Source organism: Oenanthe melanoleuca, chromosome 11 (genome assembly GCF_029582105.1).
Source record: "Oenanthe melanoleuca isolate GR-GAL-2019-014 chromosome 11, OMel1.0, whole genome shotgun sequence".
Classification (NCBI taxonomy): Eukaryota; Metazoa; Chordata; class Aves; order Passeriformes; family Muscicapidae; genus Oenanthe; species Oenanthe melanoleuca.
The window spans coordinates 4,156,466-4,227,419 of NC_079345.1; the positions used below are offsets into that span (position 1 = coordinate 4,156,466).

Sequence of the window (70,954 nt, forward strand, 5' to 3'; positions counted from 1 at the left end):
ACATTAACCTGAGATTACTTTTATTCTGAGCCATGTTATTGTTGCTTTCTGAATTTAGGGTTATATATAAATCAGCCAATTTCAGCTGCATTTAAGAGCCAGTGTTATTTCACTTTTCCTGTGTCTTGATACCCTCCATAAAGCACATAAATTATTCTTAGATAACAACAATAATAAAACAAATAGCCTACATATTTTCTCAAACTATTTTATAATTTCAGAATGTCTTGTTTAATTATCCATTAATTAAATGGATATCACATTATCCAGCCATTAAAAATCAAGTCTTTCAGGAAAGATGTGTTCATCCTAAAGAATATTTTAAATTGATTTTTGTATTTTTCATTAAGATTCACCTCAAAAAAAGCAAAGACTGCTTTTCAGTATAGACAACATGTGCTGTCAAAATCTGTGCTTGTCACTTTTTTGGTGGAAATAGCTATTTTAGAACTGTTTATATATTATCAAAATTAGGTTCCAAAGTGAGCTGCAGTAACTATTAAAAAAGGAGAAAATATTATTTTAGAGAAGCTAATTGGAAACTTGTTTTTAGCTAAAGTAGTTATTATTTCCATTATGACAAGCTGGAAGCAGATGAAATTCACCTTTATCTTCTGCAGCCTGGTGTCTCACACTGTTTATTGAAACTGAAATTAAAACCTGAGAAAATCCCAGCAAGACATTTTGCACCAGTTAAAGATTATTCTTCAGAAAAAGAACTTTTGCTCATCAATTTCATTATGCTGTTACAAACATATTTATTATAAAAGAGGATACATCAATTAAAGTATAACTTGCCTTGCATATCTCCCCCTACCCTTAATAAAAACACAGCTTACAGTTTTTCTAAGGCAACTAAATTTAAGGAAATGAGCACTTGAAGGAGGGGTGGTGGAGCACATGGAAAACCCCTGGGAAAACAGATGCTCTGGACAAAGAGAGAAATGGGAAAACAGCTTTGGGACCCAACTGGGCTCTCCCAGAGCTGTGAAAGGGCAGAGTCCAGGCAGTCTATGCAAAAGAAGGGCAGAAAACGAGGCAGAAATCTCTGTCTGCATCAGGCTGCCTTTACCCTGCCCTGCCAACATGCAGCTCTGTGCCCAGGGACAAAAAAAATAACATCCTGCTTGGACTGACGGAGAAAAGGGACAATGTTGATCCTGCATGTTGCATAATTAAAAATAACAGCCAAAAAGCAGCTGGATGTAAACTTTGCCAAGGGCTGCACACACAGGTGTTGCTTTGGGTGAGTTTAAAGCTCTGAGTCCTGTCCCCCTGTGAGGAGTGAGTGTCCCACACAAAGCCCCTGGATCCACAGCCTGGCAGTGGCACTGGGAAAGCATCACCTGCACATGGAAGCAGTGGGCTGAAAAATTGTTTTCTACTCTACTGACTAAAGTATATTAAAAGGGATAAGGTCACAGGGGTGCAGGCTACTTTTCATATTTGGAAGAAATTTCTTCCAGAAGTGTAAAATGATAATTGCATGAGGAAAGGGTGGTTAATAATTTTCTGTATTAATTCAAAGGCACAAAAGTTAATTGCGGCTTGGCAGTGTGAGATATACAAATTAGGAGAGTTTAATTCTGCTAATCCTCAGTTTAAGTTGCAGGGTATTGAATATAAATATGATTGCCTCACAAAGGGATGAATCCTGCCTCCACCAAAGCCAGTAGGAGCTTTCCCTTGGCTTCAGAAGGAGCTGGGTTCAGTCTCACATGTCTGGGTGGGCTGTGTATGGATGAGAGAACTGGCTCAAGGGAAGGGAGACTAACATGATTTTTCTCTCAGAGTATGGGCCAAAAATTCCGTGGAGGTCCTGAAAAACTGGAAAACTTCCCCAGCCCTACTACTCAATTCAATCAGCTATTTTTGGCTATTCCCATGCACTGTGGATGAAGTTGAGTTCTCTGTGGTTTTCCATTTCCCACTTCATTGTCTGACTGGTCAAAGAGCCAATGCCAATAATCCCTGAAATTCAAGAGCTGTAACACAACCTGTGCCATTTCACATTCAACAGCCTGCAACAGTCCATCAGCTTGACCAAACTCTCCTCCTTCCCTGAATGCTGTTGCCACCACTTGTTTTATACATCTCCTTTGAGAACATGTCAGACTTCAGCCCCTTCCTCCTGGGACATCAGAAGAAAGCCAAGCAAACTCACTGCCAGAGGCTGGATATTCTAGGTGAAAATGTTGCTGTAGGCTTCAGTGGATGTAGGATGAGGGATGATACAGTTCAGACCTCTGCCCCTGAGCTAGTGTTTTAGGGACAATTCTTGTCTTTGAACACCTCTAAAATGGCAATAAAGATATTTATCCATCTTTGCAAAGCATTTGCATACCTGTATGGCTGAGAAGTGTAATTTAAGGTTGATCAAGTGAGAAGGGTTTAATCTCTTATGGTGTGATATACCTGGGCCAAGCATCCTGCCATCAAATGATGTGATATAAATAATATAACGATCAGTCCAATCAGAAAGGTATATTGGTAAAAAATACCCATTTTGCTTGAGATATTGCAAGAAAATCAATCCAGGATCTCTACAAACTTTAACAACAACACAAGTTACTACATACACCTGATGTGAGCAAACCCCCTCATTCTGAGTTCAGTTATCACTGACCTTTCAGCCATTATTCATCAATTTAAGGGGAAAAGCTGAACCCAGTGTTTTCCAAACACTTCTCCTGCCTTCCTGTTGATGATTATTCTATGTTCTAATTAAACAACTTAATTTACATCTCCTATCATGAGAGGATATGAGCACCAGAGCAGATTTATCTCTCTGGATTGCTTCCCTGAGTCACTATGAGGCTGCAGCAGTATTTTCCCCCTGGACCTTCAAAAATGCAGAAACAGAGATGCTGTGTGATTCTGAGTGAAATAATTTTGGTGTCACAAGAAATGCCATTAAAACCACTGCAGTCTTTTAATAAGCTCCTTCTTGGGAGGATGAATTTTCAGCCTTTTCTCATCAGCACTCAGCAGAGTAACTACAGGGAAGCTTTGTGCCCATGTCCCTGTTACAAAATCAGTTTCTCAAGGGTTTATAATTACGACTTGCCTATAAAAATTTACTTTAGTCTGAAGCTCAGGATATAGTTTCTCAGATGGGGAGGAAATATTGCTGGCTGAACTTGGTTTAAATCAATTTTGAGTTTCAAGAATACAAAAATAATAAGGTTTGTGGGTTTTATATGCTTTTTCCATGGTTCTATAATTCAGAAAGAAATCACTTTGTAGAATAAAGTGTCATGTTTGTTTATACAGCAGAGTGGGGAAAAAAATAACACAGATAAAACTTTTTATAGTGGCTAGTGAAAATTCTCAGAAATTCATTTTCTCCAAGAATTTCTCTATAGTGTCCTCAGACCAAAGCCTTGCCATGCATAGATATGATAACACATTTTTCAGGAACTCAGTGGGTTGTGGAGAGCTCTTTAAAGCAGCTGGAAAAATAAGGGATGGTGGTTCCTGCATCAGATGAAGATTAGTCTGCTCTGTTCCCATTTCCTGGACAGCAGAGGAGTCATGGATGGACAGAGGGACAAAAGGCATTGCTGAGACCCCCTGGTCCTGTGGCTGGGCACGGGACAGAGATGTGTTCAAACAAAACTGGCTCGTGCTTAGCTAATTCCAACAGGCATTTTCCTCATTTCCACATTGCAGCGCTGAGGAGGAAAGCAGAACATGCCCTCATAAAGATTGTTAATAAAAACATCAATAACTGGGCTGTACACAACTGAGAATTCCCATTTATACTGGCATTGCCAAATGTCTTGCAATACTTAGCCTTTGGCTTTTATCAATAAAGAATGGAGTGGTGCTGCTAAACTGAAATATTGGCGACACAAGCAAAGCCCAGCAAACACAGATGGGAAAAAAAAAAGGCAGAAAACAAACCCTATATATCTTAGTGTAATATTTTTAATTTCATTTGGAATTCAAAATCAAGTCAGTTTTATCCAATTAAGTATTATTCAGTCTGTCTTTGTCAGCTCTTCCCCATTAGACAAAATGTTCCACTTCTCAATATTCTAATTTTCTGTCAAATTGACAGGGTCATTTTTCACATGGCAGGCTGAGATTAAGGTGATATTAAACCACTTTGCATACAACAACCAAAAGCATGCTGCAACAAAAAAAAAAAAAAAAAAAGAAAAAAACAACAACTTACTATTTTCTTCTGCTGGTGTCATTAAGGATGCCCTTCCTAATCTGGTGGGTTCCTGAATATCTACAGCTTTCCTTGCCCCAGGGAATACTGATATGATATTGCAGGTTTGGAAATTCCGTTTGGGCCTCTAATCATAACACTCTGTTTTTCCCATTAGCAGCTTTCAGCATAAAGCAGCAAGATACAGCAAATCCTAGGTAACCTCAGGGGCACCCCCAAAATATTGCAGAAAATATACATTTGCCAGAAGTGAGCTTTTTCCTTACTTTTCATGGGAAGGAAGTTTTTACCCTGTTCAGTTAAATTATAAACTTTAAGCCTAGCACTAGGAGTTCTTTAAAGTCAATCTACATAAGGAGAATTACCTTGGTGTGTGTTATTTCCACCTTGCAATGGATCAAGTATGATATCCCATGATATACAACAAAATTCACCAAATGATTGAATAAATGATTTTTGAAAAAATGAAATCCTTATCAAGAAACATGGCTATAAATGCATTTGTCCTTCCTTCAACTTCAGGCTTTTAGTATTACTGATTCAGATTCCATATGTAAAGGAATATATTGAGTATGTGCGTGGGTATAAGAGGAGGTATGTATATCTTCCATGCCTGGCTGAAATCCAAATGTGCTCCTAAATCTCAAAGAAATTCTGCCCATCTGACATCCTGGCAGTGTAGGAGTGTCTAACTGTGGGGGAAAGGTGAGCTCTAAGGAGCAGACAGTGATGCAGGGATAACTTGATGAGGATGTTTACTCCAACAGATAGGCTGTCCAGGAGTTTAAAATCTCTGTAGCAGCTCTGGAAATCCTAGAGCAGATGTTGGACATAAGACAGATCTTGGGAAATCGAGCTCAGCTCTTTGCTGCTGCACCATGTTTGGTTTCCTATCAGTTCATGGCTCCAGGAAGAGATGCTCTCTGGTGCTAAAAGGCATTGGAAATAAGATTTTTCTAAAAATTTGGGCTGAAATCAACAGGAGTAAACTATGCAACCAGAGTTCCTCCAATAACACAGGGGGGAAAGAAATACACAGGAGCATCATCACAAAACTAATCACTTGGTATAGTCCCATGGCATAAAACAATCAATACACCACAAGACTTCAATGTTTGTCTACCATCTCTTTTCAATATTTTCCTTTTAAATGTCATGGAAAGTTAAGCAGCCTGATTTTTCTGAGTGAGCCTTCAAAAATGCATTTTTCTTCCTTAATAGGAAATTTCTCATAATCACTCCTGTGCTTCCTTTGGCAAAACAAAAGCAATATTCACTGATATTAAAGCACTGGTCCATTGCAAGAGAATTCAGGAAGAAAAATAGAAAAACAAACTGTAAGAAGGGTAGCCAGACAACAGATACACTTCCCAAATGAGGAAAAATGGGATTCTCATTGGGCTTTTTCCCAGGGCAGGCCTAAGTCAGTAGCTTTTCCCATTCTTTTACAATATCACTCCACTGCTTTTATTCACTTTTTAGACCCTGCAGTTTCTTAGCCAGTACTGCATAAGGTCAGGGGAAGTCGACCAGTTCAGCTCTTCTCTGCTGTACAAAACTTTCAGACAGTGATTTTTTTTTTCCTCTCTCATACTCAGGTAACTTCATAATGAAACGTTAACTTGGAACCCATAAATCCAGTTACTTTCAAATAAGTTTCAGATGGGCATCAGGACTTTAAAGGACATATTAAAAAGAAATGGATTTTTTTCTGGGTTTGTCCAGTGGCATCCAGGACTCATAAAACTACATTAAATATCAGCTTCACTTTTCACAATATTGCAGTGATGAAGAACTAGCTCAAAATTGATTTATTGATCTCTAAAAAGACAGATATATAAGGTTATTAAGTTAATACGTCAATATGTGAAAAATCTATTACTTGGGCTTGCTAACATTCCTGATTTGGTTAACAGTGGCTATAAGAAGGACAAGGCAGATGCCTCCCCTCTGAAAAAACTGCAAACAGACAAGGATTCAGCACAATGCCTTTTCTGGAAGGTATCTATTTCTGGGGTGGAGTCAGTGAGAAGCATCAGTCAATGTTTATTTGCTTCCATATTTAAGTTTTGCATTTAGTCCACCCATTTTCCCAACCTCAGTGTCTACAGTTGTACCAGGACCTGACATAGACTTACACTTACATGTGTCTGAATTATTTGGCTAATTCTTTTTCCTATGAAGTCACATGCAAAGAGAAGAAGTGAATGTTCAGTGTTTGAAAATCAGCCATGAGCCAAAGTATGGATTTAAACATATCTATATATCCAGAGAAAAGTGTTTCACTTCACAGATGTAAATAAAATCCTTTTTCATTTAGAGGAAGTAAGGTTCTTGTGGTCCTTCATTTTGAACCCATTAGAGTTTTCAATGATTTATGCGTATGCAGAGTTTCTGTCGTAGTGGGTTTGCTTTTGTCACATCACCTCAATTTTTCTAATGAGTGGCTAATGAGAGGTCAATTACTTATGGAAATTAGAAAAACATTCATTGAGGAACTGGTCCGAGGCAAAGTGTGCTACCCCATAATGTTTTGATATAAATCATTACGGCATTAATGAATATTTTACTCTTTTTCATGTTACAGTCTATTTCCCCAACCTATAAAATGGCCTTAATGTGATTTTGAAACAAACATGATAACTGTCCTAAAAACATAATCATATTGTATTTATAATAACTGCAGAATATCTTTTTTTTGCTTTTGCTATAAATGGTTTGCTCAGGCACCAACATCTTGCTGTGAAACCTTCAGCTGATCAGGAACACCAGGTTTGCTGTGCTGAATCACAGCCTTGATCTGACACCTGCCCCAGCTTCATTTGCAGGCACTACATGGTGGGAAAAGGACATCCTGTACAGCACCTGGCTGGCTGGATCGAATCCAAACTGGTGCTTGTAAATTGTCCTCCTGACCCCAGGTGCCCAGCACTGCAGGAAAATATCCAGAGCCTGCAGGACCTCATCCTGACCCCACTGCTGCTGAACCCTGCCTCCCTTTTTAGTTAAAGATTGTCAAGAATTGGTGGCAGGTAAGAAGTTAAAACATCCCCTTCACAATTCACCTTCTTTCTGGGCACCTATTTTGTGTTTTCTAAAGGTCTCGAATGAATGGTATAGAAGCAGAAGAAAAGAGGCAGAAAGAATTCCAGGGACCAAGATGGATAGTGGGTTAGTTGCAGTACCATGCAATTAAATTTAGAGGCCAGGGATATAATTCACTGCTGAAATTCAGCTTTGCACTGCTGTAAGTTATTATTTCAGAGCAGAAGCTGAAATGGCCAGAAAGGGGAAAGTGTACAAGCAGAAGTATAATTGGACTTCAGTATTTCATATTGATACCCTGAGATTTCCACTGCTGAGCTCTGTTTCAGAGTCTGACCAGGGTAACACTGCAGTGTAAGATCTCCCATATTCAGGCCATTAGATTATCCTGTTTCCCCTGCAGGCACTGTAAATCAAAAGCAAAAAATATTCTGTTATGTTCTAGAGAACAGTTTTGTTGGCCTTTCTTTTCAAACACAATCTGAACACACGTGTTTTTTATGTGAGTCTCATTTACTTCAGCTTTACTGTCATGAATACAGATTTAAATTGGGGGGAGTGAAGGAAAGTAAAAAAAGCAGACCTTGAAACCCAGCAGTTATCCACATAGGAGGAAGGTGACAGCTGGTTAAATTAAAAAAAAGAATGCATCATGATTTTTTTTTTTTCAGTTTCTAAAGAATTACAAGGTCTTTGTCCCTTTGAACCAGGCTCAGTCTGGATTTAGGTGAAACCCCTGCAGGTTTTTTGACTCAGAACCCATCATTTTGGTGCAAAGAAATCCATCATGTGTATTAAGGGGCTGGTCCAAAGTATAGTGCTGTCACTTACTCTTAATATCACATTGGGTGGCACTCATTTTATGTTTCTAATTCCCTCTCCCTCCCCTCCTTCCTCCTGGGAAAGATAAACGTGTGAACAACAATGAGGTATCCAACTACTAATCGAAAGCAATATAGTTCTGCACAGATCAGCTCTGTGATGGAATAAAGAAGTGAGCACGGATCTAAGCACCTTCTCTTCATATCATAGCCTTCATGTTGTCTTCAGGAACATTTTTGTCAGGCAGTGATGAAAGGCTGAGAACAAAGTGAACAAAATTTCCTTTTACTGCTTAAAAATTCTCAGCTGCTTTGCTGTATCAAAACGCTGTCTCTTTAAACAAATCGCATGGTTAAAAATGCCAAGTTATAATTCAGCAACTAACTCTGAAAATGACAATTTAATCAATCAGAACCAACCCTTCTGAAAAAGAGGGGTGAAAAAAAAGAAAGAAAATCTTAAAGCTTTCATGCAATGCGAGTGGTTGAAACTATAAAAATGTTCAATCACTGTAGAACAAGCCTGCAGCATCAATGTTTATTAAAGTCAGGGGAGCCATTTATTGACCTGGGAAACAGCAAAGCACCAGAAGCACTGCTGGATTGCATTTTTATAGTTAACAAACAGAGGGTGATATTTTCCTTTTCTCTTTTAATTGTGGTTCCACCAAATCCAAAAAGTTAAAAGCTTCGTGATTTTTAAAGGAAAGCAAAGAGGAGGATGTTCACACCGTTCTGCAGTCATTCTCTTTGCTCTGACTCCTAACATGGGGATATATCCAATAATTTCAAATATTCAGGCTTCTCCACATGCCAGCAGAATGACAGACCAGCATGTGTTCTCTCCACCACTTCAGCTGATGGCAGAATATAGGGAGCTACCATTATGAGGCTGGTTCTTTCTGTAATCAAAGAGGAATTACTCTATTTATTCATACAAAGGTCACCCTGCCACTGGACCAGCCAAAATGAATGAATGTCATTCAGTCCAGCCAACTCAGAATGAATTGTTCTCTGCCAGACTGACACCAGGCGTTTTCTCCAAAGGCACATCTTAGTCATTCTGGAGATTTTGTAACTCTGTTTTGCCACAAGCACATTTTTCAAACGCACCTTTCCATGCTGCATGAATTGTGAACTACCAAAGGCTATTAAAAGCAAAGAGTCAGCAACGTGAACTGTGCTCACAGATCCGTGTTACCCAAATTACAGGAGTCTGGCTCCTGTATTCTTTCCATATCACCCCCATTCACAGGAAAATCCACGGCCAGGGATTTAAAACACGCTCTGTGTGTCAGCTGCCACCTGAACAGGTGTCAATGGCAGGAAAGCAGACCCCAAAAGCGAAGTGGGTGAGTGGGTGCTGTGTGAAGGAGAGCTGGAGCTAGCCCGTATCCTCTCTGGATGAAGAACAAAGCGGGATGAGCTGGTTGTAAATGAGCGCATCAAAGGTGATGAGTGCTGTAACAAATCCCCCGGCACCTCCGCAGCTGCCAATGCACCGCCTGCATCAGCGCTCGGAGCGGGATGAAAAGCGAGTCCTGCGCTTGAGAACGGCACCTCTGCCACGCCGGGGATTCCTCTGCGGGGAGCTCGGGGCACAAAGCCGCTCTGCTCATCACACGCAGCACCTCACACCTTCCTTTCAGGTGTGCAAACAGACCTCCGGCAGCTCCGCTTCTCATTTGCTTGTCCTCATTCATAGAGAAAAACACATAATGTCCTGACTGAAAACACAGTGGAGGAGTTTGACACAAATTAATGACTCGCCTGTCATGCTGTAAGAATTTTGATATTTGCAAGGGGCGGGGAAAGGCTTCAGGTGTTCTGAGAGCTGTAAAAAGCTGCTTCAAAATTCAAAGATAGCTCATAAGAAATAAATCAGCTGATAGGTTGCTGCATGGTTTGAGATACCAGTTTGGCACTAAAATCACACTACTACGAGAATATGAATAAATAAAAGGTTATGGGAAAAGTAAGCCACGAGTCCCACAAATTAAATCTCATTGGCATGAAATTACTTCACAGCTTCCACATGTGTTGCTCCAAGAGAGATTATTCCTTAAATAATGTTAATGACAACTTTGATTTGACTTCTGTAATTACTAGAGGGAGAAGGGACCACATTTCCTAGGAAGAAAAATCTTTTATCTGCTTGTTTAATGTACGATCTTTGATGAGATGGAGCTCCTTTCCCCCAAGTTATTTCCCTGAGTGTTTTTGTTTTGAAAAAGAATTGGTTTTCCAGGTTGAAAATGGAGCTGCTGTGCAGCACTCAGAGCTGTGGGAGAGGCGTCTAATTGTCATTTACAATGATCCTCGATTCTTCTCTAAATGTAGAGAGATTCTTTTTCTCTCCTAACTCTCCTCACCCTCACTCTACAAGCAGGCTACAGTATTTACAGGGCTGGATTTTTCTCTGAGTTGCCTCTTCTACCACCAGTAAATCATAAAAATTTCTCCTGCAATCAATGGAGTGTCTTCACATTTACCAGACAGTATAATCTGGTCCACAAGGCAGCTGATTGTTATCTATAACCTCCCCATCCAATTCAAGTGATGGGAGATGCAACCCAAAAATTTCCCTTGGACTTTTTTACTGCCAAAATAGATCACATTCTTTGGCAGCCTCCTTACAATCCCCACTTTTCTAAATAAACATCACAGAACCTATACTGCTTTTACTGCAAAATGCTTCTCCCTGCCTGTATTGAGGTGTTTTTTTAGCTGATGTGCCAACAGACAGTGCCCAAATCCCTGCACATAACAAATTCTGCAGGATGGAGGGACAGAAACAGCTTCTGCAAAGGCCACCAAGCAAAGCCAGGCACTACCACAGCTCAGTGCCTGCAGAAGTGCTGAGGAGAGCACAGTTTTAGAAGAAATCATTCAAAGTACATTCTTGGACTGTAAATGAACTGAAACTGCTCAGAAAAGCCCTGACATTGAAGATCATGCAATTAAACACAGGGCTCTGATTTGCAACAATCAACAAAAGTAAATGCATTATTAAAATGCACAGCAAATAGAACACAACACCAAAAATGGAGAGATTCTGGCTGTACTGTGCCATTACATTAATTAACAGCTTTCCCCCATTGGTTTGCTCAATAAGATTTAAACATATTAATTCTTTGATGAACATTTGTATTCAGCAAATGGCAAATTTCTTCCCAGCCTTCTTCTGTTGGGAAGGAATGAGAAAGGGAACAGAGAAGCTGGAAACAGCATAGCTCCCACATTCACAATGTGACTTTCTCACTGGGGCCTTGAAGTTCAGAGCAGCTTCAACTCATTTACAGAGCCTGAGAATGAAGGTGCCTTCCCTGTATGAAAATTAAATATTTTCATGCAGTGCACTTTGCCTTGAAGCATTTGTGGCTCCATGTTTCATTGGCATTTGTGGTAATTTTCGTCCACCGACCTTAAATGTGTAATAAGGATGCCTGGATGTGGATAATTCTCCCTCCTTTCCCACTACAATCATGTTTTGTCCTTCATTATACCTTTCCATGGAGTCTATTAGAGCATAAATCTTTACAGAGTTCTTCAAGCTTTGACCTACATCTTGCATATACGGGAACTTTTCTCCCTAAATTGTCTTCTGGAGCACACCAGTTCATTAAAGTTTTGAACACTGAACCTTCACTCTTATTGCTTTATCACCCAGTTTATGTGCCAAACGTCAAAACAGGCATCAGAAATCTGATTTATGAGGATATATAGAAAAATTGTGGTACATGGTTGAGACTGGGAGTCAGCTGGCAATTCCCCATCAGGATTTCCTCCTCAGCTCCCAGTGCACAGCCCGGCAGCCCAACAACAGCACTGCCAACATTGAATTCACAAATCACCATTCTGGACTAACAAAGCTTCGAGGCTTTTTGTAATATCTCTGAATTTGTGTGCTTTCCAGTTTGACCATTTTGTGATTGTCACTTCTTTTTTTGTTTGTTTTTTTTTTTAATAAAAGTCAGTGCTGATTGTAAAAAAAAATAAAAGCTTATAAAATCAAGCAGTCTCCAAACGCCAGTGTGAGATTTATTTTATACTCTTTTTGAAATATCACGATTTATTTTATACTCTTTCTGAAATATCAGGAAAGCATGGATGAAGCTGTAAGCCGGCAGTACTACACAAGCATGTGTAAGGCATGTCAGGCTCCCCTACTGCTCTACCATTTCATACCGAAGCGGATTTATGTCCTGCTCACCTCCCCGATCTCCCTCACCCCGCACAGCCGTAAAGCTGCTATTTCCATCGCTGGTTTTGCACCCCGGCCCGCGGCTCCGGGGGCGGGCAGGGTACGGGGCCGGGCCGGAGGGTGGAGCCGGAGCCAGAGCCCCGCCGCCTCGCCCCGCTCCTCCCGCGGCCTCGGCGCTACGCCAGCGCGGGGATCCGCCGCGGCCTGCGGGCCGCCATGGCCGGCGAGGTGAAAACCAAGCTGTCCAAGAACCTGCTGCGCATGAAGGTGAGGGGGAAGGAGGGGAGGGCGCGCCTGAGGCCTGCGGGGGGGCTGGAAGCGGCGGCCCGGGAGCGCGTGGCGTGAGGGGCCTGGGGGCGCTGTGAGCCGCGGCCCGGGCGGGTGTCCCGGCCACACGCGGCGTTCCCGGAGCCCCGGCGTGGGGCATTCCCGGAGCCCCGGCGTGGGGCATTCCGGCATTCCCGCAGCCCCGGCGTGGGGCATTCCGGCATTCCCGCAGCCCCGGCGTGGGGCATTCCCAGAGCCCCGGCGTGGGGCACTCCGGCATTCCCGGAGCCCCGGCGTGGGGCACTCCGGCGTTCACGGAGCCCCGGCGTGGGGCATTCCCGGAGCCCCGGCATGGGGCACTCCGGCACTCCCGGAGCCCTGGCGTGGGGCATTCCGACATTCCCGGAGCCCTGGCGTGGGGCATTCCGACATTCCCGGAGCCCTGGCGTGGGGCATTCCCGCAGCCCCGGCTTGGGGCACTCCGGCATTCCCGCAGCCCCAGCATGGGGCATTCCGACATTCCCGGAGCCCCGGCGTGGGGCATTCCGGCATTCCCGGAGCCCTGGCATGGGGCATTCCCGTGCCCATCGCCGGCCACGCGGCTCTCGCACATCTCTGCATACAGATGTGTTCATCCATGGTTCCCTCCCGGCCTTGCTGGCTGCTCCCCGCAGGACATCGCTGCTGCCGGGCCCGAGCTGCTGCAGCGCGGCCGGCGGGCTCGGGGGTGACGAACTGCAGGACTCCGTGCGGGAGAGCGTGATTCCAGCTAAAGTGTGGCCGCAGGAGCCCAGCTCCAGAGCGCCTTTTGGGAGCGACACCTCGCTCCTCTGCAGCTGGGTTGTGTTATAAATGAGAAACAAATCTCGATATTAAGCAAAATATAGATTGCTTTATTTTATATAGACATAGCAAGCAGCGCTGGGAAAAACGTGAGGGGTCACCGCCCACTCCATGCTTCCACCGAACCTGGTTTGCAGCTCCCTTTTTATAGTATGGTTTTCCTTGTAGTAATCAATAATTATTAGTGTTTTGTTGTAGTAATTCTGCAAGGTAAGCAGTGGTGGTCAAAGAAACTTCCAAACTTCCGTGGGACAGCTCTTTGGATAATTGGTCATGTAACCATCTGGTCTTGGAGGATAAAAAACAGAAGAAGTAGGAAGCCTGATCTTTAGCAAATAGTGTGCAATTGATCACACAAAGGCAGGAAATCTGATTCTGCAAAAAAACCTTTCAGACTATGGAAAACCCCTTCTTTTTTTTCACTTTTACAAACTGGTATACACAATATTCATAAAAGGGGGATTTAAACAGAGTTTAATCATATATTTCCCTTTATCTAGGTCCATGTTCTTTTCTTATTTTAAGTATTCTGGTTTATACAAACTCCAAAACTTCTGTGATTACCACGAATCATTTATCAGTTATCACAGTTGCATATTGTGAATTCAAATAAAAATATTTCAACAGCACATTGGAATGAATATGTCAATGCTGCTTGCTTTTCTTGGGGGTGGGGCTTTTAGTATTGAAGAAAAAAGGTTGAGGTTTTGGTGTGTCCATTTTTATCCCTGTTTAAATGCTGGCTAAGGAGATCCCAGCCTGAATGGAGATTAATATCCAGTATTAACCAACTTTCCCAACTCATAAATGCCAGGGATCTTAGTAGCATCCCCATGTGCTTGTTACCCTTGGAACTGTGAGTCTCATGTTGCCAGTGTGAAATCAGTCTCTGCTCACTGGATAATGGATTCTGCTTCACAGCATGTACTACAACTCCTAATTCAGTAGAATACCTTCTCCTTTGATTGATATTCCTTTATTGCTGGAAAACAACCTGGAAAAGTTGAGTTCCTTTTTTTCTCTTTTTTTTTTAACGTTAATATTCAATTTTTTTAACTGAAAATGATGGAGCCTTTGTGGCTTCTTGCTTGTGGTGTTTTATTTAGCCATTTATTTCCCCACATATTTATATGGGCCCATATTTCACATTCTGGCTGGAAAGAGTTAGCTGACTTCAGTGCAATTTTTCACGTAAAGTGCACTCTGCTACAGTTGGATGATGGAATATTTACCCTAATTAAGAGAGGCTGCTAAATCTAAAACTTGTACACAGTAGGAACAAAATACATCTTGCCTCACTCTCAAAAGGGAGTAGGTGTTGAACTGAGTCAGCCAGCAATGTGTTGACACAGCCAGACTCCCATAACCTGGATGGCAGCATCATTTTTTTTCCTTATTTTTATACAATACACTTTTTAAATGGAATTTTTCTTTCTGTTGTTTGCTAGTGCACCAGCCCCATGGAGATTTCAAAAGCAGGTTTTTAGATTGTTTTTCTGTGGAAGGCCGTGGAGAACCAGCCATGTGAATTTGCTGCCATGATATTTGCAGGTTCACAATACAGGCAGTAATAACCAGCTTTGAAGAGATCAGGTTTTGAAAAGGTCATACACAGATCTTGCATTTAGCACTTTGTTTCTGCAGATCTTCCTGTTTACAAATGTTTTAATTAAGCTTTTAGCAGCTGCCTCTGCAGGTAGTGATCCAATGTATTACCAGAATTCAGCAGGTGGGTAAAGTGTGGTTGGTGATAATGGAGACAAACTTTTAGATCTTGCACCATTTGATCCAGGTCTCTGCTTGGGGAAACTCCCCCAAACAACTCCTCAGTTACTGACTTACATATCCTATGCCTACCACAGCTGGTATATTTTTAATTCATCAGTGTGTTTTTACATTCGAGAGAAACCTGATTACTTAATTTTTACCTAGGTTTTTCCTGTAGTAATCTTTAGGAACATAATCTTTAAAATGGAGTGTGAAATTATTATTTAATTGGGTTCTTGTAGCAGAATTTCTTGTGTTGAGATTTCTGACTGGCTAACCAATTTCCTTGAGCAATATGTTTTTCCACATGATAGATTCAGTTATTTTCCTCAAGAAGATACTGTAATTTTAATTGGAAAGCTTTGACATGTTCCGAATCGACTCAGAAAACAGAAGTCAATTTTTCTTTCAATAAAGATCTTGTACAGTGGATGCAAATAAAAATAAAAATGTAAAATGAGACACTAGCTTGTACTTCTGAGTTTGGTTGGGTATTTTGTAAAGACTGAAAAGATGTGTGGCTTATTTATGATATATACATTGCACACCTATATCACCTATATATTTTTACAGGACTGTGTGTGAACTGTACTGTTAGACTTACCTCTGTCTGGGAGTTAGGTTGGTATAAAAGTAGACCTCTGACAAGGTACAGTTACTCAAACACTTTCTGCAGATCCTCAGGGAGGTCCCAACTTTTAGGGGGGGTGAGACTATGTGGATTATCACCATAAAATTTTGAGAGTTCTGGTTTTTCCCAGCATGTTTCATTGACATTGTTTGGACTTAATTGTCACTCAGTTCAGGCACCTGACTTGAGACAAATGGAAATTAAAATGCTCTTTCACAGGCCTCAGGTCTGTAGAGTTCTGTGCTCTCAGCAGTTTTTTACAGGCTGTGACAGATGTCGTCTTCTACTCCCAGCTGTTGAGAGGTTACTGTTCTTACCTACCTGTTCCCATCCTCTGACAGAGGTTATCACCGAGGAACCAAGTGACAGGAGTGTCCTTGCATTAGGAAAAAATAGCAGTCTTGCCCTAAACTTCATTATTGGTCTCAGCTATTTTGGCAGACTGTTGCTGCAGTGAGTTAACTGGTGCTTAAATACAGTGCTGGGCCAGTACTTTGGTGGGTCAGAGAGAATTGAAGAGCTGGGAATAACTTCCTTTAGAACAGCTGGATAAAGAGGACTTTTTTTCAGAGTCTGGTTTCAAAGTCTTACTTTTTTCCACTTCCAAAGGCAAGTTTGTGCCTTCAGAGCTACAAACGCAATCCAGTTCATTAAATCTGAGAAAAGAGGAGGATGGTTGAAAGTACAGATGTTTCAAAAAACAGCCAGCCCTGTATGACCCACCTCTAGCTCTGAGCTGTGGTACTGTTTGTGTGGGTGTAGTTGGTTCCTGATGTGCAACAATCACTTCAACACCATTACCTTCTCTCTGGCCTTTGCTGAAACATTAGAAAAACCTTAATAAAATTAGGGAATTGTGATAACTCCAATCCATCAAAACTAGCCAGGACAGGTCTGTGTCTTTATATGTAAGATGTGACTAACTTGACTTTCAGTAGATAGCTGTGATAGCTGTTTTAATTTTCCATTGTCTGTTTGCCCAAACTGACCAAACTCTGAGAAAAAAAAATTACAAAAAACATTTACTTTGTATCAACTGCTAAACATTATGTAATGGATAATTGCCACCATGTAATTACTGCATGTTCAGAAGATACTCGTGATACAGAAAACTGAAGCTATGTGTTTGTGTCTTTCTTTTGTAGTTCATGCAAAGGGGTTTGGATTCACAAACTAAAAAACAACTAGAAGAAGAAGAAAAGAAGATAATTAGTGAAGAACACTGGTATCTTGATGTACCAGATCTAAAGGAAAAAGAGTAAGCTTGTAATCTTTTGTACTTCTTACCATCATTGGATTGTTTTGAAATGGAAATAGCATATTCTTTTTTTTTTCCTGTAGGATAAGTATTATAAATTACCAGTTAGCAGAAGTAAAAACAGTGACAGACTGGCATTACAACTTTTTTTATTACTTATTTTGAGGACTGTTCTTGAGGTTGTCTAGTGTAGTTTGACCTACTTTCAATTCTTGTGTGTCTTGTTTTCTTTCACTCACACATTCTTCTAGATGCATGTAATTCGTTTCTTTCAGTCAGGATCCAATTCATTCATTGTTACTTTTCCCCTTCATTTGAAAAAAGAAGTTTGAAACCTTGTGTTAGTAAATTCAGATCCAGTCACATGGTTAAGTTGGTTCAGGACAGTTCTGTCCTCTTGTGTCCAGCTCACTTCAAATCCTGGGTTTGAAATAAGAGAGATAATGGCAAAAATAAAGGAAGGCTTAGCTAATAAGGAAAAAGGTGTCCTGCTCTTTAGAAAGGTGCTTTAAATAGCAGGAGAACTACTTTTGAAACTGCTTGGGTTTCATCCTTTCAGAAGTGGAAAAAAATTTTACTGAGGGAGAACATACATAATTTTGAAAAAGCTGGGACCCAAGGAATTATCTGTAATTGAATAAGGCCATTGATAAACTCTTTTCCATTACTCTTGGATATGACAAAAAGGTATTTGAGCTTCAGTTGCAGCAAGGAATGTTCAATCTGGACATTGGGAGAACTTTTGTAACAATAAGGCTATTGAAGCTCTGGAGTAGATTGCCTGAGGAGACACTGGATTCTTCATCATGGGAAGCCCTTTGAGGACAGGTTAGCTGGACCTCCTGTTCAAGGGTAACTGGTACTGCCTTGAGGCAGGACAATGAGCTCAGTCTCTTCAGCCTAAGTCCTGTGATCATGGAGTTTGATTTGCATGGGAGATGAAGAGGATGAGGGAACCTGTACATATGTGTGAGGAAAAAGGTGGAACAATCCACGGAAGTACTTTTATCTGGCACATGTATTATCAATGCCTCAGGGTCATGTTTCTTTTCTCACTCCATGCTCATTAAAAGAGGAAAAAAAGGAGGGAGAAGGGGGAAACCTGTCTGCTGAACAGAGAGTGGCACGGTGTTTTATCCCCCGACAAACTCAACTAATGCCAGGTCTAACAGCACAATGAAAAATTAATTAGAAGCTTTTGCTGGTATAGTAGTGCCACCTGGGGAATGATATTTATGTGGTATTTTTATTCTGGCAAAAGTATTAATGTAGGTGGAACCATACCAGCAAAGAGTGCTTTTTGTCAGGAGAGTTAATTTTGCTTGTGAAACTGGCACAGCTTTACTGGCAAAAAGGATTCCTTTGCAATCCAAGCTCCTTGTACTGAAAGATTTATCAGAGCAATTAAGCAGAAAGTAGTTGATGGTTTAAAATACACTGTGGCTTTGTTTATTTGTGTGGGGGGAAGACAGCACATCCTTTTTGCATTTGTTTAATTTGATTATTTTAAAGTGCATGGTCTGACAAAATGCTGGGTTTATGGTTTCATGCAGGAGCTATATAATAGAAGAGAGAAGCTTTCTACGATGTGAGGATCTTGTTTATGGCAGAATGTCCTTCAAAGGATTCAATCCAGAAGTTGAGGTACCATTCCAACATCCTGGTTTCAGGTTGTCTCACATTAGGATTGAAGCCCTTGGGAATGGAGATTTGAGGGTTCACACTGCAGCCTTACTGGCCTTTGCAACACCTTTCCTAAATCCTTCCATGTCCAGAAACTCTATCATTCAACCCTAGTTGTTGATCAATGCAGCATCTGGTAAATAGAATCTTTTTACCTTCCTGTATTGTTGATCAGTAATTGCATGACTCCTACAGATTTTCCCTCCCTGAAGTGAGGAAACCGTCCCACATGCTGCTCACCAAAACAAAAGCTCCCTTTTCCTCCTGGCATAGAATGCAGAGTCCAATCTAGAAACATTCAGCCCTATTTATTCAACACTTACTAGTATAAGTAAGGGCTTAGAGTTCCACAGTAAAAATGCTGGGCAAGAGAGTCTTTGTTTTCTTTCTGGCATGATTCATGCTGATAGAAGTACACAGGGACAATAATAGAAAGGTTACCACTGAGTTGAAGCAGGAGGATGAAGGTGTAAAGACTAAGAGATTTGCAGAAGGCTGTGTAAGGTAATTTACCAGGGGATTCTTTTAGTTACTTTGAACCTGCTGTCCCTGTGGCTCAGCATATGATTGCTTCGTGGCTTTTACTGTAAATCCTTGAAGATATTCTTTCTACTTAACAAAACCATTTCAAGGTCTGTGTGTGAAAAATTAATATGATCTAACTCTCTGGTCTCCTGGAGATGTTTGGAGTGCTTGAGAAGTATAATACACTGAAAACACTCTCTGTTGCCTTTTCTTCATGAGTTTTCATAACAATGGGCTCTAGCCTAACCAAGACAGAAAATAATTACTAAAATGCGTTCTTGCCTCTTATGCTCTTCTACTGGTGAATTTCAGCACTGTTGTCATTGTGTCATGATTACATATTTAAGCTGTTTCTCACTTCATTTTCAGAAGTTAATGATCCAAATGAACTCAAAGTGCAAGGAAGAAGAAATTGAAGAGGATGATAAAATGGAGGCTGATGTGTCAGATGAAGAAATGGCCAGAAGGTAAGTTACATTTTATTAAATAATCAGTACTAGCTAGGAATATGATATGTGACTGTATTGTGTGTGGGGAAATAAAACCCAAAAAGGAAACAAACAACATTAAAAAATCCCACAATAAATATGGAACTGTACCAAATTGATTTTCCAGGAATGATGGTGTGTATTCACTTGACTCTCCATCACATTTGGGGGTAAAAGAACTTGTAGAGGTGTTCTGTCCTTTGATATCAGGGTATTCCATGCTAATTCCCTCCTTGTTACCAGTTGCTAACAAATTGAAATCTGTCATAGTGAATAATAATGCAATAAGTCATGTAGTATTTGTGTTTCTCCAAGCTTCTAATGACCAGGTTTTTTATACCACTTAAATTGTTGATGAGATTTAGGATATGTTCCACAATTTTCCCTCTGATTTTAGTAAAAGGTGTGATTTTTTTTTTTTTTTATTCTCTCTACAGATATGAAACATTAGTGGGAACAATAGGGAAGAAATTTTTGAGAAAAAGGGACCAACGTGTACTCAAGGATGATGATGAAGATGATGAAGTTGAAGAGGGAAATAGTAACACAAGACCTAATAAAAGAGCTAAGAAAATGTTTTTAAAACCTCAGGATTAATGTCAGCTGCACAAGTGGAGCTTGTTACCTGATGCTTACCCAACAGAGTACCAAGAACTGGAGATTGTTTGGAGTTTTTGCTATTTAATGTAAAGGGTGGATTTGTAAATCTGTTCTATTCTCATTGAAATTCTACCATCCACAGGACAGACACTTCCAAAGTGGGTGTTTATATAATGGATGTTGTACATCCTTTCCTCTCTCAGCTGCTTTTATGAGTGGGGCACTCGTCCTATCAGTCTTTTTTAATGTTCTGCATAGTTAAATTCAGGGTTGCATGCAATCAAAAGCAACATTATTTACAATTTAGGATAACATCTGAAAGAAGTATTTGGAGTAAAGATGAGCTGTGTCCAATTCAGTAAGGCAGTTCAGCTTTCACTGCTTGCTTTATTATGAAAATGAAACCTGTGCTCTCTTCAGATTGTAAAAAGTCAGCAGAAACATGCTTGGTTTGTGAGCTTTTTTATTGTGCTAAAAGTAGGATGGGAGAAGAACAGAGACATAAAATCCACTTTATTGAATTTTATTTTTTATGAAGTTTATTTAAAAATAGAGGATTTTGTAGTGAAACTTTTTTTAATACAGCAAGCCAAATATTGGGCAACGTTTACAGTTTGACATCTGAGCAGATTGTTTTAGGTTTTGCCTTCCAAAAGAAGTTTGCTAATTTTGCCTCTTTTTCAGCAAAAAAATCCAATCTTATAATTATGTAAGTCTTCTCATAAAAGCATAATAACAGTTTCAGAAACATACTTGAAAGCTGAATAAAAACTGTGGGTTTTTGTGTTAATGATTGTGGATTAGCTTATTTAATATAAAAAAAATTATGCTTAATACAGTCTGATACAAGGAGTGATCCTGTTTTATGCTGGCCACAGATGTCCCCCAACATCAGCTGAGTTCAGTGATTTATTTATGTGATGAAGCCATCTGTAGTTTTAGGATAGAAACACCATTCTCTTTGGTCAGTTGGTGCTCTGGGCCTGTTGAAAAACATCAGTGTGGTCTTGTCTAGAACCATAGCAGTTCTGTGTGTACAGCCTTTCAACAAGAATTACTGCTATTGCTGCATTTCCTCATTATCCAACCTACTCTGCTTAGTGCTGGCTCTCTGGAGGAGGAGGAATTTGGTAATTGAAGTGAGGAGTGGCCATTCTGCCATGGGCATGAGGCTCTTTTGGTCTTTTTTTTACAGCTCAATGAAGCAAGATGTGAAACTCAATTATTTAAAGAAGGACACACTGTGTGTGCTGTATTTTGCATGTGATATATGAGCTATGATTCATATATCAGGAGCATCTAATTAGATATTCAAGATGGATCACACATGGAAAGAGAAATATACTTTTAACCTAGTAAGGGGACTTCGTGCAGGTGGAAAGGCTGTGATTCATGATCTGAGATAGTTTTTCAGAGCTAATTAAATGCTACTGGTTCAATTACTTAAAACCTGATCATATATTACTGCTAGCTGAAAAGGAGTTAATGATGGCAAGACATTTTTCTTCCCATGGAAGATGTGACCTGAGCTATGAAATGATTTATTGTTGGTCATCACAAGAAAAGCTTGGAATATATCCCATTATTCTTTCTTCCTTATAAAGTAGGAAAAGATTCTCTCTGAACACATTTCTTGAATGGAGAGTGAATTTCTGCATAGCTGTGCTGAACAGTTGATGGGTGAAGTGTGTTCTGGTGAGCCACCACCAGGAGGTGTCACTGCAATTTCATGTCCTGAAAGACCGTGGGTTGGGGAAGTTTCCAGTGGTGCCATGTAAAGAAACTTTTGGATTATTTTGATAACAGCAGTGGCTGAGATGAATTCTACATGGAGTCTTTCAGGGTTCTGCAGAGAACTCTGCTGCATTGCAGGGTTCTGTTCAGTCCAGTGGGGGTTATTCTCATCAAAGGACATTCTGCCTCCCTAATTTCATGTCATTTCCTGAGGGAGAGCTGGACATGCAAGTGGCACAGTGCATGGATAAACACATGAGCAGCTAAAGAGCTTCCTAGAAAATCCACAGTTTTGGAACTGGGACAGAGGAAGGTTGTTTCTGTTTCCTAAACATGCCCAACACCAACTGTGCAGAAAAGGTAGATTTTAGTTTGTTGTTTTAAAATCTGGGGGCTTTGCTGTTGACATTCAGCTGGTGGCTCAGTGCTACCAAGCTGCTTATTTTTAGCACAATCTTTTATTCATGGGGCATTTGCAAAATGTGCCTTTCAAAGCAAGATCCATAGTGTGTTGTTGTGAGCAAGACAAAACCAAAACTCAGCCCTGCGTGACTTTTTATAAATGTACTTTAAGTGCAGAGTTACAAGCAGACATGGTGGGATCTTCTCAAATATCTGTCTGCATTTCCAATGGTATAAATACATGGATGGATGGATGGATGGATTTAAGTCTGACTTGAGCTTCCTACCTGAGATAGAAACATTGTGCTGTATAAAATCTGTGCTTGAACTACTCTTGACAGAGGTGTAAGTGTAGCAGTGAAATATTTGTAAAGCAAACCTACATTGATTCAGGCTTTCTTGGCTCTGACACAGACTCCAGTACATTTTATGCTCCTAAGCTGTAGGACTTTCCCACGAGGTCATGTTTCTAAATGAAAAAGGTTTCTTCTTTGACAACAGAAGCAAGTTGGGTAAGTAGTGTTTTTATTACAGAAAATGGCTACCTGCAAAATGAAAGTGGTGAAGTGTTACCAGACACCAGAAGTGTTCGTGCCTGCGACGCTGAGGTGCCTGAAGTGTGGTTGTAGGTGGTGCTTACTGACAGCTCACATATGTCTGTCCCTTGTCATGTGAAGTTTGGTCCTTCCCTTTGGCAGGCTGGTGGTGCTTATTTTGTAATAACTGCTGGGCTTGAAAATATGGATGTACTGAACAACCTCGTCTTTCTTGCTGATGTTTCTCTTTTACTTCTATTCTGCTTAGTATTGGATCTTAAAAAGTCCAGGAGCAGAGTCCAACTGAAGTGAGCCATCCAGTGTGAATTTAGTAATGCTTGAGCTGATTAAACTTTGGTTCTTGGGGAGGGGCAGGATGTTCAGTGGTGCCTTGGAGTTTGAACTGTTTCTTGTGCTCTGTGTCTTGTTCTCTAATGAGACACTCCATTATGCAATGCTACAACCACGGGTGGCTGTCATTGCCATTGGGCATTTCCTGTGTGTGTAATGGGCAGCTGGGCTGGGATTCTGGGACTTCATCCAGCATTCAGACTTTTAAAGAAATTGTCTTGTCTTTCTCTTGATTGGAATACCATACTTTTAAATTGTATTTGGAATTAGATGAATCTGGGGGCGGAGGGGGGTGGTTTCTCAGCATTTGTTTTGCTTCATTTGAACAACAGTCCTAAAAAACTAAAACTGCAAAATCACTTAGGCACTCATTAAACCTTTCTCTGAGAGTGCTAATAAAGCATTGTGATAGGGAAGGATGGCAGACATCCCACAGTTCCCTACTGCATGTGAATTCAAGTTTCTGTGAGAGTTGATGCTTTAAGGACTTGGTGGTTTATTTTCTTTTCAGGCTGGGAGAACATCAGCTTCTACAATACTGCCTTGCTAATGGAACCCAGCATGAGGCCTCAGGGTTTGTTTGGTTTTGTTTGGTTTTACAGATTCTCATCTCAGACCTCTGAGGCATTTTAGGCCTGGCATTCACACCTCAGTAACCTGCTTTCATCAGCTTCTGGGGAGCTTTAGTTAAACTGTGAAACTGTTCCTTAGCTGTATGTGCTGACATTTCTTTGTGTGATTTCATGTTTCTCAGTGAAGACCTGCTTATAATTGTCATGTCAAGATGAAAAATCCCTCTTAGAGAGTGGTTATTAACAGATGGGAGTCAGGGGGATGGTTGGAGCCTCAGTCACCAGCAGCTCTGCAGATCTTTGGTAAGAGCCAAACAGTAGAAAAGGTAGTTGGGTGGGTCCCATCACTGCAGGCCCAGTTAAATGCTGACAGGAGCCCATGACTGCCCAGGAAACGTTGCATACCAAAATCCAAACAATTATCTGGGAGCAACAGCTGGAAAACCTTTGGGGAAGTTGGGAGGCAGAATAACCACCCTGTTAATGGCTGTCCTCAAGGCAAGGGAGCAGCTGTGGTTGATGGCACAGAGAAATGTGGGTTGGTGAGCTGGGTACATGAGAATCCCATCAGGGCAGTGGAGGAGTCACCATCCCTGGAACTGGCACTTGAGGACAGAGTTTAATGGTGAACTTATTCTGATGTTGGGTTGATTGTTGAGCTCAGTGATCTTAAATGGCTGTTCCAGCCTCAGTGATCCTGTGATCCTAAGAAGTTTGAGGTGGGAAGGGTTGGCCAGCAGATCAGCAGCATGAGTGAACAGCCCTCACTTGGCAGATGGTGTGTGCAGGAGTCCAAGCAGCTGGGGTAGCTGTACCTAAAACAACTCAAAATATCTTTATTTTCCTTTTATTTATTTTCAGGTATACACTTACAGCATTTGTGAGATTAATGATCAGATGATGTCTTTGAGCAAAAAGACTATTCAGTGGGAGGAATCAACATTTGACCAATAGTAAGAATTATTACAGACTGGGAAGAAAGTGTGGTTTTCAGTGTTTTTGCTATTTTTTTTATGCATTTAAGAATGTTTCCCCTTTCTTAGTGGTTTCCTTGGTTGGGCTTTTTGCAGAGAAGCATGGTAGGAGGAGCAACACTTTCTGAAAAATGGGGAAATGTGATTGTGAAAAAAGAAAAGGTTTCCTTTAGATTTGACTGGCTCCTTGGGTTGTTTTTTCACTTTGATACAGATGAACAAACACTAATGACATTAAAGCTCCTGTGCTAAGTGGTACTCATTCAGGACAGCCAGATGGACACTCATGTTTGCAGAACAAAATTAAGGGTACAGTGGGCTTAGCTTCATATAAAAATGTAATGCAGTCCTGAAAGTACAGAATTTCCACCCCTTTGGGACAAAAGTAAATCTAAGCCAGCTGTGACATTTAAGTACTAGTCATAGTTTATAGGATGATTACATCTGAGAAACAAAGCTTAGTAGTTATCTCCTTAGAGCCCATCAGCCACAATAACACTGCAATATATAGAATTTTCATCACCAGAAGAATAGCTACATACCAAAAATTACTTGGGGCAGTTTACTGCAGTAATGGCCAAAGGGATGCACATGATGAAGATTTTCATTTTCTACTATGGTTTGTCTATGGATGATGGTGAAAGAATTATACCTCCTAATGCTCTTTTCCAAGATGACAATGTTTTACTCATATTAAAGGTAGAGGAATGAGATGAGCTGTGAGTGGTTGGGTCTTGTGAGAAATGAAGTTTTAAATGTGTACTTCATTGTCTAAATGCTCACAGATGACTTGTCTCCCTATAATAACCTTAGAAAATGTGTTGGCAGCATATCACAATTAATAATCCATACTCATGTGCTACAGGCAGTCCAAAATTCCCCAGACATATTTCTTACCCAAGCTTATACCAGATTCAAATCAAATCCTACATTTGTGCCAAAAATTGAACAGCAGTCATCTCCCAGCAAATAATTTTACCTAACTGACTCAAGAGTCTTAAATTCCTGATTTTTCCCAAAGTGAAATTCACATTAATCTCATATTAATGTATATATCCTTCAGTCACCTGCAAAAGAATCCCATAACCTTGCAGTAGGGATTGCACAGGCAGTGGAAGGTGCTGGACACACGTAGCATTACTGTAGGTTTTTCTGGCCATCTAGATTGTGTAAGATCCTTTAACATTAATGGGGACAAGTTTTCTCTCTAGGGTGATGTTGAATTTCTCTTTGAGGGCTTTTTCCACCTCTTCATCTTCAAGAGTTACAAATTCCACCAGATCCATGTTTTCCTTGTAGTTGTACGTGGTCTCAGTGAGCGTCCAGCCGATTAGCGCTCGGAATCCGTCGGTGGTCTGGAGGGCACAGATAGACTTCTTTGTGAAGAGGGAATCAGGAGAGGTCTGCAGGTAAGTGCACTGGAAACGGAAATCTTCCACTGTCCGTGGCTCAAGGCTGAACATATAAACTTTGCGACACTCTTTTTTCTCCAGCAGGTCAGAGTTGGAGAAGCTCTGATTGGGGATGTATTGTTTCCGTCTCATTTTCTCCAGGTACCAAACGCCGTTCTTTTCCGTGAAGCGGAAGACGCCGGGAGCCTGGGGCTGGTCTTTCCCTGACACAAGCTCCATGGGCTGCCACATCTGGTAGGACACCCCAAAACCTCCATCAACCACGTAGGCTTTGCCATCAATGACGACCTTGACCACGAGGTGGGTCATGAGGGTGGCGTAGGCGTTCTGGTGGGGGTTGAACACGTAGGCTCCCAGGAAGCTGGTGTCGTAGCCCAGGCTCCTCAGCACCCAGCCCAGCAGCTGGTTGTTCTCCATGCACCAGCCACCCCTCTTCCTCCGCACAATCTTGTTGTAAACCTGCTCCAACTCCAAAGTAATTTTCTCCCCGCAGTGGATGCTGAGGTTTTCGAAGGGAACGGCGCGGATGTGGTGCTGGAATATATCGGTTAAGGTTTCCAAATCTTGTTTTTCAGTGGAGCCTTTATAGCCAGTTCTTGCAAAATACTCTTCAAGGTTCATCTCACCTGTAAAGGAAGGGATTGTGTTTTGGATTCTTTACATCAGTGATTTATGATGCTGTGAAAAGTTGCCCTGGCTCTGGCAGCAAAGATTCTTTAATCTACTGAACCTCATCAGAGCAGCTTTTAAAGGAAACAAGTATTCCTATCAAATGGTTCCCTGAGCAAAGAGCAGTGCACGTGAGGGTTTGCTTTTGTCTTGGAGTCATCCCTCTGGCAAACAGCTGATGCCATTTCAGTCTCATACGAGGCAGCTGCGAGATGAGGATTTGCTGTATTTGCATTGTAACAGGGTTAAGAAAAAATGTAAGATCATGCTGGGGAGTGTGTACAAGGGCTCATGAAAAATGGTCTAAAGCCACTGTTGAGTGACAGGACTGTCACTGGGGGAGGCAGTGTCACCTGCCAGTGGAAGGTAGGACAGTCTGAGCCAGGATTCACATGTTCTTTTCATGAGTCTGCCACTGATGGACGTGACAGTCAATGAATCGCTCGTTCAGTACACATTGCTCTTCCACCACTTACAGAAAGTTAACATGAAAAGTAAAGTGACAAGCTTTATTCTGATAAATATGACTGAAAAAACTCAGACTTTCGAAAGAGTTACAGACCACTGCTCTGAGTGTGGTAGAAACTCATTTTGGTGTTGGAATAATGGATCTGAATGGAGATGAGTGGCCTAAAAGACAAGGAGCACATCTCCATTCCCTCCTTTGCCCTGTGTCTCACAGGGGACCCTGAAAATGAAGAGGGGCTGCTTTACTCTCTCTGGTCCTGAACTTTCTCAAAACTCACCAATCCTTAAACTCAGCAGTGAATGTTTACTGCAAACTAGAATTTCTCAAGATGATTCTCAGTGGCAGATTCATGATGTAGAGGCAGCTGTCCCAAGTAAATGGAGAGCACCAGCAAAAACTGCACATTACCTGCTACAGAGAGGAATTTAGCTTCCAGTGATATCTAAGTGTACTGTTGGAGGGTATGTTCAATGTAATATTTGTTAAGTGTAACATAAGTGTCATGGCACTTTTGATTTGCAGAATTTGAGTATATTTGATCTTATCACTCTGACTGTGAATGCTAAATAGATCACACCAGTATAAAACTGGTTCTCAAGTTTGTATTATTTGTAATTTCTTTCTGAAGCACCATATTATGCTTGATCAGCATTAGATCTGGACTGCAGGAGATGAAAGCCACTGTTCTTTTGAAATGTGAACAGACCAGATGAAAAGGCAGGTACTGAAAAGGTCATCACACAAATGTGGCTATGATTTATGCAAAGAAAAACACCAGCAGAAGAATTTTAAAGGTGTAAATGAAGGTATTAATACAAAAATATTCCTTACCAGCAATTCCACATTTGAAAATATTTTATTTCCTTTATCCTAATACATCAGCACATGTACTTTCTGGGTTGCACAACCCAGAGCCTGTAATTTTTTTAAGTTGTTTTTAAAGAGCTGTAATTTTATTCCCCTAAAGCAGAATCTATTGATTATTAGACTGAACTTTTGCTTCCTTTGCACTTGCAATGCTTCTAAATAAATTTAAGTATCTAAAAGCACGACTTCCAACAAGAAGTTGCAGTTCTAAATTCATATCTACTATTGTACCTAAACAAAAGAATCTATTTTATAGTGAAGTGAAGCTTCTCCTGAAGAGTGAAAGGTAGAAGAATTGAAATTGCACATCACTGCTTTGCCCTCTTTAAGAGCCCCTGTTTAGCAGGTGATATTTCAGCTCTATATCCACACATTTTTAGAACGTTTTTCCTAGAGAATGTTGTCCATGACCTTTACCATCATAAAGAAACCAGGTTTTTTGTACCTTTCTTTGGAGGAGTTTTTTTAAGAAAATAAACTTACCTCTTATGAGATCCCTTTATATTTATTGAGGTATTCAGTTTCTGGGTGGTTTATTACAGGGGCAGCAGTCAGTGAAGCCAGGAGTGGCTACAGATTGTGAGGGTTGTCTTTCTAAGCTCTGCTGGCCCTCGCTCCTGAATCTTAAATTCCGAGAAAGGGCAGAGTCCACCCAAAATGAATTCACATTTTTGGACTTCGCTGATCCATGAGCAAATTAAACTTTGTTTCTTCTCTATTAGTAGATGTTTATGCCTTCCCCTAGTTAGGACCAGAATGAACTCGTTTTTTTCTCGTGTAAAATAATTACAGTAGGCTGTTGCAAATGGCCCTGTAACTTTTTAAAATTAAATATTGTTATTTTGCAAACCAGCACTTTGCAGTGGAGGATGTTCACCTGTGTCCTGATGGGTACACTGAGGTGCTAAGGTGTTGCAGGCTGTGTGTCCCTGAGCTCCATGGATGCACAAATGACCCTTCTCTGCCCACACAGAAACTTTTTCAATCTGTTCAACTCCTCAGCTGCAGCAGGGAGTTACTGTGGAGCTGCCACACCTACTGACTGCCATGGCAAGTATTGTATTGTATTATTGCATTATATTATTTTTTTATTATTTATTGTATTATATTATTACATTATATTGTATTTCTGCTCTAAAACCTGGCCTCTTACATCCTCAAAGCATTGCAATGCTCTTTATGTAATTCTCCCCCAGTCAAGACTGTCTCCCCTTCATTGGATGGAGGTGGAATATCAGAGGAGGCCTCTTTGGGAAAGGCAAAGAGCACATTAGGCTGCACCTGCACAGTCTAATGACTTTCAGGCACATCAGGTGCCCCAAACATCAAAGGCTTTTCCTTGGCTGATGTTCTTCTGTTGCCCTCTTTCATGGCACATCCTGTACAGTACCACAGGTACCATCAGATAAAAGACTTGTGTGCTGTGGATATCTGCCACACTGGTGGCACATCCTCACTTCCCAGGGCTTTCTTTGGCATCCACACTTTCTAAGGGGTTTTTTTCTGTGCAGAATACTGTTTGTAGTAAATACAAAGTCTTTTATCTATAATGCTGTCATGTTCTCTTGATATCTCATGAAGGTTTGGTTGCAAAAGTTTAGATTATAGCTTGCAAATATTGATCCAACTTTTTTTCTAATTTTGATACCAAAAGCTTGATTTTTAAGAACTGTTGAGTCATCTCATCTTCTACAGATTTTATTTTGAATTCAGAGACACAGATAAATCAGACTGAGAAAAAGTGTGTAGTCAAAATTAGAGACATTTTGGGAGGGGTTTATCTACCCTTGGATAAATATCTTACTTTAAGTCAATTTCTGAAAAAGAAACAGCACTCAAGTCTTTCAACTTTTCATAAGATAATCAGCACCTAGTGGTGGCTTGTTTTGAGAAAGTCTTAACATTTCTTTTTTTTCTACAAAGTCTTTAAAAGCCAAATTCAGGTTCCCTTTAAGACTGTTAAGGGAAGTGAATAATTTGTAAAAGTTGCTGAGAAGATTGGAAATAATGCCAAAAAGGGTTAGAGGTCTTCATGTAAAATGGTAACACAGCCTCTCCTTCTGCATCATTTTGGTCTCATTTGTCACAAAATATATCTGCAATAAAATGACTTCTTGAGAAGATGAACAAAAGGAGTCAAAAAGCAATTTCCATATGAGCAAAACAGAGCTAGTAAGTTGTCTTGAAGAAGGAGAGATTTAATAAAAAATATGCAATCAATATATGCAGTTAATTAGCAATGTACTGGAATTTACCAAGCTTTGTGACTAGCTTGTGTTAAAAATGAGATTATTGCAATTAATGTTAATTTTAGAATTTTCCTCTTGGCTATTTAAAGATCCATCTAGCCCAGTGTTACAGTTAGATCTTATCCACTAAATTGGGTGGCAAGCCACGAACATTGACTGGCACAAGTTTGTTCTCCAGTACTATATTGAATTTATCTTTCAGCGTCTTCTCAACCTCTTCATCTGTAAGGGTTGTGATGTTCACCAGGTCCATGTCCTCCTTGTAGTTGTACTTCATCTCAGTGAGGCTCCATCCAACTAAGGCAAGGAGGCCATTGGTGGTTTGGAGAGTGCAGATTGACTTCTTCCTCAGGATGTTGTCTGGAGACACTTGGAGGTACTCATTTAGCTCCTGGAAGTCATCTATGTGCCGTGGCTCGAGAGTAAATCTATATATTTTTCGGATATTTCCCAGGTCTGGAGTATCAGGGATGTCATTATTTCTGGGCTCAGGAATATAATGCTTCCTTTTGACTTTCTCCAAGTACCAGGTGCCATCATCTTCCATGAGGTGGAAAATGCCAGGGACCTGGGGCTGGTCCTTCCCAGAAATCAGCATCAGTGGCTGCCACATCTGGTAGGCACCACCAAACCCAGCATCCACAATGTAGGAATCTCCCTGGATCACCACCTTCAGCAGGATATGGTTAATCTCAGCAGTGTAGCCCTTCTCTGCTGGTTCATAGCTGTTTGCACCAAGAATACAGACCTCATAGCCTAATTCCTGCAAGGCCCAGAAGAGGAGGTGGTTGATTTCCAGGCACCATCCACCACGTTTCTTTCTCACAATCTTATTGTAAGTAGCCTGCAAATCCAGCTCAACAGGCTCCCCACAGTGCATGCTGAGGTTCTCAAAGGGAATGGTCTGGATGTGGTGCTGGAAGATGGCTCTCAGGGTCTGCAAGTCTGCATCCTTATGGGGCTTGTTGTAAGATATTCTTCCAAAATACTCCTGAATGTTCATTTTGCCTGTGTGAACAGAAAAGTAGGCAGTTAGTGCTGTGCAGCTGTCAAGGGGGTCACTCCTGTTTCTGTAGCACAGGTTAACCAGCCTGCAAATGTAGTCTGAGCCATTTTATTCAGGATCTAAAAGAATTTTAAGTATTTCTTTAAAAAGAGACAAGGACAGGAACAGGTGGCAATAATGCTTTCCCTCACTCAAGGGCTGCCTTCAAACCAGGTGGATGTTTTTCCCAAGGGAAGACACAGCACATAACAGAATCTCTGGCCACATGACAAAACTTCTCAAAAATCAAGAAACAAAGATTGCAGAAAAGCTGCCACACTACACAAGCATAAAAGTCACAGCAAGACCTTACTGTTTCTTTTACCATACCAGGTAAGCAATTCTTTCTTTATCCCACAGGTAATTTAACTGGAAGGTTTTGCATTCATGGATTCAGTTAACTGGGATTAACATCTCAGTGTGTCACCATTTCAGACAGGTTTCCATGTGAAGTAGATGGTTGTTTTCTTAATCTCTTAAATTTCCCTGGGGAGTTTAGATGGGGCTTTGGCTGTGAAAGGAAGGGACTTTAATTTTTTAAACCTAAGGATCAAAGGAATTGATCTAAAGGTACATACAAGGCACATTCATAATCTTTTGGTTTCTTTGACTATATTTTACAAACTAAAGGCTTTATTTGCAGATCAAATTATTGAAAATATTTTGTCTTTGTATCTCTGATCCCCTTTCATTAGCAGAAAGACACTGTCATTGGCACTGGTTGTGTGGCCAAGGTACAAAAGGTTCCCTGTAAGACTTCTAATTCAGTGATTCATCTTCTCTCTGCAAGGATTTGTTTTGCCTTTAGTTTAGATTTAATTTGGCTTTTTTCCATGCTGGGATATTTGTTGTTCAGAACAATTCACAATCTGTTAAGGGCTGTGTTAATTTCCAAAAAGTCTGAGGATTTCTTGCTTCCTTCAACTGGCTGAACATTACCTGGGAGGATTTTCCATAAATCCTTTGAAGTGGATGAGATAGGACAAACTCCCACTGAATATTCTCAGCTTTGGTCCAACTGTTTCCCCCCAGCAGTTTGACCCCATGTCCATGCTAGAAGCTTGTGATAATCCCATCTCAAATCCATAGGTGGAAGTGTTCCCATCCCAGCAGATGAGCACATCCAATGGCCTAATCTCTAGACTTTAACCCCAGTCTTGATGCCAGCAGCACAACTCACATGACTTGGTTGTATTGCTCCTGATCTGCACTAGTACCAGCATTCAGACTGGCTAATGCAAACCCACAGGAAAATGTGACAGAATAGAGAATTATCTCAATATGGGAATAAGAAATAAACATTTTCACTTCAAAAGGACCCAAAGAGTCTACATGAAAACACAGTAATGTCTCTTTGATACTGCATTTATGGTTTTTTTCCATCCTTTTTTTAGGACAAGGGCACTCATCTCTGGCAGGATCTCCTTGGAAACACTTGCAGAAAGCCATTTCCTTCCCAACACACAGCATACACATTCACTGGCAGGCTCATCCTGTGGTACACTGCCTCATTTTTCTTTCTATTCTCACTTTCAGCAATTTTACATAGGAAGATAGAAACATCTTTATCTCACGAGGGTGTTGAGCTGAACTTCAGCAGGAGTCCAGAGGAGTGCATCAGCCTGGTGGGTCTGACATGCTTGGAATTTGCCTTCAAGTATAAACCAGATCAGTCCCTGCCCTGGTCAGCAGCAGAGGGCCAGATGCCCTCCCTGTAGCCCATCTCCTGGCTCTGGGTGTCCCCATTACATGGGGAAAGCACAAAGGAAAGGATAAAACCAGCTCCCCTCATCCACCATGGAGAGCCCCCACGGGGTGCTAGCAATGAGGCTTTGGGAAAATACACTGGGGAATCTTGGGAAATTCCCTGCCATGCCTCGGTTTCCCCAGCTGCCCCTTCTCTGTCCTCATCAATTTAAAGTCTGCTCCAGAGACAGCCTTGTGGTGGCTGACAGAATGTTCTGATCTCAATGAATACTTAAAGAGGTTTAGTATAATAAAGCTGCACTACAACATCGTTGACATTCGGGAGCATCCCCATAAATCAGCGTTCACTCCCTCGCTTTCCTGGAGGCAGATTTTTCCTTGGCACAGCCCTTCCCTCTGTTCAGCAGTGAGCAAACCCTGTCCTGGGGGACACTCTGCCTTCCAAAACTGTTACCAAACATGCTCAGTCCAGATCTCAGCTTTGTTTCCTTCTGCCCCTGCAGCAGCTGAGCTTTGCTCAGCGCTCCTGCAGCTTGGTGGGTACTGAGATTCAGATGTTAGTTCTGCCTGCCTGCACCTGTCCCTCGGGATGGCTGGCTCCTTTTGGAATTAGGCTGAATATCAGCATCAGTTCTTCTCTGCTAAAAATCATGAGGGACTGCAAGGCTGGATCCTCTCACACATGCCTACACTGTTTGTTTGATTCTAAGTTACACTGTGAGTCAATAGCTGAGCATTTTTCATACGCTCTGGCTCAGCATAAAGCATTAGTTTAACTCTCAAGTGCTCGATGTTGCACTTGGAACAGTGCAGAACTCCCTTGCAATGCTCTCTCACCATCAGCCCTGGGGTTCCTGTAGTTTATGCTTTGCTAATACACCTGCAGTGCTGTGCACAGGGTATGCAGACTCACAGGAGTGGACTTTCCCATAGAGGCTGACCCAAAGCTGCAGGAGGAAGTTAAAGATCAGGCATTCAGTGCTTACCTCTCAGGCAGTCAGCTCAGGCTTTCCACCCTGGCCCGTTCCAAAGTTCCCAGGAAGAGCTGCATTGGCAGCTGCTGCTCTTAAAGGTCCAGGCTGCCTTTACTGCCTGTCAGGAACAGCCTTATCCTCCAGCAGGGCAGCCAAAGAGGAGAAAGTTTCTTATTTTAGAGCAGTTTATACTCTGATGGGTTTATTGGTTTGTTTGTATTGGCATATGTGTGGAAAGCACTGTCGTGCAATTCATTGTGTTAGGTGCTACACAGAGAACCTGAAAATGATCCAGCCCCCAAACTCCTTATATTATTGAGAAGATTTTAACCTTCCAAATCACTGAATGACAGCTGAAGTGCAAAGCATGGGTATCATGAGCAATTTTTGTAAGTGGTTCTAACCTATAAACCCATCCTCAACCCTGCAGGTCAGCCAGGGGCTTCAGTGTCTGGGGCACCTTGGTGGGTGCTCCCATGCTAAAGCAGCAAAGCACTCCTGCAAAAATGATGCAGATTTTACATTGTTGACACTGATGTGGTCTGGATCCCTGTAGGAAGTGACTTATGATAGACAGAGAGTAATCCAGGGCAGGAATTCACTGATTTATTGGTGGGGATGGCAACTGTTGAAGCAATCACACCAGACTGAGCTATTCCTCGTGGCTGACACCAGCCCCCACAAAGCAACGAGGTCAGATTTGCCAAGTCACATAATTGTCTAAATTCCCCTGGGTTCAAAGAGAAGCCATGTCCTTCAAAAGGGAAGATCCTGCTCCCAGAGAGCTCTGAGCTCCCTGAACCTGCTGTGCCTTTAAGTACTTGTCCCCAGAGTTAGCGATAAGGAAAACACAAGCCTGGTACAATCCGAAACGAAACCTTTTATTTATTTATTTATTTTTAATTTTTTTTTTCCTTCCAACAGCAAGTTTCACTGTGTTGCTCAGCAGCACACTGTGTCTCTGTGGGTGAGCAGGAGCGCTGAGCTGTGCAGGGGCACATGCTCCAGAAGATTAGTCAGCAGAAAGAAAAGTTCCTTCTCTCCTGTTTCTGCCCTCCACAAGCTGCACCTCAGGGGCAATGGGCATAACTCCCTCCTCTGATCTTAAAGGTCTGTGATTTTATAGCTCTGGACTCGTTCCCCTGAGCCTGTGGAACAGCACAAAGTGCAGGAAACACCCTGACAAGGAGAGAGGAGTGGGCACAGACCTCTTAGGTGTTTCCTACATTCCCACGAAGGATGGAGATTCTTGGCTGTGCGTGGATCTTCTCCTGCCCCACAGCTCTGCAAGACTTGCCTGAACTTTCACCTGCATCCCAGTGCTGTGTCCCTGCTGTCCCACTGAGTTTAGCTCTCCCTCTAATTTGGGGGCCCCAGAAAAACACGGGTTATAAACAAGCCAGGTCCTGGGACAATTTCTTCTGATCATTTGTGTTGCAAGCTGCTGGTCCACACCATAAGAAGCCTCTCTTCCTTTTACAACCATATTTCATTTTCTCATAGGGTGGGAGGGCCTTATGTGCTACAAAGAACTATTCATCCCTGCAGCCAAGCACATGTAAGTGGATTTGACTCTGGGAAGAAGGGGGTTTCAGGAGCTTGCTGTGTCTCTTAGAAATACATTTTGAACATGCAGAATAGCAGCTTTTATTAAATCTAAACTGATAGTTCCAGAAAGCTGCACATACTCCATAACAAGTGGAAAAGTTTCAGTGAGTTATTATGTTTTTAAAAGCCTTAGCTGGAAACTATTAGCACATACAAATAATCATGACAACTTCAGTGATTAATGACTTTTTTTATTTATTTTGGGAATACACGCTGTAATTTGGGGGGAAAAAAAAACAACTGAATAATTCTAGTTCACAGTGCTTGATTTTTTTATTTAATTGTAATTCACTAATATAATTTGCTTAATTATAAGTGCATAGTTGTAATGCTTCCAAGATTTGTACATAAAAGAACATCAAGCATCTTCTCAAAGGGCAAAGTGGTCACATTTGAGTAATTTCTCTTACTAGAAATCTTTCCCGTTAGGTATGTGATTAAGATTCATCATTTCTCCTTATATCAATATAATTAGTATCACTGCAAACACATCCTCAGTAGAACAGATATGTTTCAGAAAAATAATTCTGTGCATGTGTTTTGGTTCAGGCATAATAATTAACGTGCAAAAACACCCAGAGTAGAATCTGATTTCCCAGCAGTCTGCTGCTGAGTGCGAGCAAACAAAATGCTCTGAGATGTTTTCAGTTCAAAGAAATGCTGCTCTTTGGTTATGTCACCAAGAGAACAGGAGCTGTGCAAAGTCTGAAACAACACAGAATTGTCACTGACATTTCTTATCATCAGTTCTAAGTCATAAATAACCTGTCCTCAAGTACTCACATGGTGAGTTTGCACAGGTGGGGGATGGCCTGACTGCCACGTGCTGTGGATGTGAGAGCAAAAAGAACAGATTTATGGCTTAACTGGAGAAACTCAGCACAGGATGTCTTTGTGGTTTTTGGCTATTATATTCCCAAAATAATATAGTATTCATTTAAGAGGCAGGTATGATTTCCCCCAGGTGGCAGCACCAGGTAATAAAGACAAAGACATACAGCTCCATCATTCTGCCCAGCTACACTGGGTGTGTTTAGAAAAGCTTTTAAGAGATGAAAGGAGTAGGGAATGGGCTGAGTCTGCTTCCTGCTAAGCACAAACAGAAGGGCAATGATTTGATTGAGCTAGGCAGAAATAATTTGTACCCAACTTAAAAAGAAATGCAGGAATAATTGTGAAAATCCATTTTTATTTTCCAGATTCTTGCTAGTAAGTTGTGCCTTACACTGGTGTAGATGGAAAGAGAAAGATTAACCTTTGGATGCTTGTGGGAAAGAGAGGGAAGAATTGCCTGTAATGCCACTGAATTGAATTGTAATTCAGGCAGTGAGTTAGAACAGAGACAGCTTGCTCGTATTGACGGGCACGAATTTCTTGTCTAGTGTTATATTGAATTTCTCCTTCAGTGTTTTCTCTATTTCTTCATCTGCAAGGATCCTGATTTCCACAAGATCCGTGTTGTCCCTGTAATTGTACTTCATCTCAGTGAGTTTCCACCCCACCAGGGCGCGGATGCCGTCGGCGGTCTGCAGGCTGCAGATGGACTTGGTGACAAAGAGCGAGTCAGGGTCTGTCTGCAGCTCAGCATTGCAGCCCCTGAACTCCTCAATGTCCCGTGGCTGAAGGGTGAAGAGATAAATCGGCCGGCGAACTTCATTCTCCACATTTTGGGAAGTCGAGGTGCTCTGGTTGACAACCCACTGCTTCCTTTTCACCTTCTCCAGGTACCAGGTCCCATTCTCCTCCTGAAAACGAAAGACCCCAGGGGTCTGAGGCTGATCTGTCCCTGAAATCAGCTCCATTGGCTGCCACAGCTGGTAGGGCATCCCAAACCCCCCATCCACAATGTAGGATTTGCCATCAAGCTTCACTTGTAGCAGCAGATGATCCAATTCCTCTGCATAGGCGTCGAGCTCTGGGAAAAAAACTCTTCCTCCCAGGAGGGTGACGTCGTAGCCAAGAGTTTTCAGGACCCAAGACAGAAGGTAGTTGTTTTCCATGCACCAGCCCCCACGATTCTTCCTCACTATTTTGTTGTAGGTCGCTTCCAGGTTCAGCTCAATTCTTTCTCCACAGTGGAGGCTGAGGTTTTCAAAGGGCACAGCTCGGATGTGGTGCTGGAATATATCTGACAGGGTAGCCAGGTCTGGCTTATTGTAGGAACCCCGGTAAGAAATTCTGTCAAAATACTCCTTGATGTCCATGCTGCCTCTGAGAGAAGGGTGGGGAAAAATAACAGGTTTTGTCAGAAGTGGTGGAAGGCTCTTCCCCACCCTTTATAACGGGGTGCTCAGAAGAGGAGCAGGATTTGACTAATGTCTGTATCAAAGGCAGCTGAGTGATAGTGCTGAGAGAAGCCAATGGGATGCTGCTGATGAGCACAAATGTTATTTTTATTTGCCTCTTTTACAGCTGTGACGAGAGGCTCCAGCTGTGCTAAGCATATTTCAGCAGAGTTCCTGCCCAGCAAAGCTACAAATCTCTGTAGGAAGGAACAAAAGCAGTAGCAGCAATGTTTCCCTGCTAGAAATTACAGGAACTGAGACTCTCCAGATCTGAACTGCTTTGACTGGTTTGACTCAGCAGAGCAGAAGCAGAAAACAAACCCTCCTACTCCTGCAGTGTGATCCAGAACCTCTTCTTGCAACCAAATCTAAGCAAATCTGTCCTGCCATGGTGTTTCATTCATTATTTAGGCAGGCAGGCACAAGCTGGTCTCACCTGCTCTCTGTGCTGGTATAACAGATGTGACCTGGAGTGCAGAAGGCTTTTTTAGGGCAGAAAAGGCTGTGGGAGGTTTTTTGCTGCATCTGCTGTGAGCTGCCTCCCCACAGCACAGCTTGGCTCCCCAGTCCTGCTAATCACAGCCCTTCTCCAGCAACAGGAGGAAACCAAGGTTTGGGCCTAAACCACCAGGTTCAAAGACCTCACATTTTCTGAGATCATTCTTTGGGATGCAGTTGCTCCTTCTGCTCATGGTCTTTGCTCTGGTGGTGGCTGCCTGGGCGGGAAGGAGCAGACATTGCCCTGCCTGGGAGGGCTCAGTGCAAGGCTATTTCACAAACACGGGGGTGGAAAGCAGCTCCAGCCCTCCCAGCCCTTGATGGAAGGAATGGGATTGTGATGGAGCCAAGTACTTCTGTTATTTCTCCCCAGGCACTGCTAAATTTCAGACATCTGTAAGTATGGAGCAATGTTGTTCCTGTTATTCACCCAAGAGATCCAAAAATGCTCTCAAGTTCCTGTGTGCAACTCCCAAAGTAAAACCAAAAGAAAAACATCCAACTGTTCAACAGGATTATATTCCCAATCTGATGAAAAATGGCATACCCAGAATTGTGTGGGAATTTTATGTACTGAAAGCACATGAACAAAAGAAAGAAAATGAAAAATTCCCATTTGGTGCAATATCCTGGCAGAAGCAGAGGGTGCCATGGTTTGGGTCCCCATATAACCTTTAGGATAGGCTCTACAGAACTCTGACTCTTTCACCATGTCCAGCCCCATGTCTCAACATCCAAGCAGGAATGAGTGACCCATGATGGGGTTAATAGCATCAGAGTCAGGAGGTTCCCTTCATTCAGCTTTTGGCTGTTCCCAGAATTTTCCCAGAACTACAGTTCTATTCATTTCTGAAAACTTGGCACAAGCTTAGTTCTTGCTGTGTGAATTTTAAACCAGCATCCCAGTTAAACTAGTTTTTCCCTTTCTCTCCCTTCCTTTCCCTCCACCACAGCAAGCACAACATGTGCAGTAACTTTTTACTTACAGGGAAAATGTTGCTGTGGGTTTGTCTGTCTGTCCATCTCTTGAGGGTGTTTACAGAGCTGTTTTAATGGGGCTTGCTGAAATGAGGCAGATGGCACAAATACCCCAGTTGCTCAAGGCAACTGAGTAAATAAACCAGCTATCCACAGCACAAGCAGCTGAGCTCCTTGCTCTGCCCTTACACCATTTCTGCTGTGCTCTGTCCCCAGGCAGATTTAACTTCCTGGTTAGAGAGCACTCAGCTGCCAAGATCTGGGGTGAAGGAAAAGGCTTACCTGGAAAATCAGCTCAAGTGCCAGTGCACCTCGGGGCTTGGGGCTGGTTCTAGGCTAAAGCAAGGCTGGCTGTCCTCTGCTTAGCACAGACAGGGCTTGAGCACTGCTCTCCAGCTGCTCTTCAGGGGAATGTCCTTTCCTTCAACTTGCTTTCACCCGCCTCTATCAGATTGCAATAGCTGGGAAAAAAAAAAAAAAAATACAAACCAAACAAGCCCGAAGGGTGGAGCGTGGGAGCTGAGTGAGCCAGCAGAGCCAGCAGCAGTGCAAACCTGGCTGCTGTTAGAGCAGGGGCTGCTGCACATTTCCACTTGTTTGATGCTGTCTGGCTCAGGCTATCACCAAAATATTTCTGTCTCAGTAGCTTGCTGGATATACTCAGGTGATGTAGTTTTTTACTCACAGTGATTAGATCACTATTTGTTTGGAGAAGGAAAGCTTGCATGATTTCAAAGAGAAGGTTTTTGCAGTGTTTCTGAAGAACAGCAAGATTTCAGCACAGTAACCTGCACCTGCAACCTGCTTACCCCAGTCTGCAGCACAGGAACTTCGGTGCTGCCTTTGCTTCCTTTGCTCTGTGTGACATCCATGTGGTTTTTATTACAGTAAATTTCATAGAATATAAGAAAGCACTGGTCCAGCAGTGTGTCTCCTTTGGTCTTTGCCACAGGAATCACCTGCAGATGTTGTTGATGGTGAGGATGCTCTTGGCACAGTGATGATTGTGAAGTACTAACACACAGAGAACTCCATCCTTCAGAGTATTTCATATTGCTTTTGTATCTCCCAATTTTGCTTGCATTTTGTCAAGTCTCATTCATTCCCTGACATCTGCAGCTGCATCTTCCCCATTAACTCCCCAACAGTAGTTCCAGTCCCTCACATTTAGTGTCAATGCCAAGTTCCATTCAAACACTGATTTATTGGGATAATTAGCAGAGATAATAAATCAGATAAAACCAAGATGTCTGTGATAACTCATTACACAGCTCCACTTCCATACCAAAATCTGGCTCTTTATCATCCCATCAGTGGCTGGTGTGTGACCCCACAAGAGAGAATCCATGCCCAAGCCACAGGATGCTGAAGGGAAAGGAGAATCTGCCCTCATCAGGCTTAACTGGGCAGATTCAAACCAGAACAAAGATAAAGTCTGTACTCCTGTCTGGATCCTGCTGATTTCTCTTCCCACAGACCCTCATTTTGGCAGGGAGAAGCCTGATGGAAACCATCCTGAAATTCCATGGACCCGTCTCTGTACAACTTGTGAGGAGACCCATCCATGCTTCTTGTACAGAGTTATTTGGGACCAATAATAGTTACTTGGGTGCCAGAACTGAACACTTGCCATGTTCCCTTATGTGAACTGGCTCAGGGTCAGTTCCAGGGAACTTTGGGGTCCTTTTTAAAGACAAATGTTTTCTGACCCCAAAGGAGTAAAACCCATTTCCTGGTACTTTGACACTCAGATTTCTCAACTCCTCTCTCTAAAACCTATCTGACATTGAGCATTTTCTTCCATGTCTTTAATATTCTCATCCCAGCTCACTACCCTGCATCACTCTCCTTTTTCTTCACACACATTTTACAGCCAAGCCATTGAAACCACGAGCTCCCACCCTCCCCAGGTGTGCCCAAGGCCAGCACAGGGCAAAGCTCAGCCAGAGAGTGCTAAAGTGAGGAAAGGCTGATCTTAGCCCCAAGCCTTGCTGCAGTCTGTTCAGAGCCAAGCCAGATCATCAGGGATAATTCCAGGTGGGGCAATAAACTGCAGTCAAGCTGTGGGCAATGGCCACAAGGTGCCCTCACCTGTCCCCAAGAGCCACAAAGGGCAGAGCCCAGCCTGGGCCAGCTGGGATGGGAACACAACCAGGGGAACTGGGAATGTCCTTGGAAAGGACACTGCTGTCCACCTGGACACTGAAACACCATTTCCCAACCTTGGCAGGAGCTGGAGCTGGCTGAGATTTCTCCAGAAGATCCTCAATGTAATTGCACTCACTTTTATATAAATTTAAACTGCTGACAGCACTAAAATTAATACTGAAATAATTCTCTCATCCTAACTCTCCTGAGAGGCCTCATCAAATATCCCTCCCTGCCTGCTTTAATGGAGCATTAGATGCTGCAATATTGGCTTGGGGAAATAAAAGCATTGGGTGCCCTATTTGAGGTAAAAATCAAGTGTCTTCTCCCTTCTATAATCAGCTCTCTGGCACACTGTATAACAAATGAAGGTATATTAAGGATGTTTAATATACAAACTATATATATCTATATCTAATATAGATATAGATATAGATATAGATATAGATAGATATAGATATAGATATAGATAGATATAGATATAGATTAGATATAGATATAGATATAGATAGATATAGATATAGATATAGATATAGATATAGATAGATTAGATATAGATATAGATATAGATATAGATATAGATATAGATATAGATATAGATATAGATATAGATAGATATAGATAGATATAGATATAGATATAGATATAGATATAGATATAGATATAGATATAGATAGATATAGATGTATATATATATGTGTGTGTGTGTGTTTATATATATGTGTGTATATATATATGTATATATGTATATATATGTGTGTATATATATATATTCCAACCTGTGCACCACATGCAAAAAATACTGTTTCAATATTTTTAAGAGGAAAATATTCTCAAATAATGTAAAGGTGAAATGGCCAAAGGAGAGTTACATCTGTATGAGTACAAGGGGGTGATGAGAGTTTGCTCTTATTGCCTCTGAAATTCCTTTGGTGAGATATATATATATTTATTTCTAACCTCTAAAGAAAAAAATCTTTGTAAATATGGCCAAATGCAGCAGCAGTCACCATTCATGAGCTGTGAAATTACCAAGCCTCATCCTCAGCAGGGTTAAATTGTCCTCATTCCACCACAGCCACGTGGCAATGCTAATGCTGGAAACTTCCACTCACCTGGCTTTGGGCCTCCTCTTCAAAAAGCTCCTCAAAAACCAAACTGCTGTTTCAGTGCAAAAACCCTCATGGACTTCAGTGGGAATCTGGATCAGTCCTAGTTCAGGCAATCAGCCTGGAAGCATGCAAAGCAGGAACAATTACAGGAGTTCTGTCATTCCCATTACTCAGGTTTTATGTAGATGTGTATATATATATATATATGTATATTTTTTGGAGGTAGGTGGGAAGGAAACCTTTTATCTTGGTGAAGAGTGTCACAGTGACAGCAAAGGGGAAAAAAAGCAATTGTGCCTTTGGAAAACACATTTTCATTACAATGTACTAACACACATCACAGAAATAATATATGTTTGTGATGACAAAGTATTCCCATCACTCCACTGCTGAATTTGGTGTACAAGTGGGGAAAAGAAAGGAGAGATGCTCTGGATTAAAAATGCTCTCCCAGACTTACCTTTACTGGGATTTTACTTGCTTTTTGCCCTGCAGTGTGCTCAGGGGAACACACTGGTGTGACTCCAAAGTGCAACTGCAGGGACTCATGCACACTTAAATACAGTTTTACAGGTTTTTTCTGCCTGCCCTGTGTGTGGTGTGGACAGCACAAAGCAATGTGCACCATGTAGAGGTGCATGGAAAAGAAGAGAGGTGAGGTTTTCACACCTGGAGCAGGGGAGGAGCAAATTCCTCCCAGCTCAGGATGAATTTCCCATGGGTTTGCTGATCATGGTACCTGAGGGGGAATGGGAGGAGGAATGAGTCCTCCAGAAGCTTGGGAGGGGCTGAAAGCTGGGAAGCTGATTTTAGATGTGGTCAGTGCAGGGAATCATATTCTGGAGTGCAGAGTGGGGAAAGAAATTCCTTTGTAAATTTTAGCTGATGGGATCTAAAATCACATCCACTACTGCCCTGGGAGCTGAGTGAATCTTGTAAAAAAAAAAAAAAAAAAATCAGGTTACTGAATCTATCCAGAAATCCAGCATCCAGGAATTCAGCTATGCCAAGAATCATCCCTTTCCCAAAAAAAAAAAACAAAAACAAAAAAAAAAAAAAAAAACTCCACACCTGCTGGGATGATCCACACATTACCCATAATAATATTACTCTTTTTTTCCTAGCATGGAGCAATTTGATCCTTGATCATAAAAACTACTGAATGGCCTTTGCTGTGAGATGATGAAGCTGATTAATTTAATATCATCCCTGGGCATTTTCATCCCATAAGGTAAAAGGCAACTAATTTCCTTGCAATGGTCATGGTACTTCTTTTTCTCATCACACCATTGCTAATTGATGCTACACCCAGGGCAGTGTCTCCTCACAGGCAGGTGATGAGGATTCTGCCATCATGGAAGATTTTCCATCTTCCAAACCCTTATTTCATAGGAGCTGTGGTGTGAAATTCTGGTAGAATAGTCCTTGAAAAGTAACCACCTGCTTTTTAAGCATCTGGAGGCACATCTCTTCTGCTCCTCTATTTAAAATAAATAGAGCTGTCACGGAGAAAACCCTGTGGTTCAGCCACGTCCCTCTGAGACCAAACCAAGCACTAGATTTGTCAGCTCACACTAATGCTATTTTTAATTGCTTTCTCAGCAGTTGTGCTGGGACCTGCCCAGCTCCAGGCAGTGCACCTTGTGTTTCAGTGCAGCCCCTGCCATCCCCTGGGCCACACAAACAGACTCCAACATGATGCTGACAAATACATCCTTGTCTCTGGGGCTGGAGGCTGAGACCCTGACCCCGGGGTGGTGATGGAATAAAGTGCCTTCAGCTCAGGACAGGTTCCTGCTAAAACATCCATGCTGTGCAAACCCTTTGGGAAATTTCCAAGATGCAGCAGGGCTCAGCAGCCAGCCAGGCCAGCACAGCAGCTGCAGTGTCCTTTTCCCTTGTTTTCCAGCCTCCATGAGTGGCACCAGGTGCTCCCCAGCTCTGCAGGATAGATGGGGTGAGCAGGTAAAATCCTTCCCCTTCATGCCCACAAAAGCACTGAGCAACCTCATTAAATCATCTGTCTTTTGCCAGGTCCTTACCCAGTTTGCCATTATTCCTCTAATTCCTGTCTATGTCAGCATAGTTAATGACTTTCCTGACAGCATTGTATCAAAATCTTTACTGAAATGCAGCGCCTGAAGTCCCACTACACATTTCTTCCTCCTAGAAAATCTCATACCTAATCATAGAAACCCAGCAGTTAATTTGTGCTACCATTTTTAATAAACTCCCATTGTGTGGTTGTTGCTCACAACAGTCAGAGGCAGCCACAGCATCTGATGTGCCTGAATCTGTCTCTTCCCTTACACATCTCTCTGAGGGATATTCTCCAGTGGCATCCAAAATCAGACAGTGAGAATGTATATTCTGCTTTCAGCTATTAATTGAGAGACTAAACCTGCCTGGCTGCTGGGGACTCAAGGGAAGGGCTTGGAAATTGGCTGAGAGCTTCCTTCTCAACTTTTGTCAAAGCAGCTCCCAAATGTTTCATCATACAAAAATTTGCCTGCAAATTTATGCAGCCACAAAGATTCCTGGGTTAAAGCTGCAAAAAATCAATTCACCACTGCATCAGTTCTCCATCCCCACTGAAACTCCAGCTAACATCTCTGATTGGGTTTTCATCACTCTGCACAATGAAGACATAAATAGGCAATGTCTATTTATGCCTCATCCTGCTTGGTTAAAGATTTTCTTTTAATCCTTTGCTCATTAATGTGCCATTAATGGGGTTCAGCCCCAGCAGGGTGCTTGGGCAGAACTGAGCTCCAGCCTGACCAAGTGGGCATGACTGTGGCCAGATTGCTTGGCTGATACAACCAAAAGAAAAACACTTTTTTTTTTTTAACTGCCATCAGTCAATCAGTAACCTGGAGTGGAAAACACTCAATCAACATCACAAACCAGTTAGTTCCTGCTGCTGCCAAGCACAAACCCAAATCCTGCTCTGGTTCAAGATGCAAACCTGAATTGTAGCTCTGCTGGCACTCCCTTTATTTGCCTTTTCCCTCGGCGTCTGTCTGGCACTGAGGCAGAGCTGCTGCCACACCACATATTCCAGCCACAGAATTGGGTTCATTTTGCTTTCCCCTCCCTGGGGACTAGCTCATACTTTCAAAGCTGCACATCATTTTATTAGTTCTATTCCCAGTCTCCAACACGTCAAGTTTCTTTTATATGAATGTGCTGCAATTTAGTACCATCAGCAAACTCTGCTGAAGCAGGGAGAAATGCAGACCCAGGGAAGATCCCTGCAGAAATCATCCCCCAGCCCTTCCACAGCTGTGGCACTTTGCTCTCTGTCAGCCCTGCAGCACTTTAATTCACATTATCTACCCTCACTCGTAGCCCACCTCTTTCCCTGGCTTCTGATTTTTTGTGCTAAGTATTTAAAATGCTGATTTTTTTTTTTAAATATATGTTTGTTGTTTCCACAGGTAGCACCTTTGTGAAACATTAGTGATCACTAGATGTCACTGTGATTTTTTATTCTGTCTCCAGCCCTATTGAACCTTGTGATCCCTGAGCTCTAGAGAGCTTGCTTTAAAATCCTTCTGAAGAATTTTTTTAGTGATCAGAAAACTACCCAGCTGCTGTCCCAACAGAGGGTTTCCTGGGCTGGGATGGGAGAACCAGCTTTGACTGGGTTGTGTGGGGCAGTTGTTGGCTCTGGTGTGTGAATAAAGCAAAACCAGGCAACTCTGGGGTCAAACACTCACACGTGTGTTACACACAAGTTCTGCTCAACACATGAAAGTCCTGTTAATTTTGTGTGAGTTACTGAATCCTCTGGTGTGTGCAGAGCTCTGCCTGTGTCTGGGTCACTGGGGCTGAGACACCTGTAAGGCTCTTCTGCAGATTTCCCTGTAGCTATAATGACCAAATGCCCTTAAAATTTTGTTGGTTTTCCTTAATAATCACCTCACTTCCCTCTCAAACACTGAGCCCAGCTTCCCTCACCATCATCTCCCATCACCTTTCTTTCCATCCAATCATCCCATTCCTACTGTAACTTCAATCAAAACCACAGCTTTTAGAACTCAGAAAACTCTATAGAAGCATCTTGCCTCTTTCCCTTTTCTTAAAAGATGTTACAGAATACATTTCTTCAAGGCCAATACAAATCCACACTCCCTATTGCCTGAATTGTTGATTTCTCCATTGTACTCAGCCTTTGGGATATGGCAATTTAAATATTATAGACCACACTCCTGCATGAGCACACATGGGATTTAGTCTTTTTTTTTTCTTTTTCTTCTTTTTTTTTTAATTGGAAAAATCCACCACTAAAATTAGTGGGAACGCCTGCTTAAAAAATCATTTGTCTCCATCTGATGACATTATCCAGATCAGCAGAATAAGACTTCACTCTGCACTCCAGTCCCTCTGGGAAATATGCCAAAATCAGCTCCCGGGTGTGCAGCACTGGCAGCTGAGCCAGAGGAACCAAAGCTCTTTGCTGGCATCTTTTGGTGAGCAGGGAGAAAGGACCAAGGGCCACAGCAGTGGACACATCCAGGAGAGCTTCAGAGCCAGGAAAATGAATTTTCTGACAGAGTCAGGATGGTATGAGAGCTGCTGGGGGATGTGTGCTGGGTAGAAGCCAGCTGAGATTTCTGTAACAACTTCTTGCCCTTTGAATCCACATTGATTTGTCACCTTCTGCCAGGGTGACAACAGGGTTTTAAAGGCTCCTGGGTGCTGCCACTTCTACAAGCCAGGGGTGGGCTGTCTGGGCAGGGGGTAGTGCCACAAATAAAGGCATTTTCTGCCTTGCTACTGTCACCAAATTACATGTCCTGTCCACCTCTAGTAATCCCAACATTTTGGCTGCTCTGACACAGCTCCTATGAACACCATCTCAGCTTTTCAGGACTCATTAAAGAAAGCCTAAAGGAACAATAATGCTTCTGAACAAGCATTTTGTTTTTCTCTGGAGCCACCAGAGGAGATCTGTTGGTGATGATGTCAAACTCCTTTTGTCTTCTGCGGCAGCCACAGCCTAAAAAGTCCTAAATTTCCTTTGGATTCTGTTAATTAGTTGAAGGGCACAGCTCCCTCTTCAGAAACTCTCCTTCACATCTCACTCAACAACACACAACCACATTTTGTCTGATGAGTAAGAGCAATAGACAAATTCAAAGGTAGAGAGACTATTAAAGTTTTGCCACTGAATTTAGGCAAACATTAGGATTGTGGTGCTTAATTCACTCTGACTGGCACTTTATGCAGATGGCTTGAATGAAATTATAGTACCCATAAATAGATCTCACCAACATGAACTTGGAACCTTTTTACATCATTACAGCCACATCTTGTTAATTGGAAATTCATTAGCCCTGGAAAAAAATCTGACACAGAGCCACTGGTGGTTTACCTGGGGCAGGAGGAGTGGGTTTGGGGTGTGTTGGATGCAGCACCTGGGCTTTGCACATCTCTTGTCACACTCAGGGTCCTGAGGGTTGATATCTGTGGTGGGCACATGAAATCATGCCAGCTCTCATTGTATCCCTCTGCCAGGAACAGCACTGGAAGGTTTTCCTCAAGATAACCAGTGAAAAATGTGAGGACAATGTAAGGAAAATGTAAGACAGAGAAAACAAAGGTCTAAAGCAAGTAATGAAAATATTCTGAATCTGCTTTCATATATACAGCAGGCTCCTCTTAAGCAATTGGATGCACTTTCTTACTTGTTTTGAAGGACCATAGATTACCTGGAGCCTGATTGTGCATACATAAAATGCATTGAAACATTTCAATTACAGGTGTGACAACTTTAAGCCCCATTTAAATACAGGCAACTCCCTAAACATAGAATGTCTCTCCAGGACATTGACTTACCTCAACATAATTCAACTCAGTCAGGAACCCTTTCAACAAAAGCCAGCATAAACCACTGTCAGCCCAAAGTGAGGGATTGCATATTAAGAGTTAGCACACATTTCATTTCATCAGTTGGAAAACAGATTAATATTGCATGGAAAAGAGTTCAAAACAAGACTGAAGTTATGTAGAACACCCTTATGTAAACATTACTATAAATCATGTTTTTGAACAGATTTTATATTTGTTTACCCAAAAGTACCCCAGAAGACTAACTGGAACAATACAGGGCTATGAATTCATAGCAGAGCTTAGTTAAAGCAGATGGTGAGCCTGTGTGGATGTGCTCCATCAAAGAATACATGGCCATAATTGGATTTATTTTAATTCACTCACATTTTGACTACAGGAGAAAAGCAGGTAGAGTTCCTCCTGCAGCAAGCCCCCAGGTCAGGGCTTCCAGGGAGCCTTGCTCTCAACTCCATTTTGAAAATTGGACTTGAATGCAAAAATACCATTAGGTGTTTATAAATGAAAGTGAATCTCCAGTCTTGGAACATTTACTCATGGTCAGACCTTGCCTCCATAATTCACTCTGACTGGCACTTTATGCAAGTGGCTCTGAGTGAAGTAAGAGTCCCCATCAGCAGATGTGACTTTGGCTGCCCTGGGCTGCAGGATGCTGCACTGCTCACCTGCAGTGGGTCCAGCTCTCCCTGGTCTGCAGCAGAAGAAGGAGATCAGAGGAGACCCATGGGAGGTGCCAGGCAGTGCAGAGCCAAGGGAAGGCAGGCAGAGCCCTCTGCAAACACACCTGGAGCCCCACATGGGCTGCATTCCCACCTCTGCAGCCTTTATTTGTAGGGTTCTTGTATTCCCACTTATCTGCTGCCTGGATGGTACCCAATCAGCATTTTTAACCCGGGCTCCTGTTAAGAAGAAGACTGCTGCCTTTTCCCTCCTACAAGGGTGCTGGTGGTCTGAGCCCTGACTGCTCTGAGGATTTGAGCTGTGGTTGGAAGCACTGCAGCACAAAAGGGAAAGGGGTCCATTTCTCTCTGTACTGAGCTGTAATGGGTGTAAATATACCCAGTAATTACAGGCATATTGCTGTGCAAACACACAATAATTGCAGCTCTCATTTCCTGATGAATTATACATGACAGGCCATCCCCATTCCTAGCTGGACACGTGTTGTGTTGTCTGGCCATGCTGAAACCTGTCAGCTGCACCACCACAAGCCTCAGTTTCCCTCATCATTTCTCTCTCTCAAGCTGCCCCAGCAGCCCATGAGTGCAGGACATGTGCAAGCTGCTGCCCCCAGCCAGGGAGAGCACGTACAGAGGAAGGACTGCAGGGCAGGTGATGGGAAGGAAGGAATCAGCTGCCTGGCCATGCACCTCTGGTGTCTTTTATTTCATTTTAACTGGGTCTGTGTGTGTGTGCTGATGGTGAGTTTGAATCTGGCTGGGTGAGGCAGTGCCCAGCTCGTGCCAGGCTGTGCACACCAGCAGAAACACAGTGCTGCCACACGTGCCAGCCTTGTCCTGGCTCAGGCACTCTGAAATTACTGCTGATCTGTTCCAGCAGAACCCAAATACAATTTCACTCATCCATCACGAAATCAAAGCCTGTTTTCCCCATTCCAGGCATAGAGCAATGGGAAAAGACCAAGCTGGCATCTGTGCTCAGCCTTAATGAGGGTAACCCTTCCCCCAGGGCTGCCCTGGGGGGAACAGCTGCCACAAACCCTCCAGCACACAGGTGCTGCTTCCTTTTGCAATTGTTTTTTTCAAACTTTTCCTCAGCCACACTCACCTACAACTGCTGATGCACACTGGCAGTAGCCTGTTCTTGCAGGCTGCCCAAACTCAAATCCCATCAATGTTCACTAAGTACCAGCTTTACTTGGCATGAAACCAGCCTGTGTTCCAGCACCCACCCAAAATCTTCCAGCTTCACTCAGTATTTCCTTTTGGATTTGCTAATTAACACTTAGTGCCACATTTTGTTCCTTGCAAATTGGCTTTTCAAAATATTTCTGTAACAGGCCCAAGTTTCTCTCACCAGGCATCTGCAAACCAATCTTCCTGTGATATGTTGGAGCACACAGCCAGGCAGTGGGATACCAGGGACTGTTCTAAAGGAAAGCAGGATTTGTGGTACAAAAGGCCACTTTGGTGACATCACCCATTTCTGGTGTCTCTAAAGCATCACAGGTGCTGGGTATGACCAGGAAGGTGGCACAGGACTGCTTAGACTGCTGCACAAACCAAAGCAAATCCAGCAATCTTGTCCTTGAGCAAGATGGGAAGGTCTCTAAATTCAGGCTGTTGGGAGTCTGTTGGTCCTGAAATGTTCATTTCCATATCTGTTCTGTGCACAGCTGCTGGCATGCCCAGAGCAGAGGCACTCTCACCTCTAATGCCTCAGAGAAGCCCCAGCAGCCACTAGATGTCACCAGGATTTTACTTCCTTGGTAGCCTGTTCCCAGCTGGGACCATAAAGAAATAAGAGAAAAATAAGTAATCATTAATAATAAAAAATTATCCACCTGTTATAATGAACACCAAGCTCAGAGAAGGAGGAAGTGACCCAGAATCCTGCTTTTGTGTCTCCCATCTCTGGGAGGATTTAGACAGAGCACATGTATGCATAGAAAGGACTTTTGTCTTTTTATGGCAGGAGGATAGTTTGAGATCTTAAAAATCGAGTTTCTCCAGCCAGGATCAGGCTAAGCTTTAATGCCTGAATAAACTAAAATAATCTGTAAAAGGTAATCCTGCCTGGAAAGAAGCAGCTAAGGGAGAGCAGCACCACCTGGGCAAGGGAAGATTTGGGGATGAGATGGACCAAATGGCTCACATACAAAAAAAAATCAGCAAAGTCACTTCTGGGAATTCCTCCATCTCCAAAATGTGTGAAGCCACAAGAAAACAAAGGGCCCCAGCAATGTGCAGCTGACACATTTATTTCCATCAACCTGTACTATTAATTATTAACCTGCAATCACCATCCATAATCCAGCAGATAAAGATTAGAGATTGTGCTCATAACCCCAGGAAGATCCACTTTATCTCTCACCTCCCAGGCACAAAATCACACAAAGCCCCAGGCAGAGGTTGGATTTTGGCAATCCACCACCAGCTGAGTGAGCACTGGAGCCTACTGCAGTGTCCCAGCTTCCAAACCTGTGCCAGTGTAATGTGCAGGAAACCTCCCAGGTGTGTGCTCATGATGCACAGAGCAAGGGGTGAGTGCAAATCCTGCCAGGACACTCCTGGAGGCTCCCAGGGCAGCAGCACAGCCCATGCCAGAGCATAAAACCCCTCTTTGCTTTTGGTGATTTCCTCATTAGCACCAAGGAGCTGGTGCTAGTTCAGCTGAGTGCCCTTTGACATAGAACCTACAGTCTGACTTCCAGCATATTCAGATACTGAATTGAGCAGAATTCTTTTGGGTTGTTTTTTTTTTAAATCCCTGGTCTTCAGCTGTTGGGTTTTTTAACACCAATATTTCCATAATCCTCCCCCTGTGGCCAAATACCAGCACAAACATAATGCAGGTTCCTCTCTGGCTGTTGGATTCTCAGTCCAGCTCATCCTTGTCCTGCTGTTCTGCTTCCTTGGGTCCAAGAAGATTTTTGTGCAAGTCCATCCCCCTCATTACACCAAAACCCAACAGCACAAAAGCCCTTCAGAAGGAGCTGAGGTATTGCCCTCACCTCCTGCAGTAACTCAGCAGATCCCTGGGAGACTGGCCTTGGACAAGCACTGAAAGGCATAAATTGCTGTAAATAGGGGTCTCTATCTGAATGCATTCCCTCCAATATTTCCATGGCAGGATAAAAGTGTCCATACCCCCATCAGACCCAGATCCATCCCATTTCTCTGCTCAGATCCAGAGGTTCATACCCTACTGCAAGAATTACTGGAGATGCCCACATCTGCTGAAAGGATTATTCTGAGCCTCCTACAGCACATATTCTATCAATCTGAAGTCCACTGTCATCCAAGAAAAGTCAAACAAAACAGTCTTTACAGCTCTATCTGAAGACAGCTTTATAAAATAAGTCCAGGGTTATTTTCATTTTTGCCTCATGACACAAAAAAATATTTAGTACAAAAGAAAATATGCCTGGCTTGGGACTCCAGCCAAAGATGACAAGTCCAAAATTATCTCAGCTTAGAAATATTACTAACCAGATTGTTAGCCTGAGATTTGGCTTATGATCTCTTCTTCCAGCAGTGCTAATATGCTTGGAATTAATTGCAGTTTTTGTATTTTCTGTAGAAAGAAGGTGAAACAGGATATGCATTTCGTGGTGACTTCTTGCACAAATATAAAAGAGCAAAGGTTACTTATTTTAATTTCTTTCATGTGAGAATATCTGTCTCTTTATTTGAGACAGATATGTGAGAATATTTGTCTCTTTGTACCCTGCTACTGGTTCCTTTTTTTTTCTGATAGTAAAACCTACATAATACCCAGAAGGACTGACCAGAGCCCACTTCCATAAGGAAGGCAAAAATAAGTATATCTCCATCTTTCACGCCACATTTTCCATAATCCTCTTCTCTTGCTTCCCACCTGTGAAAATCCATCACAGGATCAGAGCCACAAGGACTCTGTTCAGAAACCAGACACTACTCAAACTCCCCACATTTGCCTTTGTTGGTGTTGTTTGCTTGTTTTTTTGTTTGGTTTTGTGTTTTGCGGAGGGTTTTTTGGTTTTTTGTTTGGTTTGGGGTTTTTCTGTTGTTGTTGTTGTTGTATTTGAATCCAGGCAGATACATCCATCCAGGACTATGGTCTCTTAAAAGGTGGAAAAACCCTGCTCTTTCATTCCTAATATCTAACAAGAGGTGATGGATCCTCTCAGTGTGTAGAACCCACCACTGTGAGAGTGGCCACTGTCCCAAACAATGACACTTCCAGAGTCACCAGAAGCCCCAGCAGCTGGTCACCTCAGCAGGGTGTGAGCTCTGATTACCAACCAACACTTCAAAAAACTCAGCTGCAAGTGGCACAGTTCTTTCTCTGGTAGCATCACCCAGCCCAAAGCCTCGTGTCTCAGTGCCAGGTGCATGATGAGAGCATTTGGAGGCCAAATTTTGCATGACAACCTCAGTCCCTTTAACAAGTTGCCTCCTAAAGCAAGTGTGAGTGGTGGCTGGTGTGCAGGACCTGCCACTGACATGAATAATGCACTGGAACAAAGCATCTTGCCACTTCTCAGCCCTGCTAGTTTAATACCACTTATTTAACTTGTCTTTTTGCATTAAGCCCAACACTTTGGATGCCCTGATGGATTTGATGATACTTTCTTGCTGTTGTGTTTGATGGTCCTATTTGTGATTCAGCAAATAGCACCTAAGTAATCAATATTCTGTCTGGGTGGACATTTTATTTATCTACAGAGCCACCATATGAATTCAGCTGCTTTACTAGAGGTCAAACACTTTTCATCTTCTCCATGAGCCATGGAAAATTGAAAGATTTAAACCCCCTTTGAATTCCTTTGATTAACTCAGTGAAAATATCACACTCTTTTTTTCAAACTCAGAAGCAGAATTATCTTCACTGTAAATCTACCTCATTCTGACACATTGATCTCTGCATAATGGGTACCATCAAGTGTTGAGGCATAAACTGGAAGCAGAGGGAGAGTTATGAATGGTGCTGTTAGCAATTATTTTCCATACGTACACAGTTCCTTTGGGCTGGTTTAAAAAAACCCAACAAAGCATAAAATTGGTAAGAGCTGTAGAATTGGCTGTGGGGGAACAAGCTCTGGGATCCTCTTGTTTGGGAATTGCACCCTTGTGGCACAAACCACCCATCCTGAATCAGCAAATGGTCCATCAGTGTTCCACCCTTACCTCAGCCTCATCCCCCCAGCTGGACCAAATCCAAGTGCCTGCAATGCCACTGCTTTCACACACTGTCTAAAAAGCAAGAAAAAATCATTATGTTGCAGGAATGTGGATGAAAGGAGAAGCTGAAGATCAGATTTGAGCTTCTTCACACCTACCTTGTGCAGCTGCACAGTGTCACGGCTTGCAGGGCCAACAGGGACAGGGAAATCCAATGGCTAAACTCACAGAATAATGAAAATAATGTCCTGGATCTCTCTCATATGTTTCTTCTGCTGGTGTCTCTGGTTATTTTATTAGTTTGTAACTTTTTAGGGTTAAATTTTTAAGATTGCTTAACTGATCCAAACCTTTGCACACGAAAGTTGCATCATTTTATATAAAAGCATGACTTAAATCCCATTTAATTAAACAGGGAAATCCCTATAGACATCCACTTATACCAGTTTTAGTGACTTCTTCCTAGTTCTTGCATTTGACCTGGAACTGGTTTAAGATTAATTAAAATAAGCCACACTCTCAATACACTGTGACTTGCATTCATTTAGCTAAATTAATGTGAAAAGTGGAATAGATTAAACAAGAGGAAACTCTTCATGTTGACAGGACTTATTAGCAATTGTTGGTGTGACTTAGACACTGCTGCCCATGACCACAGAAACTTCAAATACACTTAATCATTTTATCCTTAGTTTAATCATCCTATCATTTATGCAAGGACTGACTTCTTCCAGTACAATCAGCCTGAGCACCTGCACAAAACATCCAGAAGTTTTCTCTGGATAGTTTTCAGGGATGCAGAGCTGAGATCATGAGAGCTCTTCTCATCCTTCCTGTTCTAATACATCCACTTTGTTGTAAATTTTTTAAGCCTGTATTTCCTCCACTGGTTTAAAGGGATATCACAGGCACAATGTCTAAAGTCCTGTGAGGATCAAGACAGATCTATGCATACTGTAGCCCCATCTCAGAAATAAATTAGATTGGCTTGAAATTATTTGCTTGCAGAAATCTCTTTAACAATGTATTTTCCTGTAGACATTTATATATTATTCAATAAGACTTTCCAGTGGCATGCTTGGTGCCAATGAAGAAAGTGAATACATGGGAATAAAAGTCATGCAGGTGAAGCAGAGGGGCCAGGAGCTGAAGGAAGGAAATCCTAAAGTGGAGAACCCAGCTGGTTTCAATGGAATTCTTCAATTCTTCCTTCATTTAGAAATTAGCAATGTTTTTAGGCAACTTGGGTGATTTTTGTCAACCTCTGAGGCATGTTTTAACCCCTCACAAGGAGGTGGGGGTGTGCACATCCCCAAAACACCATCCCATGGCCTTGCACCTTTGGGCTCATCTCTCCTCTCATTCAAACTTTGTATATTTTCAGGAGGCAGCAGTGCTGTTGTCCATGGTTTACAGGAGTTATGTGTTCCCAGGATCTGTCAGGATGTTTGGGTTTGCTCCTGCACTGCTGGCTGAGCACACCAGTGGACAGCCAGCCACTTCCTCACAGCCATCACAAACAGTTTCCTGCACAAATTACACCCAAGAAAATAAAGGCATCAAATCCTTGTTTTCAGTGGACAGCAAACTCAGCTCTTGGCTTTGGAGTCAGGGTTATAACCCTGTGTGACCCTGCTGCCCCTGCAAACACCTCTGGTTCACACAGAGGAGGTGAGGAGGGGCCTCCCTGGAGCATACAAGCTGGAGATATTAAATGCATTTGTCAACACCACAGCAGTAAGAGCAGGTTACCACAAGGTCAAGGGAGAAATCCAAAATAAGGCTAAACAAGCTGGCAGGGAGCAGCAAAGGAGGTCACAGTCATGCAGGATGCAGCCCCTGGCTCTCTGGGAATGGCACCACTTCAATGAGCTTTTTAATGTCCTTAAAAAGCTTGAGTGAATGAGTTTCTCTTTCCAACCAACTGCCAGGTAATAACAATTTGTTTGCCATCAACCATCTGATGCAGAGGCAGTGCTGTGCAAGAACACCAGGGCTTTTCCTTCTGCCAGACCCCAAGCTGAAGAGAGTCAGCGTGCCTCTGTGCAGTCTGGCCATGGAAACGCTCACAGCAGCCCTGGCCTGAGAGCAGCTTGGCTCTAAAGACCTTCAGCAGTGTTTCTGGCCACCTGATTTCCTGCAAAAGATGACTGGCTGGCAGTCAAAGAGGGGGAAAACAAGAGAGGATTGAGGCAACTTGTGGATGGTGATAAGTCTCATCTCAGCAAGCAGAACAAGGTGACCTTCCTCTTAGTAGCCTGAATCGTGTTCTGACAATGTCTGGGGGCTGATTTTTTTTCAAGGGATGATCCTTTACCATGTTGAAATACTTTTCCAGTGAACTTTTAGAAACCTTTCCTGTTGACCTGACTCACAGCTCCATGAATCATCAGATGTTCAATCAATCAATCAATCATCGATTTTGTGTTTTGTAAAATAGCTATTGGTGTTGTATGTTATTAGTTTCTTGGCAGCTTATACTAGAATTTCATCAAAGCAAAATGCTGATGCAATTAGCAAAGGATATCAATTTATGCAGCAATTCACATTATCCCTTAAAGCTTCATTAGCCTCAGAAGCTCAGGCACTGGAGGGAAAATTTGGGGAAGTGCTCTGCTTCCTTCTGCAGCTCAGCCCATCTGCACTGCTGCAGAGCTCCCACATTAGGCTGCCCTGTGCAGCTGGGAAAGGCAGATTTGGCAGCACAGGGACATCACTGCCTGCACCTCCCTGTCCAGCCTGAGCACCCACTCACCCTTTGGCATGAGCCAAAGCCATTGTGTGGGACTGAACATGTTTCAACAGCCAGAGCCAAACCAGCCTGGGGCATTATTTGCAAGGAAGAAGAAAACAAACTAAAATTCATCTTTCCTGTCCCAGAGACAGTCTGGAGCTCCTGCTGATGGGTGATGCTCCCCTTTTGTGCAGTGTGCCCTGACCAACCCATGCTTCTCCCCTTGTTCCCTACAAACACTCCTGAGGTCAACAAGGCATAATTGCCCCATTATTTCACAGAAAAGCCATGACATCAGCAGGAAGCAGCTGCAGGTGGTATGGAAACCTCACTTAGCCCTTTTGCTGGGAGGGTAATTTGGTCTTTAAAGCTCTGAACACAACCACCTCTTTATACCTGTTTCACTGCACTTACCAGTAAATATTTGATCTCTGGGGTTTTGGTGTCTTTTTTTTTTTTCTCTTTCAGCTGAATAACTTTTATTATGTTGATCCACGTTGTTGTCTGTCTCTCTGCAATTCTGAATATGAGCCTTGCCCTTGACTGCACAGCACAATGAAAAGCCTCCAGGTCACAGCTTTCAAAACACTTGATATTGTTTTTTTCTTTCTGGAAAGAATAAATAATATTAATCTCTCTTTCAGTGTAAAGCATAAAAAGGCAAAGGCTTTCAGAGGCATGTCAAAAAGACTGGCATTGGGCTGGGAGGATTTTAAACCCATTGACTCATTTGCACAGCTTGACACAAAAATTAACTCATCTCCCAATTAGCTGAATAATTGAGGTGCATCATCAGATTTCCAGTCACATCCAGGAGACAGATTTACTGGAGAAGCCAGGTGAAACAATATTTTCCTTTTGCCTCCACATCCCAGCTGGAGCTGGCATGTTCAAAAGACAGGTACTGCCACAGTTCTGTACCTGGAGCTGAAGGCTCAGAGAGACAGCACAGGCTCAGGCTGGTCCTGGACAAGCATAAAGTACATGGTCTGCATGCTCCTACATGCAGATATTTGATTTATCCCACTCTAAAACTGTTCTGATGCAAATCCTCCCATTATTCTCTTTAACATCCTAGTTTTCAACCTTCTCTTGAGCTTGCAAGACAAAAGAGGTTAAAGAAAATTAAAACTAAAGTAACTGTGCTATTTTACTCGTCTACAGTGACATACATTATTGTCTTCTTAAATTTTCTAGCAGCTTGGAAAACAGCAGGAATTAGCAGAGGGTTTTCTAAGTGAACTAGTCCATTTAAATTAACTGCTGTTATCCGGCTTCCTTCTGGCTCCATGCTTGAAAACAGCAAATCTGACTGCTAAAAACCAGCATTGCAGCTGTGCTGGAGGTGAGAAAAGTCTGGTGCTAGGGACATTAAATGGGATTTGGAGAGAGACACCCAGTTCCATCTCCCATGACAGGTCGAGTGAGCTCAGGGATGTCATGTACAGACAAATTTCTGGGGGCAGCCACTTGCTGATGCAGATCAGCAGCCGTGGGACCCATGGGCAGGAACTCCTGGGTCATTTGCTGTGCTGAAGTGCTGAATTGCAGTCTCCCAAGTCACATTAATATCAAACTCCTGGCACACACAGACTTTCTAAATAATTGTATCTTAAATTTAATTAGAGGACCACTTCAGAAGATCAGGTGCAAGGAGCCCAGTGCAGACTGGGCACCTCAGGAAGCCTCAGTGTCTGTGGCAGCTCCTGGGAAGTCCCAGAATGGAAACAAATCCCACACCTGACACCTTGCAAGGGAAACACTGGAGCTGATACTCACTTTTCTGAATCTCACATCCAGGGTAGGAGACACAGCTTGGTTCTGACAGCACTTCTAGGAGCTTTCCTGTGTCTGGATTTTCTGAGGAAGTGTTTCAGGAGTGTCTGTTGACACCCAAAATATACACCCCTGATCCAGCTGAGAATCTCTGCATGAGACAAAGCAAAGATGACTTTGAAATCCAAGCCACTTCCTCACACCAGTGAGGAATACTCTGACAGGATTGTCTCTCAGCTGCTCTCTCTAGTTTTCCCTTCCCACTCAGCACAGAATTTCTGCAGCACAGAGGACACCAAGTGCTGCAAGGATGCAACCATGCTCCAAGTTCCACCCTTTCTGCCTCTTCAGCTGTATCCTCACAACAGCTACAGCATCTCCTGTTTAACTGCAGAACAACCTTCCCTCCTGGCTTCATAAACTCCATCACTGCACAAGCCCTTGGTGGCAGCTCTGCTGTGAAATCATGGAATAGGAAGAGGCTGTCATTCATATTTCTCTGAACCTCTGCAGAATTTTTAAAGTCATATTTCTGGATAAGGTTTAAAGGAATAAAACATCTAATTAAGAAGCATGGCCAGGCAGTCACGTAGATTAAAAGGAAGAAGAAGAAATTTCAAGGTGAAAAATTGAATCTGCTTAGATGGGCCCAAGAGAGGAGTGAAGGGCTCTGGAGGGAGAGGTGAACTTTAATTACTGCTGTCTGGTGGGAACCTCTGCCAGATACAGCCTGAGGGGCATCCTGGGCACAAACAAAGAAACAGAGCCCACTGCCAGGAAAGGACAGGTGAGAAGGACAGAGTTCTCCCCAGTTTAGTTTTAGTGCAGTAAGCTGAGACACTTCTTCTCATTTCTTCATGTTTCATTTTGGTTTTGTTTCATTCCTACCTGTGTTACTTATTCAGACATTACAAAAAATTACAAAGAATTAAGTCCTGGTAAGGAACTGATGGGTTTTGAACCTTGCATGCTTTCCAATTCAACATAGATGACCACAAGAAAAGACTTCTGGTGCTGGGGCTTGGCTTCCTACCCTTTGAAATGTCTTTTGCTTAGGATAAACAAGCAGGGAGCCCTGGCAAGGCCCTGGACAAGCCAGCTGCATCTGCATCAAGCTGCAGTGCTTCCCATGCCTGGGAAGATTTCACAATTTCTTCTTAATTATGCATGAAATATGATTTCATTCGTAAATTCAAGCCCTGTATTTTTTTTCCCCCTTGGCTTTTGCTGTTTACAAGGATTTAGATTTTAATGAGAACATCCTGTGAATCTCACTCTGCATATTCCTGGCAGTAAGCATTTATACAGAATGAGAATATCAGATTCCTCAGTTCAGTGCATTTAGCTAAAGAAGGGGACACTGTGTGTCTGCAAGGAGGTTAAATGGTTGGCACTTCTCTTTCCTTAACCTGGGAAGAAAATTTACAGTTGCTGTTCAAAGTAATTAAGGCTCTAGGCTGGGACAGTGTGTACTGTGCTCCTTATTGCAAACCACCTCCTTACTACATTCGGATTGGCTCCCACTGCTTTTATCACTAAGTTTACGTTCATGGAGTGCACAAACACAATTTTTTTAGTTAGAAAATGAAGCCCAGACTTGTTCATTGCAAACAGTGGGAATTACCTACAGCAGGTCCATCACTTAACAGCAGGAACTGGCCACGTGTTCAGTCCAAAACTGTACGTGAGAGCAAAGATGTTTTTATAAAACAGCAAAAACTTTCTACAAAATACAGGATCTCAAAGCTGCCAGATCCAGAGTCCTCCCTGTGTTTCCTAGAGCTGTAAGGTTACTGCACCAGTAAGAACCAGTCTGGGCTGGATGCAGTGCAGCACAGCCAAGAGAAGCCTTTGGTACCCCCTCCTCTGTCTGCTCAGACCTGACAAGGGGAGGCAGCCTTGGGTTTGATGGGAGATGTCCTGCAGCCAGCTCCAGACTTCCTGTGCCCTGGCACTCAGGATGCCTCATTACCTGCTCCTGATGGCACCTCACAACACACCATTGCCTCGCTTCTTATCACTTTCACCTCTGTCCTGCAGTGTTCCACCTGTCCCCCTTGGCAGCACACATCACAGTGACACATCCTCAGAACACCCGATGCTGCTCAGCCATGGAAATCCCTGCTTCCCTTCCAATCCTACCTCCACTCCCCTCCAGTCTCATTTTCCTCTTCATCTACCACAGAAAAACAGCTAAATCGTCTGCTTGTCTCTCTGTTAAATCTTATAACACTTACATTGTTGGAGTATAGGAGATCACAGCTCAACAGCAGAGGAGGTGTTATTATTGCTATTTTTTTCAGTATGTTGCATCATTCCTCACAGCCCAAAGCATCTCTGTGGGTGACAGGATTTGTTGCTCAAATTCAGGTGTAAATATGCTGCAAATATTTAGCAAAGCATAGTGAATTGTCTTGTTAATATGCTGGCAGAGAGGCACAGCCTCTGACTGCTGTCTGAGCAGTTTTCTGAGTGGTTGCAGCAGAGCAGGCAGCAGCATGTTCTGCTGTCTGGATTTTAGGAAAAGGGTGATTTTACCAATGAATGCTACCCTCCAGTCCCTTTGAGCACTGGCACAGAGGTGCCAGCAACATTCCTCCAAATATTGCACACAAGAGATGGGTTGTGCCCCAGCAGCACCTACTTTTATTGCTGGTCCCAAGTCACACTGAAGCTGCTGAATAAATCAGAGCAAGGGGAAAAAGGTGGTTGAGGTTGGAAGTGAAGGGCTCATGGGAAAGATCAGTGAGTAGCTCTGCTGCCTGGAATAAATTGGATCATCAAAATCACCCTTGAACAGGCAGAGAGCAACCAGCCTAATGGCATGGAGGGGTCACAGAAACTCCTTCTTCCCAGAAGATACCAGTGATATTTGGCACAGAGAAATTCTGTGATGCTGAAACAGCTTGTGAGACAGCCCATGGGGAATCCCAGCTCATTAGTGTAAAAATTAAGACACTTAAATGCTTTGGTATTGAAAAGTTAATTACTGCAGCAGGAATTTGTTAGATGTAGAAACATCCATTAAGAACCAGGAACAATCCAAGCTACAAGAGGTCTTCAAAAGGTTAAGGAAACCAAGCCTGAAGAGCTTCCAGTTCTCCATGGAAGCATTTGCTTTATGTCCAGGGCCTCCTGCAATAGCAGCACACATGGGATGCTGCCCTGGCCATCCTGCAGGCATCACTGGTGCTCTGGCAGCATTCCTGCCAAGCTGCATGTGTGCCAGGAACAAACTAATGGATTCAAATAACTGCCCATTCCCCAAAGGAAAGCCAGCATTTGCCTCCACTCCTCCCAGCAATAAAACACTCAGATGGAGGCAGATCTAACACAGCTCTGGTGTCAGGTGCTGTCCTGTTTGTGCACACAGCACTGGAGTCACTCTGGAAAGAGAAACATTCACACATCCAGGTAGGATCCTGCCAGTGCTGCCCCAGGCTGGGATGGAGCCAGGATCAGCCTCACATGGCTGTCCCTCCATGCTCTCCACGGTAATCCTGCTTCTGTACAAGATGTACAGCTGCAGGCTGAGCAGCTCAGGGCAAGGATTCTTCAAGACCAGCCCAAATCAAGACCAAGCAGCAGCTTTGGGGAACCAGTTTCTGTGGTGGCAACAGTGATCTCAGTGACAGGAGACCATCAAACCTTAACAGATGGCAACCACAGGCAAACCCTCCTCCATCAGCCCTGCTTCCCCTCTCACCCAGGTACAACTGCCAGAACAGAATGTCCCCCAAGCACTGTGGAGTAACAGGAGAAAACCAAAAGCAGGCCCTACACTCAGTGGATACCAGGAGGTTGTGCAAACTTCACGAGGAAGATTAACCTGTTCGGAGGAATTGTGTTTTTCTAAGTCAATTCCCTCAAAATGATTGGGACTATTTTCTGTGGGCACTGGATATTTTTTTGGAGTAAGGTATGCAAAAGGTTTCAAGAGCTGCCTCTCAGCTCACACAGTCAAGAAACCCCCTCTTCCTTCCAGCCACAAAGATTCACATCTTCAGTCATTAATCCTGTAACAGACAGACAGTGGGATGCTAACATCACATCCTACAGTTAAAAGTCCCAGATAGCATTAGGGTGAAAGCCCATAATTCCTTCCTTCCTCATACAGTAAGTCTGTGATCCTTCAAAATGCTTTCAAGAGGCTTTAAACCAACTAACAACACAAACAAAAATAAAAAATCCACTTCACTCAGCTCGTGCACCTCAGCACCAGCAAGGACAAAACCTCTCCCAGGCCAGGAGTGCCTGTGTCTCCTCTGCACAAAACACCTTGATGGATTTCAGCTTTCAGCTCTGACTGGTACAAGGCACATCCATCACACTGTCCTCAGTCAGGCTGAGGCACCCTTTCCTCCCTGGTGCCCAAATTCAGCAGACTCCAGTGGAGCTGGCTCCCCTTGAGCACCTCCATCCATTACAGTGCACATGGGTCTGTCACCACGTCCCATTTGCTTCTCCACACCATATGTTAAACCTGCAGGTTGAGCACAATCATTTATCTTCTTGTTTTTAACATCAGTCCTTTTTTGAATGTTACAGTTAGCCTTTTCCTACCCTTAAGGACACTTACAAAATGCAGAGGGAGCAATGGCATGGCCCAAAGTCATGGGTTTGGGTCACTGCTGGTGAGTGTATCCTGTTTTGGGGATGTTTTTGTGGGGTTTTTGGTTGGTTGGTTGGGGTTTCTGAAGCTTTGAGAGCAGTGCTTCTTGCTCTAAGGCAACACATTTGCAACCACAGTGGCAAGATTTGGGGAAAAGGGATATAAACCACACTGTACTGCATGAAGATTAAATTCAAACCACACTATGAAACAGCCAGCTCCCAACATGAACTTCTAACACATTTCTAGATGATAAAACATTTTCAAAAATGCTTTTAAAAAGTTTTTAAAGCCTATCACTCCCCTAATTCATCTATACCAAGCACACAACATGATTGCATTGCTGTCTATACATTAGAACACTGTTAATTAAAACTGTCTGCTCTGCTTTCCCCAGTTCATCCTTTTAATTAACTTAGTGCTTTAGGATTTTGCTCTCCAGGCAGTGACTGGAGCAGGCTGTCCAGAGAAGCTGTGGAAGCCAGGTTGGATGGTTTAGTGGAAGCTGTCCCTGCTCAGGGCAGGGCTGGAATGACATGAGCTTTAAAGGTCCTTTCTGACCCAAACCATTCTGGGATTCTATGAACTGAATTTTTCTGAGAAAATAAAGGCAAAAAGATGCTTTCTGAGATGCACAGAATCCATAACACTGATTCCTAACCCTTTGTCTAAAAAGATAGGACTTGCCCACACAGCAGGGGAATAAATCACCCCTGGGCCATTCTCTGACCCATCCTCTTCATCCTGAGGGCTTTTTTGGCTGTGTCATGCACACACTACAGATTTCCTCTCACACCAGTGGATTGGTGTCAGTGCTGGCTGCTGACAGTGCAAGCCCACAGGAAGGACAGACAGACAGACAGACAGCAGTGCCTTCTCTCACAGATTGCTGACATGTAGATTACTATGGCTAAAGGCCAAAAATTTCTTTTTCCATTAAACCAAGTACACTGTGATATTCTTTCCCCCAAAGAAAGAGAGCAAAGAAGTCAGGAGTGCCAGGCTTGTGTGGGTGATGTGGGAGTGCATTGCTTCACCAGCATCTCCCCTTTCACAGGGTGTGGAAACAGGAGAATTGTGTCTCCCATCACCCAAAGCAGGTCAAGCTTGGAGCACCCACCCCTGTCCTCACCACAACACCCCATGTGCTCTTTCTTCATGGGATGGGATGATACAGGACCAAGTGTAAAACTTCAAAGTAAGCAAATTTATCACAGGTCACAGCCTCTTAAACGACACTTTAAAAAGTCAGGTGTTGAAGGAGGTGGTGGAAGGTCAACCTGACCCAGAGTGTCACTGGAGCTGAATCTGCCCAAACACAATTCCTGAGAATCATCTTTCTTCCTTCCCTTTATACCAGTCACTATAATCTTGTTTTCTTTCTGTCTTCCATCCTCACACCCCTTGATCTTTGCTCCATATTCTGGCTCTTATTTTAAAATGTGTCACTCAATACCACAAGGGAAAAGTCCCAAATCAGGGAAACATGGCCAGAATGTACAACTCACAGAAGACAAACAGTTTAATAACAGATCATTTCTGAAGGGCTCTGTGAAAGAGCAGACACCCTGCACCTCCAGACCCCTCCTGGTTTAGCAGGCTGGCAGCAAAGGCCATGCTGCCCCCACCAGGATTTGGAGCCATCCTTTGACCACTGAGCTGTCCCCCCTTTCCTCACTCACAGCAGATACTCAGATCCAAATTCTTAGCTCCCAGGATTAGTTTCCAGCTTGTCCAGAGCTTTTTCCAGAGCTACAGGCAACTACATGAGCAGGGATATAAACTTGGATCATTTAACCTACATATTCCAGGCATGAAACCTGTGGAGACTGTTTATATCACTGTAATTACTTTCATACAGGTTGTTAAAGTCAGATTCATTATCTTAGGTTACAATGACCTGTAAAACATGCTTAAAACCCATTTATCCTATTAAAGGGATTTAAAACTCGCCTCCTTTCATGAGATGTCAGAGATGCTTGATTTATGGTTTGGTCATGCTTTAAAAGTAAAAGCAATTACCTCTCTTGCTATGGTAAAAGCCCAAGGTTGCCAGAATTCATCTGTGATTGAACAGCAAGAGCTCTGATGTTCAGCTGGGCTGATGTTCAGCACTGGCTGTGGAAATCCAGCACTGCAGGGAGCCCTGCACAGATCCTGCCAGCACCAACTGCACCCCAGGGTGCTTTGTGCAGGGTGTTCCCTGCCACTGGCAATACTTTCCATTTAAGCATCCTCAGACTTTTGGGAGAACAAAAAAAAAAATTAAAAAAAAAATTCCCCACCCAATTTCCTCACAAGTGCCAAGGTTTTTTTATTTGAACCCTTTTCCTTTGAAGCCTGCATGAGTTGGATTTCAAGTTAATTTCTCTGAGAGTTCCTAGAAATATGACTCTGATGCACAATGCCCTCAGGGGTTGCATCATTTTAGGAATCCAGCTGACTTCCAAAACACAGACATAAACAGGGGAAAACAGACAACACTGTGACCCAGAAAAGATCCCAGAATCAACCTCTTCAGGAAAAATATCAGAATTCACACATTTGTCCCAAATATGCTGCAAATATTATCAGTGCCCAGATGGGTGCTGATGGCCACTCTTGGCTTCAAGCAAATCAAATATGACCCATTTTGGTTGTACCTCTGCAATGCTGTGCCCAGGCTAGTAAATTTACAGCAAAACCAGAGTGTTTTGACATCACAGAGACCTGAAAACATCCTCTTGAAACAAAAAATACATACAAAAATTCTAAAACCTTTTCATATGCAGCTATAAACAAAAAAAAAAAAAACCCTTACACATGCCAGAGGAATATGGGAATTATTCCCTCTTTTCTGAAGATAGCAGGGACTCATATGGGCAAAATCTGAAATACTTTCGTTTAGAAATAATTACATTTATGTTCATACTCATTAAATCAGACAAAGTGACTGTTACCTTTCTCCCCATTGCTGTTTTTGGCACCTCCTACAGAGCTTGAAAGCAGTTTTAGGATTAATCCTGCATGAGTTTGTAACACTCAGTGACCTGGAGCTCCCCATTCTCCTGCACCACCTCTCCCAAACCCCTGTCAGAGCTCTCATCTGAGCACACTTTAAACCTTCTCAGCCCTTTTCCTTACCTCCAGCCACACACCAGCACTCCATGAAATGCAGGGTTGGTCAAGTGGCCACCAAAATTTCCCCACCACGGCCAGGCAGTGACACACCCACGAAAACACAATATTTTACCCACCTTGATGCAGGGATATATCAGGCAGGGCTGCCCTCAGGGGCCCCATGAAGAGGGGAAATGGAGCCAGAATAAAAGAATTTATTTTAAAAAATGCTTTGTAACTCTCCTTCTGTCTCCCCAAAGCTGCAGATCTTTAAATCAGTTCCTCATGTGCAGGCAGAGCAATGAATGCAGAGCAGGAGAGGGGCACCCCCAGGACACCAGCCAGGGAATTCCTTTGTTAAAATATCCAACAGCATTTACTTCTTGGTCCCAAACTTCATTCCAGAGGCTGGATCAGAGGGATGTGTTTAAAACCTGCTCTTTAATCATGATTTCCACAGTTTATAACCCCTTTTTACTCCCTACACGTGTTTGTAGCATATACACACTCAATTACTGGGGGGCATTAAGTGATCTTTTAGACTATTATTCATCCTTCTTTTTTAGGGTCACAGCCAATTTCTTCAGCATCTCAGATGCTTTTCCTCACACCACGTGCATTTTTTTAAAAATCTTACTTTGAAAATAGGCCCAAATCACAATAATCCATTTGGGGTTTTTAATACAACAGTTGCCACTGATAAAACTCAACATGCTCTCTTCCCACTCCCCAGACACCTTTGTATCAGACCAGCCTTTATGGTAAGCAAAGGACCATAATACCCAGACATTTGTCCTGGAGAGCACCAGCCAATGTCTAACTAACATCCACAAACACCTCCAATTTATTCTGCAGTTCTGCCACTCTCACCATTGGGATTATTTGCAGTGCAAGCCATTAGCAAAAGAAATTTACTTCTAATACTACAGCCCATTAAGTGACACATAATTCAATAATGTGTTACAACAGAATTATCTTTAAAACACAAAATAAGATCCCTGTAGGAGCAAAACAATAACAATCTTTGATATAGCAATTATTAGAGGCCTGCTGAAATATCTTTGTAGTTAGGTGAAGAAACATAAAATGACTATTTAGAACAGAAATTTCCTGGGAAATAAAAGTTTAAAAAAATAAAATAAAGTCAAAACTTCCAAATAAATGCCTAATTTAATATGTCTGCAATGTGCAAGATAACATTCCAAGGGGAGAAAAAAAAATACATTTTATAACCACAGCCAAATAACAAAGCAACAATTAAAGATTGTTATGGAGATTGTGAGGTAAAGCAGCTGACTGACTGCTAAGACAAATTTCAGTTGTATAGTGTGCCTTGGGGCAAAATTCCAGCCTGCTGAATTTACACCCAAGTTGGGTGTAAAGGGAAAAACAGGCACCTCCATCCACGATGGAGATGAGCTCCCTGGCAGCACCACCCTCAGCCTGGAGGCAGCCAAACCCCAAACCCTCAGGCTGCCCCCCAGATCCACACTCACCTTCCCTTCCAGCTCACAAGCTGCCTCTGAGCCCACTGGCACCACATCCTGCCCAAAACAGGGCATCAAAACCTCCCCACCCTTCCCCCTCAGTGCTCTCCTGCTGTGGGAACAAGGGAGGGACTGTAGCACTGATCCCCAAAAAGCACCAAGGGTGAGATGAGACAGAGTCACAACCATCTGGTTACTAAATATTATATTCTTTTATTACACACTTTTTTCTGACACATCAAAAAATTAGGGAAATAGATAAAGGAAGAAACTGGGGGGCAGAGAGAGAGAGAAATAGTCTCAGATTTCCTGAGTTCAAAACATTGGGTACATTTCCTGCAAGGAAAGCAAAAGTCTGCAACCAGGGCACTGACACAAACCCACAGGTGATAAACCTCAGCAGCAAAAGCAGCTATTGTGACAAAATGTACAGGACAGGAGGGTTCCCCCACTGGCCCCAGCCCTCTGAGCATCCTCTGTGAATTTACAGGAGTCTTGCATTGATGTAACAGACACAGGACAGTGATAGAATAAGTACCAGAGTTACAAATTAAATAGTGATTTTGTCCAGTTGAGTGCAAGAGCACATCACACAAGTAGGATTATGACAGAAGAGTTGGGAGTTGTTGAGAAAGGAAAGGAAAAAATATGTCTACATTTAAAGCTCAGGATGGGATCAGTTCTAGTTTTTCATCACCAGAAAAGAAATGCATCTTGTCAAAGACAGGACATGTGGCCAAACCATGGGACTCAGGGGGTGAGGATTTCTTTCAAAATATCACAGCCTTTCAAAGCCCAAGGATGTGACAGACAATGCAGAAAGGGAGTAAGGTAGGAAAAATACAGGTGAGTTATCCAAGCACTGGGGGTTTGGCAAGGGGTTTATGGTATGGGGCACCAGGGAGGGCACCTGGTGTGGAATTAGGGAAGGGAAGCAACCCCCATCTATCAGAATTTGGACACTGGACTCCAGCAAAGCCACATGAAGATTGACTGATCTTAGGTGAGCACAAACTCTCCCCAGAGCAGAGGGAGACACAAGAAGGTATCAGGAGAAGTGGGCAAAAAAATTAATTCTTTGTAAACCCAGACTTGAGTAAGAAATTGTACAAAAAGCAGAAGTGACATCAGAGTTTACTAATAATTAGATAAGCACAGGAATATACAGGCAATACACAGAATGACCCAGACAGATCAAGTTAGCAGCTGATACACCCACTATAACTATTTTTATTACTTGTAGGAAGGAAATTATTTATGTCTTCATAAAGACCTTGATCTGTTTCCCTCCCTCCCAACAACTAATTTATCTTGCTTATTCTGGCAAAGAGAACATGTTACAAACTTTAAAACTGTACATAACAAAATTGGGAGGGGGTGGGGGGAGGACAATCATTTCTCAAATTCAACAGCAGCAGAACAAAACCAGCAGATCCCAACACATTAGGCTGAAGCTGTAGAGAAAGAGACTTGCATTACACAGCTCAAAGTCTCTTCAACAATAGGAATATATTTAACTTCTTACAAGATTTAAGGGGTTTTGGTTTTGCTTCAACAAAACACGTTCTGCATCTCTCTGTGCTGGTGATGCCTTTAGAAGCAGACAGGAACTATGTAATTTCATGAGGTACCTTACACAGAAAGCAGGATACAAAGACAACAGGAAAACACTGAAAATGCCCCATCTGGGAATAGCTTTCTACTTTTGTTTATCCACTGCTTTTCCCAAACATTACTCTTAACAGAAAGATTTTCCTCTTTGCAAGGCAGAGTCAAAGCAACTTAACAAAGACAGAATTAGTAGCAGTGTCTGTACAGAGTTCTTCCAGTGAGATAAACACCAGTGGACACCTCAGAGGTCCTTGCCTTCCTCTCCTGATGTTCTCAGCTCCCTGGGCACAGAGGCAGCACTCAGCATCCTGCTGATGAAGAAGTCGTAGAACCAGAGGGGGAAGCAGCAGAAGATGCAGAGGGGGATGTAAGCCCCCCTGCCAGGGGTGTAGAGCCCCTGGGGGCTCCTGGCCAGCAGAGCATGCAGGACAGAGCCCAGCACGGGGGACAGGTCAGGGGCACAGAGGGAGGGCAGGTGCAGGAGGTAATTCCTCAGCCCCAGCAGATACTCCTCTCCATAGGCCTGCCTGGTGTCTGCTGGGAGGTTTTCCAGCAGCTCCTTCTCCTGCTGATCCCACTGCTCAGCTGTGCCTTCGATACCTGCAACAGCACAGCAAGGGGGTTGGGGCTGGATTTAAATGAAATAGATCTGCAATTAACAGTCAGAGCTGATCTACACTGGGTCAGTGAAGAGCAGCACCACAGCTGGTCAGCAGCCAGTGCTTTTAGCTGGAAGAGGAGGAAAAGCACAAGTACTTTGTGCTGCACAAAAAGCACAAAGGTCATGCCCCATTTGGCTCCCTGTTCTACCTAAAAATGCTCTCTCACAGCCAAATCAACTTTGTTTTTACCCCCTCTCCTTCCCACTTTGCCATTCTGTCCCAATTAATTTTGTGGACGTTTCCAATCAGTATTTCATTTAAATAACTGAGGAGAGAGGGAAACTAAGATGAACAGGATTCATTTGGTATGGCCAAGTGCTAAGCTGCCCTTTCACAAGAGACATTAGTATTTCAATAACTAGTTTCCTG

At 42.7% G+C, this 70,954-nt stretch overlaps 5 protein-coding genes across 6 annotated transcripts in view; 1 reads left to right on the forward strand and 4 right to left on the reverse strand.

Annotated features, from left to right (window-relative positions):
• The first annotated feature begins 12,352 nt into the window (after window positions 1–12,352).
• On the forward strand, window positions 12,353–21,102 carry MPHOSPH6 (M-phase phosphoprotein 6). The gene is made up of 5 exons (XM_056500535.1): window positions 12,353–12,517; window positions 16,904–17,016; window positions 18,570–18,660; window positions 19,594–19,691; window positions 20,150–21,102. Exons 1-5 carry the CDS (start codon window positions 12,467–12,469, stop codon window positions 20,307–20,309), a joined length of 513 nt encoding a protein of 170 aa, XP_056356510.1. The 5' UTR covers window positions 12,353–12,466; the 3' UTR covers window positions 20,310–21,102.
• Window positions 21,103–24,717: 3,615 nt separating this feature from the next.
• Window positions 24,718–29,776, reverse strand: LOC130257725 (arylamine N-acetyltransferase, pineal gland isozyme NAT-10). The gene is made up of 2 exons (XM_056500534.1): window positions 28,782–29,776; window positions 24,718–26,919 (listed from the first exon to the last, which is right to left on the reverse strand). Exon 2 carries the CDS (start codon window positions 26,912–26,914, stop codon window positions 26,042–26,044), a length of 873 nt encoding a protein of 290 aa, XP_056356509.1. The 5' UTR covers window positions 26,915–26,919; window positions 28,782–29,776; the 3' UTR covers window positions 24,718–26,041.
• A 204-nt stretch (window positions 29,777–29,980) lies between these two features.
• Window positions 29,981–40,013, reverse strand: LOC130257723 (arylamine N-acetyltransferase, liver isozyme-like). 2 transcript variants are annotated; one of them, XM_056500532.1, is made up of 2 exons: window positions 39,925–40,013; window positions 29,981–31,555 (listed from the first exon to the last, which is right to left on the reverse strand). In XM_056500532.1, exon 2 carries the CDS (start codon window positions 31,548–31,550, stop codon window positions 30,660–30,662), a length of 891 nt encoding a protein of 296 aa, XP_056356507.1. In that variant the 5' UTR covers window positions 31,551–31,555; window positions 39,925–40,013; the 3' UTR covers window positions 29,981–30,659. The 2 variants fall into 2 exon arrangements, with proteins under 2 accessions (XP_056356507.1, XP_056356506.1); XM_056500531.1 differs by lacking the exon at window positions 39,925–40,013 and adding an exon at window positions 34,286–34,396.
• On the reverse strand, window positions 36,056–40,016 carry LOC130257724 (arylamine N-acetyltransferase, pineal gland isozyme NAT-3-like). Its single transcript, XM_056500533.1, has 2 exons — window positions 39,925–40,016; window positions 36,056–38,092 (listed from the first exon to the last, which is right to left on the reverse strand). Exon 2 carries the CDS (start codon window positions 38,083–38,085, stop codon window positions 37,213–37,215), a length of 873 nt encoding a protein of 290 aa, XP_056356508.1. The 5' UTR covers window positions 38,086–38,092; window positions 39,925–40,016; the 3' UTR covers window positions 36,056–37,212.
• Window positions 40,017–68,492: 28,476 nt separating this feature from the next.
• The window catches only part of HSD17B2 (hydroxysteroid 17-beta dehydrogenase 2), a 6,849-nt gene continuing 4,387 nt past the window's right edge, over window positions 68,493–70,954 (reverse strand). Inside the window, exon 4 of the mRNA XM_056500922.1 lies at window positions 68,493–70,523. Within this exon, the coding sequence (XP_056356897.1) occupies window positions 70,165–70,523 (359 nt within the window). The 3' untranslated portion in view covers window positions 68,493–70,164. The remainder of the gene's footprint in view (window positions 70,524–70,954) is intronic.

Coding starts and splice junctions, on each gene's coding strand:
- LOC130257724 (XM_056500533.1), bottom strand. CDS start 38,085: ATGGACATCAAGGAGTATTTTGACAGAATTTCTTACCGGGGTTCCTAC.
- LOC130257725 (XM_056500534.1), bottom strand. CDS start 26,914: ATGAACCTTGAAGAGTATTTTGCAAGAACTGGCTATAAAGGCTCCACT.
- MPHOSPH6 (XM_056500535.1), top strand. CDS start 12,467: ATGGCCGGCGAGGTGAAAACCAAGCTGTCCAAGAACCTGCTGCGCATG. Junction 18,661..19,593: donor GATTCAATCCAGAAGTTGAG/GTACCATTCCAA, acceptor CTTCATTTTCAG/AAGTTAATGATCCAAATGAA. Junction 19,692..20,149: donor GATGAAGAAATGGCCAGAAG/GTAAGTTACATT, acceptor TTCTCTCTACAG/ATATGAAACATTAGTGGGAA.
- LOC130257723 (XM_056500532.1), bottom strand. CDS start 31,550: ATGAACATTCAGGAGTATTTTGGAAGAATATCTTACAACAAGCCCCAT.